Below are 51,357 nucleotides of genomic sequence, written 5' to 3' on the forward strand. Positions count from 1 at the left end.
ATCAGTTTCATCATTCAGCTTTCTCAGCTGGCACAAAAACAGCTGCCCGGAATCTTCTGGAATGGGCAGCCATCCTACATTTAATTTATTTATTATTAAGTTTGCTTAGCTATCTGAGTGGCTGAAATTTATTGAAGTTACCAAATATTGCAAGGCTTCGGCAGTTTGACCCTATGATAGCTCATAAGGGCTTGCATGAAACTCAGTTTGAAGGTGCTATATACGAAAGCGATCAATAATAAATACGTGGGAAGCGATGCTATCATTTTAATTGTTTTTAAACAATTATTTATACGTGAGGGTCCGTAGATACCATTTAGAGGCAATATATTTCTGATCATTGGACTAGTAGATCTGGGTGTAAGAATGGAGTGGTAACTTAAGGAGATGTGTGTGTGTGTGTGTGTGTGTGTGTTTAGAGAGAGAGAGAGACTATTTGCTTTTTTTTTTCAAAGAACATCAAATATTTCACACATAAAGTATTGGCAATTTCATTTAAGTACTGCTTCCCCAGACATATGTTTTAAGTGGTAGCCTTGAGGTATAATCCAGTGCATATAAATTTGAAAGTAATTCCATTGCAGCTTCAGTTGGCAAAGGACAGTTAATTGATTATAGGTGGTCATTATATTTTCTGCAGATTCATTTTGCATCATCTTCCATCAGCAAATTCTAGGAATTGCAGTTTAATGGGACATTAGCTACATACCGTGAAACAGGCCATGCTTTGGTTCACAATCTAATCTAGAAAAAGACAGACTATGCCTCTTAATAAATAACTGTAGAGTATTTTTTTTTCACTAGATGGTAGCGGTTTTTCTGTATGGTATCCATTCCACATGGGAACAAAAGTGTTTAGTGTTCTTTTTTTTAAAAAAAATATCGAATAGGTTTTTTTCGACAGAATTAAAAACAGGACAAATTTTAAATGAAAGAAAAATAAAAAAAATAAAAAAAAGTTAAAAAGATACATAGAAAAAGAAATCTAGAAAGAATGGAATGGAACGGTTTTCAATCTTGACAGCAGTTATAGTTACACTTATATTTTGCCTCCTCTCTCTAAGATTATATCTCAATGTCTTTCTTTCTTCCCATAAGCTACGCTCTCCAATCCTCAAATGTGTTCATCACAAATTCCTGTTTATCTTCTTTTCTTTTCAGCCAAAAGTTCATAAAGGTCCAGCCAGTAACAAATGTAGTCATTGATCTTTCTCCAATTAAATAAGTTAATTTTGGCATTTGTTAGCGTCACCAACCACTCCTCTAGTTGTGGGCATTTCTGAGTCTTTCCATTTTTGCACATATACTAATACTTTTGCCCCAGTAACCATAGATAAAAATAATCTCCCAGCACTCTGGGAGTTTCTAATGAACTGTCGATTAAAAAGTGTGTAGGTGTGTGTAGGTATTTTCTAAGTACCTGAGAACGTCTCTCGATAATTTTGAAACTTTGCGTATGCTAAAAACTGTACAAGTGAGTGATACTATTTTGCTCCCCCTGCATTTCAATGACTGGATAGAGGGGTTTTTTTTTATACTCAGCTCCAAAAGGAAAATAAAGTGTATGTAAGAAGTAGTTTCTGAGACCATAGGGATGGTGATCAGAAACTTAATTAGTTGGAAACAATCGTCCCTTCTCAGTTGAAAGAACTTTTGTTCTCCAAAATAAAAAAAACCGTTCTGGATGAATATATAAGGACACCATTAGCATCTTCTCACATATCCCAAGTCTCAAACTTTGGGTGAATTCCTAATTTGTAACTTGTTATAAGTCAGAGACTGCAAATTCAGTCTTTGTTAGAATGAGGATCCTAAGCTATAATGTGATAATATTTCACATACTTCTTTAAACATCTTGTTTCTTTTTTTCCCCCTGTTCTTTATTCCTTTTCTTAGTCTGTCTCCACAATCTTTCACCTTTTAGAAACAATAGTTTTAAAAGGATGCAACTAGAGAACTATTTTTCAAATAGGCAAGACCATTCATTACTTGAAAACTATCATTGGTTTTTGGTAATCCGGAATGTGTTGCAACTGATTTGGGGAGATACTTCCAACATTAATGGAAGGTTTGTGGTTGAGGACAGATGGTGTCGGGTGCCAGAACTTGGGAACCAGGGTTGTTCAAATGAGTGCAAGTTTATTTCATGTCATCTCTGGACAAGAAACTGAACTACTGACAGTCAAGGGAAATTGGTGGTGGATAAGAGTCAATGGAATTCAAGGGGGCTGGATTTATAACTCTTGTGGGCGCAAAAGGATTCCAAACTAATGACCTACTTGACCCCTCCCTCTGGGCTCAGCCTGATCATGTTCTATTTCTGGGCAGGGCAAATATTTGTAAGGTTTTTCTTGGTCTTCTCAAAATCATGTTTACTGCTGGTTTATAGCTATTAATTTTTGCATTGTCATTACCTTCCCCCATTATTGTTGCTTTTTTTTTAATCAAGACAAAGTTACGAATAGGAACACCACATGGATCAATAAGTTCCTTGTTAGATTAACTCAAGGTCAGCCATCTTCATTTAAAAGGATTAGGAATTAGCCATAAGGAAACCTCTAGCAGATGGAGTAGATTAGTTTTCTAGTACTCTACCTATCTTAATTTTTTTTAAAGAAAAACTTGTTAATTTTTTGTTTTAACAAATGGAAACACAGCACCACTCTGGTGCATAATTTATGGGGTTTATGGTTTTTATGCTATAGTTTTTAATGTTGTAAGTTGCCCAGGATCATCTGGGTGGGAGTTGGACAGCCATATATTTGATAAAGAAATAAATAATTTCTATTGGTGAGAATTCCTCTGGTCTCCACCAATCCCCTCTAAGCATTCTTAGAACACAGAAATGATGGAATTAGTAGACCAATAGCTATATCCATGTGTGCCAATCTACCAGAAATGTAATTGGGATTGTAGAGAGTATCTGGAGTGGTCCAGAAAACATAGAAGGAGCTGTTATAAAGCGATTCATTGTGATTTTATTCTATTGTGGTTGCTATTTGGGGAAAGTGCCTGTGACATGACCTCAACATTCCAAATACACCTGGTTACCCAGAAAGGGTTCTATCCTGGCTTACATAGATATCCAGTCAAACCTGGTCTTCTGTAGCCTTGAAGTTGATCATAGTTCAAGTCAAGCAACAAATGGACAGCCATTTGTCTGAAATGGTATAGGGTTTCCTGCTTGAGCAGGAGGGTGGACTAGAAGATCTCCAAGATCCCTTCCACCTCTGCTATTTTATTCCATTCCATTCCATTCTATCCTATCCCATCTTCTATCCTAGCCTATCCTACTCTATCCTGTAATTCTATTCTATTCTATTCTATTCTATTCCCATTCCATATTCTATTCCCATTCCATATTCCATTCCCATTCCATATTCTATTCTATTCCATATTCTATTCTATTCCATATTCTATTCCATATTATTCTATTCTATTCTATTCCCATTCCATATTCTATTCTATTCCATATTCTGTTCTATTCCATATTCTATTCCATATTATTCTATTCTATTCTTACTCTATTCTATTCTATTCTATTCTATTCTATTCTATTCCCATTCCATATTCTATTCCCATTCCATATTCTATTCTATTCCATATTCTATTCTATTCTATTCTATTCTATTCTATTCTATTCTATTCTATTCTATTCTATTATTCTATTCCATATTCTATTCCCATTCCATATTCTAGTCCATATTCTAGTCCATATTCTATTCTATTCTATTCTATTTGATTCTATCCCATTTCAATATGTAACCCTAAACAGAGGGTTCCATAGTGAAATTCAGGAACTGTCATTTCAATAAAGGAGAATATTGGTAGCTCAGGATTGAAATGAAGGGTCCTTGGTGCTCTTTGAGTTTGGTGGTTTTCTTGCAGACATCGCATTACCCAACTAGGGAACATCATCAGTGCTACTGTTGACTAGCACTGATGATGTTACTAGTTTGGGTATAGAAATGTCTGCAAGAAAACCAATTTCAGAGAGCACCAAGGGCTGTCATTTCAGTTTAGGTGTTCTGCTTTCCTGAGCTTAGTCTAGTAGTTAGAGCTTTGGGACATAAATATATCTTAACAAAACACAGTTCCTCAGTTTGCCAAAGGCAGCAGCCACCAAGGTTTAAAACATAAAAGATTGGCTTAAAGATGATGTGGATTTCAGGTGCCCTGCCCTTCATGAAGGCGCTCTCGTTAATTTGCAGGCAAAGGCCTTGCGTCAATTAGCTGGGGTAAAAAAAAGCAAAGAGAGTGCACTTTAATTAATATTTTAATCCCAACCTTAGCAGCCTTCCTGCCAACTCAGCAAGGCTGCGTGTTCTGTTTGCCGTCCTTGCGATTCAGCCAGGCTGACAGTTGTCACCTACTTCCAGGGGAAAGAAAGGGGAAAAAAAAAATCCCACTTGTAAAACGAGCACAGAAAAAAAATAAAAAATTAGCAACTGTCACCGTGTCACTGAAAAGTTTTAATCAGGGCTGTCATGTAGCAGTTTTTCTGCCGGCAAATACAAAAGGACCTTTCAGGCCATATCATTTGCTCAGACTTTGCCAGCATGGAGAATGTAAATTGAGGAGTCAGCTTGCTAGCCGAAGAGTCTGGGAGATGGAGAATCAACCTGGTTCCATGCTGGTTTCCTCTCTCTCTCTTGCAGGTAAATCGCTTGGCGAGTTGTGGCCTGTCCCCCGCCCATCCCACGCGGCAGCCATGAAGCTTCGCCTCCTCACAGCTTACGCACTGCTGCTGGCCATCTGCCAATGCTGGGCTGTCAGCTTTCCAGAAGATGACGACCCTATTAACGTGGTTGACTACCATTGTAAGTGAGCAGCAAAGCCAAACGCGTTGTGAGATTGCCGATTTGTTTTCTTCCACCTTGCCCCGGATGACAGCAATTCTTCCTTCTGTTAGCTGCCAAGTTTCAGGTGGACTTTAATGGACTCTATCTATCTACTGCCAGCCAAAAAGGCAGGGGGAAGTGCAAGTTTTATTTATATTTTTGAGTTCATTGGCTCTCGCTGACCATCTTTTATTCATTGATATTCAAGACATTCCACAAAGAATTTAGTTTAAGCCCTTGTGCTCCCGGTATATACAGCTAATCAATGCTGCTTATTGATTCTTCAGTTCCATCATCCTGAGTGATGGCATAACTTATTTTTACTTGCAGATTCCAAGCAATATCCAGTGTTTAGAGGACGCCCTTCAGGCAACGAATCCCAACACAAGCTGGACTTTCAACTGATGTTGAAAATTCGAGACACACTTTATATAGCTGGCAGGTAATTTTCCTGCAGTCCACTGATTAAATTAAAATTCCCCACTCCTCCTCCCACCCCCTCCATCTGCTGCCTGGTTTTGCATTTCATCTATACACTTTGTCTTAAAATAATCCACTAGATAATTTCAGGAAAGGAAGGAGGGAATCAGCCCATGGAGACAAGACAAGGGAGGGTGATTTATGGTATGGAAGAAAAGCTGTGATAGTGATCCATGCAATTCCAGATTTTGTTTTCCACCAAGAACTTAATTTGGACAGACAGTTGTGCGTACCAATCAATACAAGAGCTTGGGCAGCCTGAATCTCACAAAAAGTTTGGCACCTAAAGACTAGGTCATACATGTGCTAAACCATGGGTTACTTGTATGTTTTACGACACAAGCCATCATTAATTCAGTTTCTATAATATGCTAAGCCACAAAACAGGGCTTCTCCAACTCTCTCAACCACTGCGGTTTTTGCTTACTTCTGAGTTTGTGGCTCAAGCCCCAACAGGCTGAGAGTTGTATTTCTAGTGAGCGGAGTTGGTATAAAGATAGCTTACAAAGATAGAGGGAAGCAAATGCAGATTAAAGTAATCTATCAGAAGGAAACTAGATCCTGTGTTCTGAGGGACAATGACCTCAAAGGCCAATAAGAGGCATCAACAGCCTAGGATGACTTTTGCCACCAGAGGCAGGAACAATCTTTGTTGTCTCCCATGTGTCCTTCCTCAAAGTAAGACATAGATATGGTTGCTCCCATCATAACATCGATTGAACAGGCCAATTCCTCTTTACCCCTTCTTTATTTCTTCTGACCCTGCATATGATTGTTGATGGTTCTGCAACAGCAATAGCATTTAGACTTATATTCCACTTCACAATGCTTTATAGCCGTCTCTAAGCAGTTTAGAGTCAGTATATTGCCCCCAACAATCTGGGTCTTTACCGACCTCGGAAGGATGGAAGGCTGAGTCAAACTTGAGCCAGTGAGAATCGAACTGCTGGCAGCCGGCAGTCAGCAGAAGTAGCCTGCAGTACTGCATTCTAACCACTGCGCCACCGTGGCTCTTAACCACCATATCAGCTCAACCAAAGTCTCCCTAATTTGGCTTGTTTCAAACTTTGATCTGGGGAAAATGAACAGTCCTAATTAAGAACAGATGTCTGCTTCTTTTAGTAATGGTATGGAGGGACTGTGTGAGGCCAAAAGGATCTTGATATTTAAAGTCAAAGCATGGTTTCTAAAGCGGGCTGGGGAATGGGATGTTCTACTTTTATTCTTTTAAATGTATTTATTTGTTAGGTTTTTAATGCCAGAAGCCACCCAGAGTCATTTGCTATGACATGGGCAGATAATAAATAAAAATCAGTTAATCAATCAATAGGATTTCTGATATGTTTCTTTTTTTTTTTTTTCTTCCAGGGACCAAGTTTATACGGTAAATTTGAATGACATTCCAAAAGGGGAAGTTGTTCCAAGCAAGGTTAGAAAATGCTGTAAATTCCTTTTTGTGTTTCTTTCTTTCTTTCTTTTTTTTTTTTTGAAAAAAAACCAAACATTCTTGGTTAAAGATGAAATAGTCTTATTCTTTCTTTTATCTCAACAGAAGTTAACATGGCGGTCAAAGCAACAGGACCGAGAGAATTGTGCTATGAAAGGAAAACACAAAGTAGGTTTGTCTTTTAAGCAAAATACTTTAAACCACCCAAAAAGTTTAGGAGGTCATGATGGATGCTGTTTTAGAACTGCTAATTAGCTAATTAATCTCTTCGTTGCAGCAAAAAATCTGAATTTGGGGGTAAACAGAATAGAGGGGCAAGTGGAACGCTGCACGGTCCTTTTCAGACTGATTTTTGATCTGACGCGCCGCAGCAAAATCGAAAAGTGCAAATTAATATTCTTAAGAAATGAGTTGCACTTGATCAGATTCATAGAAAGAGAGATTTCATTTGCACTGAAATTGTAAGTGCTTTGTTAGGCCCCCCCCCATTGTTTTTCCCCTCCTTATTTCCAGCTCACTGAGCACATGTTTCAAAAGTAATATTTGCTAGTGAATAGCGATGTGAGCCATTCTCTCTTCTTCTTTATTTTCTTCTTCTTCTTTTAATTTAATTTTCTTTTTAGGATGAATGCCATAATTTTATTAAAGTCTTCGTCCCCAGGAACGATGAGATGGTGTTTGTCTGTGGAACGAATGCTTTTAATCCTATGTGCCGTTACTATCGGGTAAGGACCAACGCCCAGACCAGTCAGATTGTTCTCTGCCAAAATTCAAAGGGCATCTTGGTGAACTTCAAAGAACCTTTATCAATGTTACCATTGTCCTTCTCATCCTGGTTTGTCTCTGGAGAGATCAGACTGTAAGTGTCCCGTCATTTTTTCCATGGCCAACTCCTTTATTCTCACAACAATCCTGCTGGTTAGATTACAGCAAAAGAAATGTGAACCAACTCACAACTCAACCATCTACTGAGCTCCGTAGCTGACAACTAGTTGGAGATGAGAAATTAAATCTCCCTAGTCCTTGTCCAGTTTTCTAACCACACTATAGTATAAAATCTTGATTTAACAGAGCATTCAGGAGAAGCAGTTCTGCTAAATCCAAAACTTACCCATCGCCAGACATGACAGTTATATATTGGATCTCTGATGATTTAAAGGACCTGATCTCTCAGTTCCCATCTTGTCCCAAAGTCCATCCATAAGTTGTCATCACAGCTTGCGGATTCTTTCAAATGAACATAAGAGCCAGCAGCCAATGTAGTCCAAAGGTTTTCATTCTTAAGATGATTGAAAAGGTGATCACAATAAGACACGCGTTTTAATACAGTCAGCCTTTCCCAGTACAGCTAATTTATTAATTTTGAACCTCAAGGAAGCATCTATCGATCACGGATGCTAACCTTGTGGATGCAAAAACTGTTCCCCACGTAGTTCCTTCAGCAATACGTTGTCAGCGCTATAGGAAGAGAGGCGATCAGATTTAGAACAACGGTTCTCAACCTATGGGTCGCGACCCCATTTGGGGTCGATCGACCATTTCACGGGGGTCGCCAAGCAAGGCTGTCTGCCATTTTTCCCCCCTTTTCCAGTGGGTGCCTTACCTCCCTTGAGCTGGGCCAGCTGGTGGTCAGCCTGCTCCGTCTCTGCCGCTTGCCAGCTACGCCTCGGCCGGCGCAGGGGGCGGAACCATGCATGCGCGGCGCTCCCGGGCAGGGAAAGTCCTCGACTTATGACCAGTTGGGTAATCCTCGACCTACGACCAGTTTAGTCCTCGACTTAAGTCCGGTTTAGTCCTCGACTTACGACCGGTTGGGGTCGTGGCATTAAAAAGGTTGAGAACCACTGATTTAGAAAGATCAATGAAGCTGCAGGCTAGCCTTTTCAGTTTGGTTCCCTTCAGATGTGCTGGATTTTGACCATGCTGGTTAGAAGCTATGGAAGATGAAGTCTCACATATCTAGAAGGTACCACTCTGAAGAAGGCTGGTGTGGGAATACCTGGTTTTGTTGACCAGTTGCACGGACCTGGGGAAGCTGAGATAGCCTAACCCCCAAAATGTATATTTTGTCTTCAGCTGAATACCTTGGAGTATGATGGTGAAGAAATTAGTGGCTTGGCCAGGTGCCCATTTGATGCCAAGCAAACCAATGTTGCCCTCTTTGCTGGTGAGAACTTTTTGCTTATAATGGACCATATTGATAGATAATACAGAAAGGGGAAATGAAAAGGCCTAGGGCATCACTGCGTCTCGGCAGAGGTGGTTTTTTTTTAAAATGCTAATATACCTTTTGTGGAATGAGACACTTCTTTTGTAAGCCAGCTCTTGATTCGTTCATCTGTTTTGCTTGATACTCAGATTCTAAGAGCTGTCAACCAGAGTGAAATCCAAAAGACCTATAGTTCAGATTTTAAAAAAGACCGACTAGTCTTTCTTAATTAACTTCAGACATCTGAATGAAGGGGTGGTGGGGGGGAGAGACACATTTTCCTACTTCTGTTGTGAAACCCTTGGAAGTCAGAGCTTTATGTGAGAAGTGGCCACGGGGTAATAATAATAAAGCTTCCGCATTTCCAAAAACCTTTGCTCTGTTCTACCAGGCGTTTTCTTCCCAGCGCTCTGATGAGCCTTCCGACTCTAAATTAAAAAGTATGAATAAATATATAACGTGATTGAGATAATGGCAGCGTGGGAGGGGGAAAGCGAAAGGTAGAAATATATAAATAGCTGTTGACGGAGAAGACGACAAGAACGCTGCAGTATTGGAAGGAGGCGACATCCTATGGCAACCCGAACGGTCTTTGTGCGTTTCTTTTCTAGATGGCAAACTCTATTCTGCCACCGTGGCGGATTTCTTGGCAAGCGACGCCGTTATTTACCGGAGCATGGGGGACGGTTCGGCCTTGCGAACAATAAAATATGATTCCAAGTGGATAAAAGGTACTTCTGCTGAAAGTTGAACCGCTACCTGCAATTTTCCTCTCTCCCCTATAGCCTTTCTCCCCAAATTTATAGAGTTGAAGTACACGTATCCGGATCATAATGATTTTCCCGACAAGTCACTTTTCTTTTGAGTATTGAAATTTTAGTCCATTGTTCACAGACGTCCTAAACTGGAAGCTTGCTTTTTGGATTAATAAAATGGGGAGGTATGTTTGCTCCTTTCTCCCTCCCCGAAAAATCTGGGTTCTCCTTACCCCTTGTGGGCCACTTAGCAATCAACAGCTCTCCGACAACCTGCCAAGAACAACTATTCTAATTTCCTACCCTCCAACCAGCAGGCAGAGATGGTTTGATTCAGAAAAACTGTTGGCGTTTTAGCCTGTTTCTTTGCAGAAACCTAGGTTTTTAACCGCTAGGGTTTGAAATGAATTTCTTTATTTTCGTGTCTGAATTGTGCTCCAAATGGATATATTAGGTTTTAATTTGTATTCCATGACTTTAAAAAAAACAAAACCTGTGCTTTGGAGTTTTGCTTCTAGAGTCTAGAGAATTGTAAATCTCTAATACTGTCACAGCCTTTATATTTTTTTTATAGGGAGATATATGTTAATGTTACCTCTTTCTACTGCTCCCATCTTTTTTACAAGATTTTTTGAAGAAGAGGGCTGAAAAAAATACAGTAAGCTGTGGAGACCCATATTGTTTCACTGTTAGCCAACTTGGAAAACGTATTTGGCAAAAAAAAAAAAATAGGATGTGGATTAAGTAAATAAGACAATTGTTTTATGGGTCAGCTCTAAGTGCTTATGCCTTTCCAGTTTTGGAGGTTTTCAAATTCAGAAACTCCCAAAGAATCACTGTTTAAAGCAATGTTTTTCAATCCTGGCAACTTTACGAAGTGTGGACTTCAACTCCCAGAATTCCCCAGCCAGTATGCTGGGAAACAATTACTGGCATGCTGGCTGGGGAATTCTGGGAATTGAAGTCCACACATATCTTGAAGTTGCCATGGTTGAAAAAACACCGGTTTGACCACCCTACCATGGAATTGACCTCAAACACTTCTGGAGGGTGCCAAGTTGAGGAAAGTTGCTCCAAATTATGGTCAGTCTTAGTGGAAACTAAGCTATGCTTAGTGGAAACAAGCCAGGTTTATAATGATCCGAGTTGACTGGCTTTGGGCAACTGCCTGGGTTCAGATGTAATTAGCATTTTGGCAATTAGCAATCGTTGCATTATCCAGCCCTCGCTGTGGCAGTATAACACAAACAGCTTTTTATTCCCAGAGCTGTGGCTGGGTGATGCTATAAACCAGTAGTGCAGAAATGCTCAATGCTCAGCTGTAGTTTTCCAAACACTCACAACTTCCAAACTTCTCTCAGGAGAGGAGAAGAGTTGCACAGTTCAGTGAAACTTGGTCCCACAGTGATCAACTGTTTTTATTTACTCAGTCAAAATGGAGCCGGTGAGTAGGAATAAGAATTTTAGACTCCGTAGAGCTGTCTTCCCTTGCTAAATCTGGGAGAGTTCCTACTCGGAGCAGTTAGTCACAGAAACATTTATAAGGCACCCTGATCTGTGGTTGCGTACTTTAGAAAGTCTTACCTACAGGTAATCCTTAACTTAGCACCATTTGTTTAGTGACCATTCAAAGTTACGACAGCACTGGGGGAAAAAGTGTCTTGTAACTGTTTTTCACACTTAAGCCTGTTGCAGCATCTCCACGGTCATGTGATCAAAATTCAGATGCTTGGCAACTGACTTGGACTTAAGACGGTTGCAATGTCCCTGGGTCACGTGATCCCCTTTTGTGACCTTCTGACAAGCAATGTCAATAGGGGGAAGCCAGATTCACTTAACAACTGTGTCACTAACTTAACGACTGCAGCAATTCGTTTAAAAACGGTGGCAGGAAAATGGGGCAAAACTAACTTAACAGCTGTCTTGCATAACAACAGAAATTTGGGGCTCAGTTGTGGTCGTAAGTTGAGGACTCCCTGCAATTAATCCATTATGGTACATTAGCAAATGTACCCGGGAATAATTTCTTTTATTTCCCCACCCATCCTTTTTTTAAAAAAATGTTAATTGTAGATTTAAATGTCTCCAAATTGTACATTGCATTGTAACCCGTGAGAACTAGAAGCAAAAAAAATAATAATAATTTATTTTAAAATGACAACAGCCAGAATTCCTATACACAGTTATCTGGAAGCTCCTGTATATTCAGTGAGGATAAATCTCCTGATCGAATCTGCACAGGATCATTCTATTAGTCTTGTATAATGCGGAAAACATAGTAAATCAAATGAATGCACATTTTTCTCCACGAGAGCAATATTTTATTTTTATTTTTTTTAGCAGGCCTGATGCTAACCATTTTTCTTGCCAGTCCCAATGTCTTGGTGCACTGACATGAAAGATCCACCAGCTGCAATATTTATGCCCAGGCTTTTCTGCTCCAAACTTCCAACATAGTAAATCCAAAGTAGGAAACCTACTTTTTTTTTTTTTTTTAATTTGGCCCAAGAATAAAGCCATTCTCCTCTTCCAACCAATCGGCTCAGCAAATGAATGGAGCAGTAGTAACAAAGACCGTGGAGCTGTAGTGCAGTTCCATGGGGGCCTTTTTACAGTCCATTAGCTGGCATTAAGAGTCTTACAGTTTCACTGGAGCTTGACTTCATCCATAGTCGGATGCCCTAAAGTGCCTTGAATAACCACAGCAAAGTTCTTGGCATCCACATCTTTTGAAGCATCAACACAACTGTGTTTGTGCTATCAGAAAGGCGCTAACAAATAGAAAGAGTCCTACCGAAACTAATTGAAGGCTTAGTTGGTCTCTTCACACACGAGTTGATGGCCTCTGGGAAGCCACCAGACAAATAAGATACTGAAAGCCACCAGACAAATAAGATACTCATTTCCAGCAACTGGTACAGAAAGATGTTCTACCTCTGGTTCTGAAGGACAGCCATAACCACCATTATCTAGCAGATGCGAATAATCTTCTCCTCCAGAAGTTATTTTCAATTCACTTTTGAGACCTTCTAAATGGGGCGTTTATCATTGTAAGTTCCCTACTTCTAATGGAGAAATGTCTCTTAGCTAACTGAACATTTCCATGCCTTGCCCAAGGAGATGTGAAGGATCGCAAATCCTACTCCTTGAGTTTTCTGTGTGCCAATTAGGCAAGGGCAGACACTTAATCCCCAAATATATGAATGGCATCCTCCAAATTCCTGGTTCAGTCCCTTTCATTTCCCATAAAAAATGGTTTGGGGTACCAAATACTGAACCAAGCAAAACAGCAGCAGTAAACTAGATAAACCAATAATTGGATTCTCGGTTCCTGATTCCATTAGTCTGATGAGCTAAATATAGGCTATTCATCAACTGGTAGCAGATGACCAAGGATCACCTAAGGACTTTTTTCAACTGTATCCAAAAATGATGGAGACTGAATCTAAGCATGTAACTTTCTCCATCCACTCTGTCATTTCAGGCCTACAAGGTACCCCAGATCAAGAATTAACTCCACAGGAAAACTATACCTATACTTTATTGAGGCTGTAGTAACAAGTATCTTGCAAGTCTGTGTGCGCTTTACCTTCTGCTTTAGCTATATTTTCCTGGGTTTAGAGAGGGGGTTTCATTGAAGGAAGGAGACTGTATGAAGTTAGCCTCTTTTAAGGCTTATAAGGCAGTTTTGTCTCTTTCCCATCTCTTAAAAATAATGAATAATTTAAAGTAGCAAAAAAGAAGAAGCAAAAAAGATGAAAATCACAAGTAAACAAAATGAACAGGCACCATAATATTAAGTAAATTAAGTAAAATTCTCATTGTAAAGCTGGTGACAGCCGAGCCAATTATCTTTAGAGTTTTCCCAGAATAAGTAAGAAGGGAGGGAGGGAGGAGGGAAGGAAGGAAGGAAGGAAGGAAGGAAGGAAAGAAGGAAGGAAGGAAGGAAGGAAGGAAGGAAGGAAGGAAGGAAGGAAGGAAGGAAGGAAGGAAGGAAGGAACCCAGCAGAGAGGACACAGAAGAAACATCGCCATCCCTTCCTAAGACCAGTAGTAAATTTAATCAGAATAATTCAACGTATGTTTTTTTTTTAACTGTCCATGAGCAAAAATTTTTGACTGCTCTCCTTTTCCTTGCGTCTTTCAGAGCCCCATTTCCTTCATGCCATCGAGTACGGGAACTTTGTTTATTTCTTCTTTCGAGAGATTGCTGTGGAACATAACAATTTAGGCAAGGTAAGAGTAAACGCAGCTGCTTGTTACGATAAGTGGCACAGAGTCTCCGAGTGGTTTCTTGAGGGCGAAAACAAGAGGCTTACAAAGGCGTGGCCCGTTCTTCATTTGTTTCTACAAGTGTGGTATTTTCATACTTTGGCTTGCTGAAGGAGGCTGTGGAATGTCCCTCTTTCTTCTTGCTTTTTCTCTTTCGGTTGTGCTGCCTTGCTGTCAAACCAAGGCCACACATTCAGTTATGTTTTATTGTGGCTGAAAAACTAAGTAGGACCCCCACAGTCATGGGTGGTAGCCTTTCTCCTCTTCGCTTTGTCTCCCTCAAAAGTCACATGTGTTGTTTGTTTTGTCTTCTCTGTTGTTTTTCTTTAACACACACGCACAATATAATACAACAATAGCATGATTCATATTCAAATTAAAACAGAAACCCTCTTTTTTTTGTAAAACAAATAGTTTTGATGCCATTTGCAGTTAATTGTTAAGTTTAAGAGTCAGTCTGATCTACTGCAGGGGTGAAGGCACCAAGCTAAAAAGCAGGAGAATGTGAGTTCTAGTCCCATCTTAGATACCAAGCCAGCTGAGTGAGCTTGGGCCAGTCACTCTCTCAGCCCCAGGAAGGAGGCAATGGCAAACCACTTCCAAAATCTTGCCAAGAAAACTGCAGGGACGTGTCCAGGCAGTTGCCAGGAATCAACAATAACTCAAAAGGGGCCAATCAAACCAACCAGCCAACAAACAAATAACTTTGGATGTAAAATTTAAACAAACTTGTTCGTAGCAGCATTGACATTTCAATCATAAGTAACACTGATATAAGCCTCTTATTTTTATGCTTAAGGGTCTAAGTTATCTGTCGACTAGTATCTAGTCAAAAATAAGAAGAAAAAAATGCATCAGAAAAGGCTAAAATGGGGCTTTGCTACTCATCTTCTTTGTGAACTACACATTTAGTTCATCCCCATCCAGCATTGGCATGTGGAATTTATTATGTTATATTACCTAAACAGCATAAATAAGTAGCATAAGTACCTAAGTAGCATAAATGAACAGTATAAATGCTACTGTGTTGAAATCATATAATGTACTACCGTACTTATATCTTATAATAATACTATTAAAAGTTTTGTTTTGTTTTTTAAAAAGTCACATTCTCCAAGAGACATCTTCTAAATTCCACATGCCGATGCTAGATGGGGATGAGCTAAATGTTCAGAAGGGAAGATGAGGAGCAAAGCCCGTTTTAGCATTTTCTGATCCGTTTTTTTCTTCTTATTATTTTTCACCTTCTTGTCCTTTTACTCTTTTCTCCCAAGAAGCAGGCCGTAAGGAAGAGAGCATAAATAGGTTTTACACTGGTTTGACCCTTTACAACAAAGGCTGTGAAATTAAGCCGAGAGAGAAAACTGGAGGTTACTCTAAACAAAAAGACAGATGTACATGATTGTAGCATTCAACTTTTGGCAATTTTTTTCTCTTTAAAATAATAATAATAATAATAATAATAATAATAATAATAATAATAATAATAATAATAATAATAATAATAATAATAATAATAATAATAATAATAATATAGTAAAGTTGGAAGGGACCTTGAAGGTCATCTAGTCCAACCCCCTGCTGAGGCAGGAAACCCTATACCATTTCAGACAAATAGCTGTCCAGTTTCTTCTTAAAAACTTCCAGTGTTGGAGCATTCACCGCTTCTGGAGGCAGGTTGTTCCACTGGTTAATTGTTCTCACTGTCAGGAAGTTTCTCCTTAGTTCCAGGTTGCTTCTCTCCTTGATCAGTTTCCACCCGTTGCTTCTTGTCCTGCCTTCAGGCGCTTTGGAAAATAGCTTGGCTCCCTCTTCTTTGGGGCAGCCCCTGAGATATTGGAACACTGCTATCGTGTCCCCCCTCGTCCTTCTCTTCGTTAAACTAGACATACCCAATTCCAGCAACCGTTCCTTATATGTTTTAGCCTCCAGTCCCCTAATCATCCTTGAACTTGTAGTATGGACCACATACTTTCATGCCGACACTGCTTTGTTTCATAGTTTGGGGAAGTTAGATCTCCTCCAGAGGAATAATTTGGCCTAGGACATCCTTGTTGCTGACTAAATTTAATCCTGGGTTGGGAGACTTCAACAAAGTACGTGACACTTGCCTTTCTGTTCTCTTGAATGTTGTCCATTTTTATGGCGGCCCTGGTCTTCAGGGCTCAGGGAAGCGTGAACAAGCCCTCCTCCTAAGTCTCAGAACAGCCCTATCTATTTATTTTTATATTGTTATAATCTCATCAGAGCAGACTCTGGGCGGTTAACTTCGTAAGGCATAAAAACCATCATAAAATGTGGCAATCAAGACTAAGTACGAAACCTCATAAAATAACCATAACAATCTTAGCAGACCAAAATCAAAACAGATCCTGTCCATTATTCCCCTAAATCCCTCCCAAATACTTCCATCTTAACTAAGTTTTTCAATTACCAGCAGAATATAATGTGGATAACAATCAAGGTAAGATGCATGGCTGAGCGGAGCTAGAGATGTAAATCTCGTTGCTTTGAGGCCATTATTCTTGCTACTTTGCTAAATGGCCTGTTCCTTTATTGCCTCTTCCCTCCCTCTTCCTTCTCTGCATGTTGCTCTGGGGGGGTCTCACCAGGCTTGTATGTATGCGTGGACACGTCAGAACTTTAAAAGCCCAAAACTTTGTTCAACTAAGGAGGATCACAAGTTGTGGTGGTGCAGTGGTTAGAATGCAGCACTGCAGGCTACTTCTGCTGACTGCCGGCTGCCTGCAGTTTGGCAGTTTGATTCTCACCGGCTCAAGGTTGACTTAGCCTTCCATCCTTCCTAGGTCAGTAAAATGAGGACCCAGATTGTTAGGGGCAATAAGTTGACTCTGTAAACCGCTTAGAGAGGGCTGTTAAGCACTGTGAAGCGGTATATAAGTCTAAGTGCCATTGTTATTAAGAGCTGTGGTGGCCCAGTGGTTAGAATGCAGCATTGCAGGCTGACTCCACCCACAGCCAGGAGTTCAATTCTGACCGGTTCAAGGTTGATTCAGCCCTTCTTCCTTCCGAGGTGGGTAAAATGAGGACCCAGATTGTTGGGGGCAAAATGCTGACTCTGTAAACCACTTGGAGAGGGCTGTAAAGCATTGTGAAGTGGTATATAAGTCTAAATGCTATTGCTATTGCTATCATTCTGAGTCCAACCTAACATTGAGGACAGGAAGACCTAGATCAAACTAACATTATTTTCTTTTTTAAAAAAGATGCATTACTACAACATTGGTTCCCAATGTATTAATAAGTATTCAATTAAGGGGATAATTTGTGTATATCTGTTATTGTTGTGAGGGGAGTTGATGCACCTTTTTCTTTTTTTATGTTTTGATTATTTTGTGTTTTTTGTCTTTTAGGGGAGTTTTGTATTTTGTATTTTAACTTTGTCTTGAATTAAAAATAAAGAAACAAAAGTTATAACCATTAGTATACTTCTTTAACCACTTCTTTTCTTCTCTGTTCAAAAACTGGAGAAGTGCAAAGATACTTTGTCTAGGTGCTACCTGGTTGCTAATCTATGATCAAGCCTTGCTTCCTTTATTTTTATTTATTTAGTTGTGTGTTGATTTATCCATCTCAACCATTGATTCTGGACTTTATTTCTGTGGACTTGGAATAGGACAGAGTTGCATCAATGAAGCTTGAAAACATATGTTTCTTGAGGGCATATGTGTCTCTCTCTCTCACACACAAACAAAAAAAACTTAGTTGTGGCCCTCAGAGCCTCTCCAAAAATTGTTGGCAATTTGTAATCTTGAATATGTCAGAAGAGGTAAACACAATGAATTAGAATTAAAACAAATATAATGTTTATCTCAGCCACATTAACCTGTCGGAATGTAGCTGGAATTCCACTCAAAGCCAAGGACATTGTGGTACCCTCCAGCATAAACACTCCAAAATCAGTTTCATCAACAAAGTGATAGATAGATAGATAGATAGATAGATAGATAGATAGATAGATAGATAGATAGATAGATAGATAGATAGATAGATAGATAGATAGATAGATAGATAGAGAAAGAAAGAAAGAAAGAAAGAAAGAAAGAAAGAAAGAAAGAAAGAAAGAAAGAAAGAAAGAAAGAAAGAAAGAAAGAAAGAAAGAAAGAACAGATCAGTGAAATACTCCTGATCCAATCCAAATCAAATCCCAAAGTTGCTTTTTCCAAAAAGCAACTGGACTTTTCTTGGGGTTTTTTTTTTCCTTTGAAAACGTTTTGCTTCTCACCCAAGAAGCTTCTTCAGTTCTCCGTAGACAAATTCAAATCAAGCCATTTCAGATCTGATTTGGTTCAAATATCCAAACAGGATTTTTGTGGGATGAGGTGGATTTAGTGTGGTTTTCCAAACCCGTCTCAAATTAACACATGTTTCTTTTCAGGAGTAGAAGCCTTCAAGTCATCTGATTTGACAATCCAATTTGACTTTTTTGATTTGAGTTGGAGAATCAGTTCAATTGAGAGATTCACTCAATCAGTGGTGGGATTCAAATATGTGAACAACCGGTTCTCTGCGTGGATGCCGCTTCCGGAAGTCCGTTCTGAGCCTGGGCCACAAAAAATTAGCTACCGGTTCTGCCAAACTGGTGCGAACCGGCTGAATCCCACCACTGCACTCAATTCTCTTTGAACCAACTCTGCAAATCAAAGCTTTGCCTAGCTCTTATCTCTTTGTCCATCGACTTGTCTCTCTTAATGAAGGCTTTTGTGGTTGTTTGTGCTCTTCTCCTTCAGGCTGTGTATTCCCGTGTGGCTCGCATCTGCAAAAATGACATGGGGGGCTCTCAGAGAGTGCTGGAAAAACACTGGACGTCGTTCCTCAAAGCACGTCTCAACTGCTCGGTGCCTGGGGATTCATTTTTCTACTTTGATGTGCTTCAGTCTATCACAGACATCATTGAAATCAGTGGCGTCCCTACCGTGGTCGGTGTTTTCACCACACAGCTGAACAGGTGAGAGAGGAACAACCCTACATCAAAAAGGAAATCCCGCCATTCACTCTTGGCACTAACCACACAGCCCAGCTTTTCTGACCGTCTCTTTTGTGCCTCTTTGGCAGCATCCCTGGCTCAGCAGTTTGTGCTTTCAACATGGAAGACATTGAGAAAGTCTTCAAAGGGAGATTTAAAGAGCAGAAAACCCCAGACTCTGTTTGGACAGCTGTACCCGAAGACAAAGTGCCAAGGCCAAGGTAAAATATTTGTATACGTGGGCTGCGCAAAGCTTCACGGGAGTGATTTGATTCAAAGGAGTTCTGATTACACAGAATTGCACCCTTGGATAGAAGACAGTGATCTCAAAGCAGCTTATCAAGGCATCAGCCCCACTTTTAGAGACTGTGAAGTATGGTGCCTCCAGGGTTTTGCATTAAGCAGATAACTTTGTTCTGCAGCTTGAAGTTCACCCGGAATCCTATAATGTCACAACTACCGAAAACTGGAAAAGTTCTGTTCAGCAGTAGGAATTCACCACATCTTGGATAGGCAGAACAATTTGACTAGAGTGTAGACAGAGAACCAGACACCCAGAATAACAGAGTTGGAAGGGACCTTGGAGGTCTTCTAGTCCAGTTCCCTGCTCAAGCAGGAGACCCTATATTATTCCAGACAGGTAGCTGTCCAGTCTCTTCTCAAAATAAGATAAGATAATCTTTATTGTCATTCGTTACTGTGGGCACACTGGCACACATTAAAAATGAAATTCTGTTGCCAGCTCTCAAAAGTGTACATATATATAACACACATAGAAACGTGTTGTATATACATATGTATATATTTACACCCTTACATATAAATATGTTGTTGTTCTTAATTGTTAATTAAGTGTCCGACCCATTGCAACCCCATGGACAATGTTCCTCCAGGTCTTCCTGTCCTCTACCATCTTCTGGAGTCCATTGAAGCTCACGCCTACTGCTTCAGTGACTCCATCCAGCCACCTCATTCTCTGTCGTCCCCTTCTTCTCTTGCCCTCCATCTTTCCCAGCATCAGGCTCTTCTCCAGTGAGTCCTTCCTTCATTAGGTGGCCAAAGTACTTGAGTTTCAACTTCAAGATCTGGCCTTCTAAAGAGCAGTCGGGGTTGATCTCTTCTAGGAGTGACCGGTTTGATTGCCTTGCAGTCCAGGGGACTCGCAGGAGTCTTCTCCAGCACCATCGTTCGAAGGCCTCAATTCTTTGGCGCTCAGCCTTTCTTATGGTCCAACTTTCACAGCCATACATTGCAACTGGGAAAACCCCGGGAAAACCCAATTCCCAATTGCAATGGAAAACCCATATAAATATATACAAATATTAATCACTGTCCATCTTTAAGACATAGCAGAAAGAGGAAGCTTGCGAGCTCACAAGGTTGATACTGTATGGAATGAAAATGGTGACTGAATCTGGATATTCTGCTTTGGATAGTAGGGGAACATCCAGATTCAGTCACAGTTTTGTTCCATACAGTGTCAATTTTGTGGGGGAAAAAAGCCTCCAGTGATGGAGCTTTTGCCACCTGCAACTTCTGGAGGCAAGCCGTTTCACCGGTTAATTGTTCTAACTGTTAGGAAATTTCTCCCTCTAAAGAAGTGTGTTTTTTCGGTTGCCGGAAATATAAAAACAGAAGAGAGAGGGAATGCAAAAATCAGGCAAGGGTCTTGAGAGTCTTATTTTGTTCTTCTCCTTCTGGTCAATGAAGCCGTGCAAACCTTGGGATAAGATCTCAGAGGTCTTTCCACAAGATGAACATCAAAGGTGAGACCTCTGTTGTAGGATCGATATTGGGGATTTGACCTGCTCTACCTCTTAAGAAATTTTCCAGGAATTTGTACCCAACCAGGTACTATTCCGAAGGCTACCTTAGTGAGAGTGTGCAAAACCACTCGTTCTAAAGTTGAAAAAAGGCAAGCAACACTTTAGATCACTCTGGTTTCATACAGCAGGTTTTGCCCTAAATCCTAACAAATCACTGTTCCAACAAATTAACTGTATTATGATTTAACATGATGGTCTCATTCGCACAACTGGCTGAGGCAAGGGCTGACTTCCCAAAATACTAGCAATTAAAAAATTACTAACTACTCAGCCATCTTTATGCTTAAGTGTGTTGTGCAAATACAGCAGCGATGGATTGAAAGAATTTGAGTCCCGACAAAGAATTTGTCTGACGACTTGCTTCAAACCCTTTCTAAAAATGATTCTAGAGTAGCCGTTTTCCTTCGCACCCTGATTTTTTTTGTGTGTGTGTTCCCCTTCAGTCTTTTTTGCTATTTTTACTTTTATTTAAAAATTGTTGCTTTCCTTTCAGACCTGGTTGCTGTGCAAAGCATGGCCCAGCAGAGGCTTACAAAACCTCCATTGATTTCCCAGATGAAACGCTTTCTTTCATCAAGTCCCATCCTTTGATGGATTCCGCTGTTCCATCTGTCATTGAGGAGCCGTGGTTCACAAAGACACGAGTCAGGTAAGAGGCCTGGCGGAGACACCAGGCCAAGGAGCAACAGTTCTAAAATAGAATCCGACTCTAACCACAGGGACAGAACCACCTCTGTGCAGACTTGAAAGGAGGCATAAAGTTGAATTTTGCAGATTATCTTGCTAAAGATAGGATTGTGATCACCCGCTGTGGAAGAAAAAGGGAGCTGGGTATACCCGAAGAATTTTCAGAAATCTTGTTAAGAAGTCTGGATCTTGTGCCGTCCATCTATAGCAGGGGTGTCAAACTGCCGGCCCACGGGCTGGACGCATCACACAGAAGCCACGCCCACCCCATTGCCAGCAATGGCAAAACTGTCCCGATATGTTGCGCGATGTCACGTGACGTCGCAAGTTTGCCATGTCTGATCTATAGTCACAGATATTTGCAACTTGTTCCCTGGCCTGCCATCTTAGTAAGACCTTGAGAAGAAGCCCACGTTAGCTCCCCACCACAGTGGGATTGGTTCTCTCTATGCTTGGTTGCTTTCTCGCAGATGTTTCATTACCCAACTACGTAATATCATCAGTGCTAGGTGATGATGCTAGGTAATTGGGTCATGAAACATCTGCAAGAAAAATATGTCAATGAAGGTTCTCAATCATCCAGATAGAGTTGTTTGAAGGTTGAGTCATTGCAATTGGACTAATTTCTGTTGTTAGCTTGAGATGTTTCACTGGCCATTCAGGCACTTCATCAGTCAGAGCATGTCAGTTAAGTAGAGAGACATTGGAATGTACCAACTCTTGCTACACCAACCGAGGGGGTTTCCTCCCCAAAGTGTGTTGCAATATATTGATGAATAATAATCCAGGTAGAGTTGTTTGAAGGTTGAGTCATTCATTGCAACTGGACTAATTTTTCTTCAAACATCTGCAAGAAAACAACCAAGCTCAGAGAGCACCAAAGACTCCACTGTTCAACCCTGAGCTACAAATATTCTCTTCGATGGATACAATGAGATTTTCTTCTCAAATATGGAGGGATTGAAGTGGCACACACGTTGTCATTAAAAGGAGCTGATATAACATCAGCACGTGTTGAAAATTAAGGCATGGTCCTCAGCAAGCAAAAGGAACTTGTTAGTTCTGGTAGCTATCTTAAAAGACGTTAGCTCTGCTGTTCTAGGTTTTATTTCCTGGGTGGTTTTGAAGTTCATGTGTTACTATTTTAAAGTTTTGCTTTTTAAAGTTAATGTATTGTTGTGTGCACTAGTTTGGTATAGTGCAGGGGTAGGCAACCTTGGCTCTTTTATGACTCGTGGACTTCAATACCCAGAATTACTGAGCCACCTGGCTCAGGAATTCTGGGAATTGAAGTCCACGAGTCATAAAAGAGCCAAGGTTGCCTACCCCTGGTATAGTGGTTAAGGGACTGGCCTGGAAACCAGGTAACTGTAAGTTCTAGTTCTGGCTGGGTGATTTTGGGCCAATTGGTCTCACTTAACCCAACTCGCCTCACAGGATTGTTGTTATGAGGAGAATATTAGGAAGAAGAACTAATAGTTATGTTCTTGGATTTCTTATGAAGCAATAAAGCAGGATAAAAATCAAATAAATAAAGATCATGTGTACACTTTCAACTGTATCATAAGTTGGTGTAAAATCTTCTAAGCCAATTTGCAGCTTGGATTTAGTATATCTTAATTATATGTTCCACGTGACCTACCTGAGCTTTAAAATTGGCACTGACAGCTTTCCAGCCCCTCATTAAACAGGGATTGTTGGGCATTAATCAGATTGCTGGATTCTAGGTTGTGTAATTTTCTCCAGGGAACAGAAGGATCAACAACTTCCCCCCTTTCCAATTTAGTATCTCCTGATCTCCAGTTCTAGTTGGTTTCAGGGCTACCATCATGATCTTTTTTATTGTTAGCTGTTATTGTTCTTGTTGCTATAATGTGTCTTTATTGTTCATTGGAAAATGAATAAAAATTATAAATAAGTTTAAAAGCACGTACACTCAAACACAATTGCTCACCTTCCTGTTTCTCACCAGGATTGTACAAGAGGGGAAGGCTGATTAATGCAGGTGACATGAAGAATGGAATTTTATAGTTTATTGAGCATGTTGTTTTTTGCTTTCTTTCCCGCATACAAAATATGCTGTACTCGTGATGAGCAACCTTTATTTGATTAATGATGTGGCTGCTGCTATCAAAACACAGCCTATTCACACCCCATTGGCAAAGGGGGTGATACTTCTCTTTTAAAGCTGTAGAAAGCAAGCTTTTGGAAGGTGACCTTCCTTAAAGAAAATTGCATCTGCCCCAGATAGAATCTGCTCCCCATCATCCTTACAGAGATCTCCCTGAAAATCTCATCACCCCTGCCAAGTGACACTGGACGTGAAGGTGGAGAGAACATACATGGAGCAATTGTGATGATGAGAGATGTCTTGATCTCGACAGGTATCGGTTGACTGCAATTGCCGTGGATCGTTCAGCTGGCCCATATCAAAACTATACAGTCATTTTTGTGGGCTCTGAAGCCGGAATGGTGCTGAAGATCTTGGCGAAGACCAAAGCTTTTTCCCTGAATGACAGTATCTTACTGGAGGAGATTGATGCTTACAATCATGCAAAGTAGGTCTTATTTTATCTATGGAGATGCTCAGTCATCCAGCTCATGGTTGTCCCAAATATGCATTTTCAGGAGACAAGACGTTCTTGTTTTTCCTTTGAAGACATGTTGCTTCTCATCCAAGTGGCTGCTTTTTCAAAGACAGCAAAGTCCACATTTTGGACAGAGAGGATCGCTGGTTTGAAAGAGGGGTCAAAGAGGCCATCTATGTCCAAACTGAACAGCTCTCTCTCAACACAGGGGGAGGACTATGACATCATCTCTCTCCAGTCTACAACACAGTCCTTTCATCAGTTCCAAGAAAGCTCCACACCCATTTGCACCACTCAGGTGACCCTGAAGACACAGATAAACCTCCAAGTGGCCTCAATGACTCTCTAAAAGAATGCAGATGACCAGCAGTCTGCAAGGAGTATATAAATCTTTCCATTCCCCACCATCCAGTCAGAGCTGAAGGAGCTTCTTGGATGAGAAGCAAAATGTCTTCAAAGAAGAACAAGGAAGTCCAGTGGCCTCCTGAAAAAGCATCTTGAGGTCTTATTTTATGAGAACGGCGGCAAAATATTTGATAATGTCCATCTTCTCCGAGTCCCTTTTGCCGTTAACCACTTGATTGAAAAGTGCTTCTCCTTCCTTCCTCCCCACTTCAGTGACATTTCACTCCATCTGTCCTCTCATCCTGTCTAGTGAAGCCCAGTCTTTAAAGAAATGTGTGTTTGCATAATTTAAAAACATAGTTTGTGTTGAGGTGAGCACGTTTCGTTTTCATGTACATATGCAGGGACATGCCCCAGTATATTGCCGATACTCCAGAACCGTGCAGGTATTATCAACATCCTCTTCCTGTCCTCTGATTAAAAATAATCAGAGAAAAAGCTAATGAAGAAAAGCCGATGAAGTCGTTAATAATGATCAAGATGATAATTGCTAATGAAATTCTGAACATTTCACCAGGTCTTCTCTTTTCATCACTTAACAGTTGGCCTTACCTAGAAGTCTAGCTGAGGAAAATTGCTTTCTTGAAGAACATGTTTTGGTGGTTGAAGTCTGGTCGGGGGTGGGTGGGAGGAGCTCCTGGTTTGTCTTAGTTTGGTTTTTGCTTGTTTGTCCCTTCAGTATAAAAATCTCCTCTTCTACCACCCAGGCAACTTGAAGGGAAGAGTTGTAGGAATTGCTCCATCACTTGAATTCTGGAACTCTGCTTGGTTTCTCTGACTATATCAGACTTCCTCAACAGATCATTGTCTTTTGGGCTGGAGGGTACAGCATTGGAGAGGGCTTCCATATGTCTTCTTTCAACTAACTGTGGTCCTCAAAATCCATGTGGGAGAAGTGCTAAAATTTTAACAAGTTGAAAGACAAAGTAAACAATGTCTATGTAGGCTTGAGAGGATAAGCATCGACAACCGGATATCCAAACAGTAAAGATCTCAAAATTCCTGTGTCCCACAGATGTAATGGGGATGGTGAAGAAGACAAAAAAGTCATCTCTCTGCAACTGGACAAAGAGCACCACGTGTTGTTCATTGCGTTCTCCAGCTGCATCATTAGAATTCCTCTCAGCCGTTGTGAGCGTCATGGATCATGTAAAAAGTAAGCCCTCTCTACAACCTCATACTATTGGTTGTGTCAGTGTTCCAAGACAATGGATAACTAATATCTTAACTTGGTGTTGCTTTAGGACTTGCATTGCTTCTCGGGACCCTTACTGTGGCTGGTTGGCCCACGGATCCTGTGGGAGAGTGAGAGCAAGCATGTTGTAAGTAGAGTAATTTTATTTTTGAGTTTTGCATCGCCACACAAAATATTATTAGAATGACTTTTACAATCCTGTAATCCTTTAATTTGGGGTAGAGTCAGAGCAGTTGGATGGAGCTGAGAGTTTACTGGCCGGATGTCCTTCCTGATGCCATGCGGAGTTCACAGCAGATATTTTTTCTTCGTGTCCTAGGAGAGAAACATTTGCCGCTACCTAGGGTTGAACTCTTAACCTTCTGAGTGGGAGGCAGGTGTCTTCACCACTAGGCCACCTTGCTGCTCCCCATTATCAGAACAACATTCTGCCCCATAAAATATTTTAAACGTTAATGTTCTACAACAGGGGTCTTCAAACTTGGCCCTTTTATGACTTGTAGACTTCAACTCCCAGAATTCCTCAGCCAGCATGCCTGGCTGAGGAATTCTGGGAGTTAAAGTCCATAAGTCATAAAAGGGCCAAGTTTGAAGACCCCTGTTCTACAATAAGCTTTTAAGCCCTAAAAAAGCTTCTAGTGAGACTTTTTAAAGACCTATCATTAATTACATTGGATCATCTTTAATTAAGACCCAAACGGTGGGACAGAAACCATCCTTGGAACAGATTTCTCTCCATGGGAACTGTGGCAGGCTCCATTCATGCCTGATTATATTCCTTTCTTTCCTAATTTAAGGCTATTCTTGTTGCTTTTGTACTTTTTTAAGACTCCAGGACACTGTTCATTTTTATGTAATGTTTATGTTTTATTTTGTTGTTCGTGTTTTCATGAAAACAAAGATGACAACACTGGACTAAGTTAGCTCAAGCTTGTATGTGAGCTGAAGACCCGTTTTGGGGGGACAGTTCCAAAGTTTAGGTGGTCCAACATCCAGTTACACACAGTCAGGAGGGAGCTTTGTACATTTAAATCTAGGACATGTGAATAACAATCTTAATTCACATTTGCTTCAGAACAGCCTGTCGTTTAAGACTGTCATTGCCCCAAAACAGTGCCCCCATTCCTGCTCTTTCCCTGACCTTATCTCCATAATTTTCTATCCCATAATTGTGGCCCAGTAAATGATGATGGATGGGGACAGGGCTTCTTTTCTCCAGACTAGAAGTTCTCCATGTCTTCTGTAGTAGACAGAAAGATGTTTTTGTGATGCTGCTTTGTCAAGAAATAATCCAGAAGTCAGAGACTTTGTTCAATAGTTTAACTGTTGGTCATTTGGGTCATGGTTTAATGAGAAAACCCTTAGGGCAAGGGCGAAAAAATAGGAAGAGCAACTGTGAGCTAACACAAAAGGCTTGCTAGAGTTGGCCTGCATTCATTAGCTGTGAACTGTGTGTCAGTGTGCATATTAGGAAGCATAGGAAGCAACCACTCATCTTTGCATGGGTCATGGTCAAGAAGATCACTCAACACAGTATGGATCGTGATCAAGAAGGCCAGCTACGAAACAATTAAATCAATGATCTGCTATTAGAAATGAGGCCTCCCCTTCATTTGATGTCTAACACAGGGGTAGGCAACCTTGGCTCTTTTATGACTCGTGGACTTCAACTCCCAGAATTCCTGAGCCAACCATGCTGAGGGGAAAGGGAGAGGTTTCCAAGCTGAGCCATGCTGGCTCAAGAATTCTGGGAGTTGAAGTCCACGAGTCATAAAAGAGCCAAGGTTGCCTACCCCCTGGGCTAACACATCCCTTTTTGAGTCCAGTGTCCACCTTCTTTCATAAACAGAAAATAAATAAATACAGATACATACATACAGATAGTCCTCGACGTACGACCACAATTGAGCCCAAAATTTCTGTTGCTAAGTGAGACAGTTCTTAATTGAATTTTGCACCATTTTACGGTCTTTCTCGCCACCATTTTTAAGTGAATCACTGCAGTAGTAACACGATTGTTCAGTAAATTTGGCTTCTCCATTGACTTTGCTCAGCAGAAGGTCCATTAAGGAAATCACATGACCCCCAGGACACGGCAACCATCCTACATATGAGTGATTTGCCATGGGGATGGTCTGAATTTTGATCATATGACCATGGGGATGCTGCCAACGGTCATAAGTGTGAAAAACGATCATAAGTCCCTTTTTTTTTGGTGCCGTTGCAAACTTTGAACAGTCCACTTTGTAAGTTGAGGATTATCTATGTGCATACGTACATACAATATTGCAGTTCTTGCATTTCTTTCAGTAATAATGTTGATGATGTCACGGTTATCCTCGGTTTTCCCAACTAATGCTGTTAATTGCAGGTTATCTTTGTTTGTTTCATACAACCACAGCCTTGGAGGGTATGAGCAAGACGTGGAGTACGGCAACACTGCCCACCTGGGGGATTGCCATGGTAAGCTCACCCATCCTGGATGTCCACTGGAGAATGCAGCATGGTTTGGTTTGTGAACCACACAGTGGTGTGGAAGATCATATTAATGGCACTGACCACTTGCCCTCCTTTTTAAAGTGAAAGCTGTTTGATCTTGGGTGGTGGATTTCTTTGACCATATTTTTCCCCCCAACCATCACGCTGGTTCGTGAAGGTCCACAGCCACTTTATGATTATATTGAACCTTTTAAATTTTTTTTTCCTCCTGTTTTTCCCTCCCTTTTGGGTAAGCCAATTGTGTTTTATTTTCTGATTTTCCGTTGCTCAGGCTTTGAAAATCTTTTGCTTTTCCTTTTGGTTACTTTTCACTGATTACGTGTTCCTTTAATTCTTTTAGAAATTTTGCCTACTACAACTACACCAGATTACAAAATATTTGGCGATCCAACATCTGGTTAGTTTTTTCCAATCATTTTTTTCCTTCCCCCCAATTAACGAAGCTTTTCTTTCCTTCAGTTTGAATATTTTCAGCTTTTCTTTCTTTCTTTCTTTCTTTCTTTTCTCTCTCTTTCTCTGACTCTCTCGTTTTTCATTATCTACCGTCCTTTTGGGTGCAGTTGGCAATCTTTCACTTTTTTAATTTATATTTTTGCTCTTCTGCTTTTACTCATATTCTTACTGATGGACAAGATAAAACCAAGTCAGTTTTGGCTCACTCCGTACTTTTCACCTCATATAGCTGCATGTTTAACAGCTCATTATTAATTGAGGTCCTTCTTTTATTCACCCACAAATCTGATCGACATGGATGAGATTTTTCTCGCCTACTCTTTTCACCCTCCACCCAGTCATACATTTTTGAATGCTAACCACCTCCTTGTCATAATTCAATTTATGGATGCCTGCCTGATTCTCCCTTTCTTTATTTTTCCTACGTCTCCCAGTTCCTTTATCGCAAATACGCATTTTCCAAAATGTGTATTTCTGTATTTGAAATGTGTTGATTTCTCCAGTAATAGGAATGTGTTTGTGCTGATAATTATACTTAGCATTATAACTTCAGAAGTTGTACGTTTTTTTTCCCCTTCAGAACAAAAATTGCAGAGAAAATAGGGAAGAGAGTGGGTAAATTGTGAACTTTTGAGCCACTGGGAATGCATTCACACCAGCTCAGATATCAATGATTCTTTTTTTCTGGATTAGTCCTGAATTGCTATTGGGATGATTGACAAGCTGAGCTAATTTATTTAATCAACCATATACAAAGCATCCACTCTAAACATCCCATTTTAAGCATATCTTTGAACTTTTAACACTTATTAAGATGAGAAGCTATGCAGGTTTTAACAAAACGTGTTTCGTTTCGACACTGTAATATCTGATTTGTGTTCAGTGACCAAAATAATCCCATGGCTTGTTAGCCCTACAAGGTAAAGCAAACTCAGGCACAAAATCATGAATATTAAAACTACTTTTATGATAATGGTCTTGCAACATGCTTCCCTCTGGCCTGCCTTTATCCTAAAGAAAACTGTGGGATGGTCAGCCTATTTGCTTCTCAAACTCCATTTCTGCTCTGGGCTCAGATGTCTCTTATCTGTTGCCTCAGCTGCAGCTTTTCCTCCAAGTTATTCTCACTTCCCACTACATGATCATAGATTAGAGGATTATCCCTGGTATGTTGAGATTCTGTTCTAACATGTCTAAATTAATTAAATTCGTGAATATCCCTGCGACCCATCCTCTACCCATATAAAGTCCCCTCAGCTGTTGCAGAAGAGTGTTGGATCAACAATCCGCAGAACACAGAAGCATCACTGCCCAGCTTGCATTTTGATGAGCATCCAAATCCAGCTTTTATCCTGGATGTTTCATATGGAAACACAACAAATGAATGCCCTAAGGAAATGGAATTTATTGCCTCCCTTGGACATGATGCCATCAATTTCAGGGGTCACCGTTTTTTTAGACTGCAAGCCTTGGACTATTTTGAGGCAACTCCCACACAAGCTTACACTAAGCCTGGATAAATTCAGACTCTGACATCTGCTTGGACAACAGTCATGATAGGAAAAGGCTTACCTAGAGGTGCCAGCCGAAGTTGACAGGAGTGAGCCAAAGGGATAGATAAATTAGATTTTGCCTCTTGACGTGATCTGTCCATCTCATTTCAAGCAGTCTAATAAGGCCAATCGGTTATATTGCACTGAACTTTAATTTTAATCTGATTTGGACATTAATTCACAAGAGCAGCATCGTGCTTTATTGTCTGTCCTTTTTCTCATACAGATTCCCAATAAACATCTCCCTCTAAACATTACTTAGCAGCCATTGAGTAAAGCCAGCAGTGGATGAGGGTGTTAAAAAGGAAAGAACAAGAAAAAAAAAGACTGTAATGCACATTAATAAAAAAATCTGTTTGCCACCACAGACATGGCGTTATCCTCAGCTTCCATTACCACAGTGGGAAGTATCCCTGTTATCTCGCCCAAAGTGATTGGTTCCTGGAAACCTAAAGTGACTGGCTCTCGGGAATTTGTAGCTCAAGATGACCCAAACACTTCTGATTACTCTGAACCTTTATCAGGGGTTCCAAAGGGTAAGGCCGAATCAGGGAATCTGTTGCAGTTGAAAGAAAACCTGATACCTTCCAGCCATTTTCAAAGATTCAATCCATAAGCTTGGACCTTGCTCAATGGATATGCAGAGTGTGTGTAGATCAAAGGCAGAGCAACACAGCAGCTAAAAACAGAACCGAAAAGGTGAAATGTGGATCTGAGCGAACAAACGAAGAGATGAGTTTCATAACTCATGTCAACCAACCCCTGTTCTTTCTTCTCTCCATCAGTCAATATTCCAAGGTTTATTGTTGTTTAGTAGCGCCATGCGTGTTTCTATAACAGATCAGTAGAAGCATTACAGATTTTTATGTTAGCATAACATATCTAAAAACAACTGCAGCCTTTTCAGATTTCTGCATGATCTTGAAGTTGTTTGAAGGAGCAGAGGGGTGTTATACATCTTCTAAATCAGGGGGTCTCGCAAACTTGGCAACTTTAAGACTTGTGGACTTCAACGCCCAGAATTCCCCACGGCTGGCTGAGGAATTCTGGGAGTTAAAAGTCCACAAGTCTTAAACTTGTCAAGCTTGGAGATCCCTGTTCTAAATAAGCTGAGGAAGAGAGAAAGACCTACAATTCACCCAACAATGTTGGATGAAATACCTTACATTCTGATCTAAACCCAACCAGAGAATAGAGAGTAGCTATTTTGGAATCACAGTTAAGCAGTACAAGTCAGATAGAATAAGCTTTGCCACAAATGTCCTTTCGGTCACTAGCTTCCCGGGATTACTTTTGACCTCTCTGTCTTGGTCTCAGAACAATCACATTCTGAGATTTGAGGATACGCAACTGGGTTGCTATGAAAGCAAAAGAGGACCAGGGTCTCAATCTGTTCAGTTCCTCTCAGATTTCAACAGAGGTCCAAAGTCACTAAGTCAGTTTCTTCTGTAGGCACATATCTCAATCCAGGCCTCAGTTATCCACTCACCTGAACTGCCTTATGTTTGCACACCTCTCGGTAGATACTGCATATCTGTGCACACTTGTCTCTATTTTCTCCTTGTTGAAATTATCAGAACCTTGTTCGCATTTTAATAGCCCCTGGAACGTATCAGGTTTCTTTTCAAGCCTTCTGACATTCCTTTGCTTCAGGTGTTTTATAGCTTGAGTGTCCTTTGAAATCTTTATCCGGATTTACTCACAGGCTCTCTATCATATATGGTGGCACTCTTTTTTTGCCTGGCCTCTCTGTCCTTATTTCACCCCTTCTTCTGCACAAAGCCATTAAAATCAATAACCCTGAACACATTTAACTCTGGTCAAAAGCCTTGCCTCTAACAAATAATAACAACACTACTACTACTAATGTTCCTCTTCATTTTAAGTTTTCCGCCTGGCGTAGAATAACCGAAGTAGATGCAATTCTTCCCAACTAACATTTTCTTGGCAGGGTGATGTCTGTGGCTCCCTTAAAATAAACAAATAATAAAACTGCTCTCAGAAGAAAAAAAACGTGTAAGTTCCAATAATTGTGTGTTAATTGCAATTATAATTATTCTTCGAGACTAAATGAGATGCATTCTATATTTTAGGAAAAAAACTAATCTAACTATTAATCATCTCTAAAACAGCATGAGATTCCAAACGTGCATTCCTTATTCAAGCAAAAACCATAAAAATATAAAACCTTTCTTTCTTTTTTCTTTTTTTTTTTAATCTGCAGACAACCTAAGAAAAAGTTACAAAACATTGAGTTGGAAGAGAACCATAGCTCTATTGATGCAATGAACAAATTATGCAGTTTTATATATATATATATTTATATATATATATTTGCATAATCCTATCTCATATTTGATTTCTGATTTATGAGTCAGACAGGGAACTGAGAGAGAAAGCTTTCCATGAGTTATTAATTGCAGTCTGGCAGAGTAACACCTTCTAACCTCAATTTCCAGCAGAAATTGTTAAAGTTAATAACATACAAGCTACTATTTGTGAGTCTTAAAAGGAGACTTGGGGACAGAAGGAGAATAGATTGGCAGAATATCGTATTTGGAAAGTTCTCCGAGCTGATTGAACCAGAGTTAGAAGCCACATCTTGTATTCAAAAACAGTGAAGTCTCTAAATGGTTGCCCAAGTCTCTACTTTTGAGAAGTCCTATAGGTAGTTGTGGAAGGAGACCTTCACATCAGCCTTCAATTTTGCTCTGTGCTCCTGCCAGCTAAGAACTGGAGCCATCAGTCATACACCTTCACTACAGTGCTTTGATTCTCTACTTTGGCAGAAGTTCTCCCCAGTGAAGTTAGAGGACTTTGTTGCACTTGTGTCAGAAGCACCAAGGCGCTTATGGGTGGAAAGGATTAGCCAGTGACATCCCCATTGCTCTGGGGACGTCCAGTTGGAGGCTTCCTGGAAGGAGCTGGAGTGAAGGACGAGAGCTCAACTCTGCCCCATGACAGCTCAGACATGGGCTTGCTAACCTCCTGCCCAGGGTTCAAACCACGCAAGCCATTGTGCTCCTTTAGTTAGAGTAGGAGTCCCCAACCCCTGGTCTGTGGATCGGTACCGGGCTGCAGCATGCCAGCAACTGGGCCACACAAACAAGCAAAGCCCCATCTGCAGGATGCAGGCAGCACACAAAACCCTCTGGTCCGCAGAAAACCTTCTCATCATGTAACCGGTCCCTGGTGCCCAAAAGGTTGGGGACCTCTGAGTTAGAGGACTAAGAGCAGAGAAAAGCAGCCACCAGGATGGAAAACAGCTGCTGATGTTTGGATGCCCCTCTGGCACTGTTGTAAGGATAGTAGGTGGTATTAGCACACTCCTGTTGGGTGTTTATAACTAGGTAAGAGTTAGTTCGCATCCCATTAGCTTCAGATAAGTGTCTATAATGAATATGAAATCTGGACTGTGAAGCAGTCATAGAGCAGGAATACTTCTTAGTACAAATATTCTTAGTGAAGAGTAACTCAGAGTATTGGTTTTCCTACTTTGGACATGTATTGTGTCATGTCCACAGTCAGTTTCTGCATACTGGCTAAGAAGAAGAAGCTCAGAAAGAACGTTGCATGGCCACATTGCAGCTTGGAACAAGATGTTAATCTGTGCTATCACTATATAGCATGCCTTTTTGCTGATCTCACAGCCAACTTATGGTTAGTGCAGGACTCCTGAAGAAGTGGAGGCACCAAACTTGGCCAAATGTGCAAAAGTCATGACCTCATTGAAAGATCAGGCACATCATCCCCAAAATTTAGAAGGTTGACCAAGAAGAGGTAGGAATAATAGGGCTGTTCTTCTAAACCATAAGTGCAATTGCACTTTGCTATTCATTTGTTATTGTTGTTAGTTGCGAAGTCGTGTCCGACCCATCGCGACCCCATGGACGTACAGTATTACATTGCAATGTGTATGTGCAACTTCAGCCCAAGAAATATCCACCACACACAAGAATAATAAATCTAGGAATAGCAATGATACTTCTAAAGAATTAGCCTTAGATATGTTCACTTGGCACTTACAAGGGCTGCTTCATATCTCGGACACATTCAGGAATATCAAGTCCCCTCAAAATCCATTCATTTCAGATCATTCCACCATAAACCTGAAGACATGGAAGCTGTGCTAGATCCTGTCCACTTTATGTTTAATCTGGACCGGGGAGGGCTGGACTGAGAAAGAGAAGAGAGATTTTAAGTAGTAAGGATTCACATAGGTGTTTCATAATGCATATAGACCATTAGAATTCAATTAGGGTGCTCCTTGTGGATCACCTCGTCAAGAGTGATGTCATTTCTTGATGCTTCTCAAAAGGGTGTACGTTCAAGACACCAAGTTTTGGTTAGGTGCGCTTAGGATGCAGCCTGAAATAGCAAGCTTTTGTCTCATGATTTTATCATCCAAAGTACCCTCTAACCTGCCCATCATGTGTGTGCTTGTCATAGGTGTGAGATGGGAAGTCCAGTCGGGTGATTCCAACCAAATGGTGCACATGAATGTCCTGATTACCTGTGTCTTTGCGGCTTTCCTTCTGGGAGCATTTATTGCCGGCGTGGCTGTTTACTGTTACCGAGACGTTTTTGTGAGAAAATCCAGGAAGATTCACAAAGATGCTGAGTCAGCTCAGTCCTGCACGGATTCCAGCGGGAGTTTTGCCAAACTGAATGGCCTCTTTGACAGCCCTGTGAAGGAGTATCAGCAGAACATTGATTCGCCCAAACTTTATTCCAACTTGCTGACGAGTCGCAAAGAGCTGCCCCAGACGGCTGATACAAAGTCCATGTTGATGGTGGACCACAGAGCCCAACCACCAGAACTCGCAGCTCTTCCAACCCCGGAATCGACTCCTGTGCTTCAGCAGAAGACCTTACAAGGGATGAAGAGCCAGATGGAGAAGGCCCAGAACAACCTCAGCTCTTCAAGAAAAGAAGGTCCCTTGAAGAGTCCTCAGTTTTTCCCCTCCAGTCCTCCACCCCATTCTCCTTTAAGTCACGGACACATCCCCAGCGCCATTGTCCTTCCCAATGCCACCCACGATTATAACATGTCCTTCTCCAATTCTAACGCGCACAAAGCCGACAAAAAGATGGCGAATGTGGACCACCCGCTCACCAAGTCCTCAGGCAAAAGAGACCCTAGGCGGTCTGTGGATTCCAGAAACACCTTGAATGACTTCCTGAAACATTTAAATGAAACCCCCAGCAACTCCAAAGCCATTATGGCTGACCTTCAGGTGGCTCACCAGACTTTAATGTTGGATTCCATGGGCAACGTGACAGAGGTCCCCCCCAAAGTCCCTAACCGGGAAGCATCTTTGTACTCTCCTCCTTCCACCCTGCCACGAAATAGCCCGACAAAACGGGTGGATGTCCCCAATGCACCTGGAGCACCAATGACCTCTTTAGAAAGACAAAGGGGCTACCACAAGAATTCTTCCCAGAGGCATTCTATATCAGCTCTTCCTAAAAACTTAAACTCCCCGAACGGGATGCTGTTGTCTAGGCAGCCTAGCGTTAACCGGGGAGGATATATGACTCCGACTGGAGGCACAAAGATGGACTACATCCAAGGGACTCCGGTCAGCGTCCATCTACAGCCTTCCTTGTCTAGGCAAAGCAGTTACACAAGCAACGGAACGCTTCCTCGGACAGGGATAAAGAGGATGCCCTCTCTTAAGCCAGATGTGCCACCCAAACCTTCGTTTGCCCCACAGACGCCTTCAGTCAGACCACTGAACAAATACAGTTACTAAAACTTGCCTAATCAATCCATCCAGACCTTGGGGCGATGGTGCAGGACAGATGGAAAGACTCCGACTCGCTTGTCATGGAGGGCATGGGGGGAGGGAACCGAATTTGGGGGCAAACAGGCTCTTTTTGCTCCATCTGCTGGTTTTGTCTGGCCCAAAGCAAGACTCCACTTGCCCAATGCGTTAAAAGAGAGAGGAAGGGCTGGCCACTGCATCTCTTGTGTTGGGAGAGGAGGAGAGACGTAGCACAAAAGGACGGGACTCCGTGGCCACTTCAAAAGAGCTGTTTAGAGTACTTAGGGAGGAAGCAGATCCGCAAACAAACAAACAAACAAAAAATACTTGAAATTAATAATAATTAAAGTGAGAATAAAAAAAAGGGGGGGTTGTTTTTAGGCTGCCATACTGTGTAGTCTTCCCACAAAATGTGAACGTTTTAACTATGTATGCATTTGCCTTGCCTCTTGCACAAATATCCGAAAAAGGAAAAAACGTCTCGATACGTCTGTTGGTTAAGAAGCAGCGGGCTGAACCTCAGCCTCTAGTCCAACTGTAGCATTTTTATTTTTGCCTCCAAAGGATGAACCGTTTGTTTGACGGCACAGGTAAAAGGGGAGGGGTGAGAGAGCGAGGGGGTGGTGCATGCAAGTGTGTGAGGAAGCCTGGAATCCTAGGAGGTGCTCAATTCCATTGTGTTGTCTGGATAGAAATGTTTACATTTGTGAAAGAACAAGAGACCTACCAGCCGCTTCGACTCTGGTACTCTCGCCTTGCAACGATACACTGCAGGTCTCATGCAGCAGGCTTTGCGATACAGGTAGTCCTCGACTTAACGACCACAATTGAGACCCAACATTTCTGTTGCTAAGCGAGACACTTGTTAAATGAGTGTTGCCCCCATTTTACCACCTTTCTTGCCACGGCTGTTAACGTGAATCACTGCCGTTGTGAAGTTAGTAACACAGTTGTCAAGTGAATCTGGCTTCCTCATTGACTTTACTTGCCAGAAGGTCACAAAAGGGGATCACGTGACCCCGGGGCACTGCAACCGTCATAAATACATACCAGTTGCCAAGTGTCCAAATTTTGATCAGATGACCATGGGGATGCTGCAACGGTCATACGTGTGGGAAACGGTGATAAGTCACCTTTTTTTCCAGTGCCATTGTAACTTGAAACGGTCACCAAACGAACTATTGTAAGTTGAGGACTACCTGTATTGATTGTGGCATATGACACAATTAGGTACAATGTGAAACAAGCCAAATCTAGGTACCCAAAGCCAGGCTGCTATAAAGCTAGATATCTAATTTCCAAATGTTGTTTTAATGGGTTTCCGTTGACCCAACCACTGTTTAATTTACTGTCCTTCAAAACATCAAGGGCTGAAGCCATCCCGTATAGGGGTTCTTAATTTCCCCAAATTTCAAACCCATCTTCACAAAGGAAAAAAAAGAGGACATTTGCATGCAGATGTCCAGATTTCTGTTTTGCGAACGCAAAGAGTTGCTTCCTGCAGTGTCCTTCCACCATCTGTCTTAAGCTCATGGGAAGTAAAGGAGAAACACGACTGTTGTCTTTTATGTGTCCAACAACATGTCCTGGGAAAGCCTAACATGAGATACGAAGGTGTGTATGCCATTGGGCTTCTCTGACAATTGCTTACGTCATTGTAAGGAGATTCTTCTCACTTTTAAAGAGCTCTGTTGAACGTATTGAGTATGTTCCTTTCAACACTAAGCCGACATTCCCTAATCTGGTCCTCCAGATGAGCTGGGACTGCAAGTCCCAATAGTCCGACTTGGATTGACTTAGAATTCTGGGAGTTGAGTACAACACATCTAGAGGACACTAGGTTGAGGAAGAGTCACTTGAAGCTGCAAAAAGCAATTGGTAGCTCTCCAGATATTACCAAACTACAAGTCTCAACATCTGTAGGAAGCATGGCCAGATATTCAGTGGTGGGATTCAAATTAGGTGAACAACTGGTTCTCTGTGTGGATGCCGCTTCCGGAAGTCCATTCTGGGCCTGGGCAACAAAAAACTACCGGTTCTGCCAAACTGGTGCGAACTGGCTAAATCCCACCACTGCAAATAGTGAATGGTGAGGGATACTAGAAGTTGTACTTAGTAACATCTAGTTGTCTACTTCTGTATGAAGCTTTGTGGTTTCTTCCCAAGTTTTGAAACTCTACCCTTCCAAGACTTGTGGTAGGAACCAGATGGTTCAAGCAATGCTCTCACTGTTGTAACAGATGTTGGCTTTGGATGTTATGTGAACACACCCAATGTACACTAGGTTCCCAAGTGAGGAAGAATAAATGTGACATTATCCCCATAACACAGCCATCCCCCAATGTCTTAGCAAGATCCATCCATCAAAATTCAACAGAAGCACAGCCCATCTTTTTAGCTTGTGGTTTCTTTGAAGCCATGCCAACAACAACACTATTGTAAATATTCTGTGTGTGACTTTACTCAGATCTGTGCATTTTGTGCCTTATTCACAAGAATGGTTTTTTTTTCCTAAATTGCTCACTACTAAAATCCTGTCAAGTGTTCTCTGTAATAGTACATTGTAAACCCGAGTGCTTTTAAGTTCTCTCTGCAGTGTCCAAAAACATGAAAGGAAAAAGCAGAGGAAAAGGGGATTAATATTTTCTGTGGAACCGTTCATTATCCATGAAAAAGTAATCTACAAGCCAAGGAAATATCAACCTTGCTGTGCTAAACATTCAGTCCTGATTTGCTTAAGAATCAAATTGCAACAATGGGAAATCATAACGAGATTTTTACAACCCACCCAAAGTTGCACATGCTACAGTGTGTGCTTACAGCTGATTGTCATCTCAGATAAGGGTCTTGGTTTGTGTAGGACAGGGGTGTCAAACTGCCAGACCACAGGCAGGACACGTCACGTGGAAGCCGCAGCCACCCCATTGCCGGCAATGGCAAAACCGGCCCGATACGTTGCGCGACGTCATGTGACGTCGCAAGTTTGACATGCCTGGTGTAGGATGTTCCACCATTTGGTTGCTGAAGTCTGTAACCAACCCTTAGTTTACAGGTCAAATACAAAACACCTGTTTGTGTTATAAGTAAAGAAAGTTTTAAAAGGGACCATTCTTTCATATAGACAATTAAACTCGTTTTCCAATCTGTACGTCAAACATTACGTCTCTCCCAAAATACCACAAGTAATTTTTCTAAAAATATCTTCAGTCTCGCAACTAATACCTTTTAATTTTTTTTATAAAAAAAAGGAAATCAAGCAGCAAAAATGTAATTGACGTCACTTTACAATGATTAATGAGTAATACATACTTGTGTAAAACTGAAACATAAATGTTATGTGAACCCAAATAACTTTTCTGTAACATTGTGCTGCCTCGTTAGTGGGTAACGTGAGTCATCTTAGTATTTCTGTTGAAAACCTCTAACATTCGACATAGTCTTTATTCTGTTAATTTATAATTTGTGTTGGGTTTTTTTTTCTTAAAAAATAAACACATGCTTTATCCATTTGTGCAAAGGTAAATGCAGATTGTATCTTTTTTAAATGGTACAGCTTAAAAAAAAAAAGTAACCCGGAAAAAAAAAGGAAAGAAAAACTGCTCTATACAAGCTATAGAGTACGTTAACATGTATAGATATCTTGTAAACTTGTACTGTGGATGTGTAAATAAGACGTCCTTTGGGTTTTTAACACCGCATGTAAAGATAAAATAAACTCTTCAAAAGGAGCAAGCATCTCACATCTCACTTGATTGACAGATGGAAATAGTGGACACCGCCCATCAAGAGCCCCTCTTGGTGGAACACGGGCAGCAATGGAATCTGGACATCCATATGCCATCATTCCCACAAACCTGCAGTGGAAGTGCTCTCCAGGGGCTAACCCATCTGCTGCTGTGAGTAGTCATGGGGAGTGGAGAACTTCAGGCTTAGAAAATCCATCCTACGGGGACCTTGGTGCTCTTTGGGCTTGGTGGTTGTCTTGCAGATGTTTCTGTACCAATCTAGGTAACATCATCAGTGCTAGTTGAACCCTAACCCTAGCACTAATGATGTTACCTAGATCAGGGGTCCCCAATCCAGTTCTGGGCCACAGTGTCATGGTTCCGATAGATGAGACCAGTTAAAAGAACTTCAAAGCAAGGAATTCTTCCTCAGATAACATTTTTATTTGGCTACAAAATATCGGCACGTGCAAAAGTGAACCTAAGACTAAATTCCTCTCCCAGGTTGCAAAGTTGCAATTCCCACCCCAATTAGATGTCATCAATCACATTTACCAATTGTTACTAAACGCGGGCATTCCTCCCAGATCTCCAGTCCACCAAAATGTAATTAGCAATGACCTTGGTTCCCATACCTAAGGATTGTTATGGCTAACTTAAAAACTACGCTTCCCCCTTCCTCCCCTTCTAAATATGTGGCAACCAAAAACGAAGTGAAAATGGCTTCAGTTCACTTTGTTGCAGTGTTGACACACAGCTTGTTTGGAACCAGGCCCCGAAGTAGCAGGCGAGCACGCAGCTCCATTTGAATGAGTGGTGGACACATGTCGATGCTCGCCATTTGTGCAAATGGAGCTGCGCATGCAAGCACCGGGGCCTGCCACTCACTTGGAACCATTTCCTCTCTGCCCCCTGCTGGTCCACAAAGACAGAAAGGGTGGGGATCACTGGCATAGATTAGTAGTGAAATATCTGCAAGAAAACCACCAAGCTCAGAGAGCATCAAGGATTCTACAGTTCAACCCTGGGCCACAAATATTGTCTTCTGTCGGTAAACCCATCCTAGCCAACATGTCATACAATACTACTGTATGACCAATAATGACACAATGCTAGTGTGTTGATCTTTGTAGACTTCCTATTTCTAGAGCATCAGCATGGGCAACTGCATTTACCTCTGTGTCTTTTCACTGTTCATACCTGATGCATAAATAGCACCAAATCAGGGCCCCACGTTTTTCAGGCTATTCACTGTTCTAACGCCTGACAGCCCCATCTCCACAGGAGAACTGAGCCACATGCACCTTACACCTAACCACTGTTTATAGTTGTTAAACAGGGCCCACTTACAAATCTAAGGAGCTGCTAAAATTTAGGCTTTATCTGGATTCATGCAGGATTTAATTGCAACCATTCAGAAGCAAGCCTTCATCTGGTAGCTAGATCCAGTTCTTCTGAACAACCAATACCCCCTTCAGATTGCAAGGATACCATTTTTCCATCACTCCCCCCTCATCCCGAAAGGTAAAAATGCAGGTAGGCAATCAAAACCAAATATGAACAAGCAACATCCCAGTTCTTTTTTTTTTTTTTTTTTATGGATGTAAAAAATTTTGTACACCCTTAAGCAAAACGCATTATTATGGACGTGCCGGGGTCCTAGCCTGTACAAGTCCATGGAATAAATGCCTTAAGGCTTTCTCTTGTGTTCAGATAATTATAAAAAAAAGTTTTTGAAGCTTAAGGTCAGGAGGCTAATGTGGTTCTACTGAGATGCCTTGTCAGAAGCTGACCTTACCCAAGTGCCAAAGACGGCAACCAAAACTTTTTCCTTTGTTTGCTTTCCCATCCCTGGAGCATACAGACTTCAGAGTGCAAGACACTTCATTATCTTTTCTGCTAACCACACATCCTTCCTCAAAGAGCAAGAACTGCAGTAAACGTTTCACAAATGATGTACTGAAGACCTTTATACACTATTCTTTCTCCAAAGGAGTCCCCAGCTAGCCCATCCCTCATCTAGGGAAGTTAATGGGGGTCTGACCTACTTAGCCTGAAGAGAAGAGATATTTCTGGGTCACTCTCCCAGCTTTTCTGGAGAACAGAGGCTCCCGTGGCTATAGATCACTTCTCAAGGCCTTGGATCTGACCTCCCTCCAAAGTTTGGTAAGCATATTGAACATGTTAATAATACAATAGAAGAGACCAAGTACCAAATGCCTAAAGAGTCGTCTCATGGACAGACTTGAACACTGGGCGCTATCTAACAAAATGAAATTCAGTGGTGAAAAAAGTAAGGTTCTACATTTAGGTAAGAAAAACCAAACGTACAGGTATAGTATAGGGGGTACCTTGCTCAATAGTAGTAACTGTGAGAGGGATCTCAGAGTCCTAGTGGACAATCACTTAAATATGAGCCAGCAGTGTGCTGCAGCTGCCAAAAAGGCCAACACAGTGCTGGACTGCATTAACAGAGGGATAGAATCAAGATCACGGGAAGTATTAATATCTTGGTAAGGCCACACTTGGAATACTGCATCCAGTTTTGGTCACTACGATGTAAAAAAGATGTTGAGACTCTAGAAAGAGTGCAGAGAAGAGCAACAAAGATGATTAGGGGACTGGAGGCTAAAACATATAAGGAATGGTTGCTGGAATTGGGTATGTCTAGTTTAATGAAGAGAAGGACGAGGGGGGACATGATAGCAGTGTTCCAATATCTCAGGGGCTACCCCAAAGAAGAGGGAGTCAAGCTATTCTCCAAAGCACCTGAAGGCAGGACAAGAAGCAACGGGTGGAAACTAACCAAGGAGAGAAGCAACCTAGAACTAAGGAGAAACTTCCTGATAGTTAGAACAATTAACCAGTGGAACAACCTACCTCCAGAAGCGGTGAATGTGTCAACACTGGAAGTTTTTAAGAAGAAACTGGACAGCCATTTGTCCGAAATGGTATAGGGTTACCTGTCTGAGCAGGGTGTTGGACTAGATGACCTCCAAGGTCCCTTCCAACTTTACTATATTATTATTATTATTATTATTATTATTATTATTATTATTATTATTATTATTATTATTATTATTATTATTATTATTATTATTATTATTATTATTATTAGTTAACTGTGGTATTTGCTCATTTCAAATTTCAATTACATTTCATTTTTTTCCACGTACTATCTTCAAATGTGCCCTTTCATAGCTAGGACTAGTAGACGGGGATCTGCAAAAAAAAAAGTGGACAACTAGATGGCAGCAAAGTATAAAAAAGATTTACTCGTTGTTGCCCTCTAGTGTTAACCTGAAGTTTTGCGTGCCACTATTCTTGAAAGAGAACCAAATCGATGAACTTAGCTGGCATTTTAGATGCCAAAGGATCAAGCCCTAGTACCAGCATTGAAAAACCAGATACAGATCTTATATTTCCTGATTAAAATACAGAGTTTTCCAGCCCAGAACTGATGGTAAGGTTACCTGGAAATACAGCTAATTATGGGTGGAAAGCTACAAGTTTTTCAGGTAAAGTAGTTAGTAGAAGAGGGGAAATCCTTGATGAGAACCAAAGCTTTACAGAGCTAGCAAACTCAAATCTGCTTAATTGTATTGCACTTGGGCAGGGAATACATAAGACTTGCATAGTTAAGGCTTCCTTAGTAGATAGATCTTGTGCTGGAAGGACTTTGGTAAACAGTAATAAACTTATAAAATGTGTTTGCTGTTGACTCTGTTACCTTCATGAAAACCTTCATGAAAACCTACAACAACATGAGCACCAAACAGTAGAATCTGTTTAATAATGGTAAGTGAAGTAACACTATCCTATATAATACCAATATGTAGCAATGATTAATAGAATTCAGTTCCAGGTGGATTCAAGTAAAGCTGTCTCTCTTTTGATTGCCTATGTGAATTCTTTGACCTGTGGTTCTGCAGAATTCTCTCTCTGGACCCTTGAATCTTGATGCTGGTTCTGGAAAGCATATTTTAAATTTGACTGTTGCTACTGCTGGACCCCTTACAGCTCAGCTGAGAACTCATTTGCACTTTGATGGCTAAGCAAGATAGTAAGTAGATTGCTTATGATTATTCTATAATCTGCTGGAGCCTTATGAGACAGAAACAATTAAGGCAGGGGTATCAAACTCGCAATGTCACGTGACGTGTCACGACGTATCGTAACTTTTTTTTCCATTGCAAGCAATGGGATGGGCGCGGTTTCGCCATGACACATCCGGCCTGCAGGCCAGCAGTTTGACACCCCTGAATTAAGGCTTTAAGCCTATGGCTATTGGGCTCAACTTTGTGAATGTTTATATCTTGGCAGACATGGGTAAGGATTTACAGCAAGGCTGGAGACGTGAGCCCATTATCTCAATGAAATTTAGTTCTAGATAATGATTGGTTGTTTGATGTTTTTGCTTTATTTATTGAAAATGGGTATGGCCAATCTGTATGGTTGGCCTACATGGGAGATGGGGATCAAGAGCCTTAAGAAACATGACAGGGAAGCCAAATTTGAGAGGATTGTGATGTCAATGAGTAGAATGGGGAATTTAGGGAGAAGAAAACCTTGTGAGGTTTTTTTTTACATCAGGCTTATGTGAAAGTTCTAGCTCAGTGGTGGCGAACCTATGGCACGGGTGCCAGAGGCGGCACTCAGAGCCCTCTCTGTGGGCACGCATGCCGTCGCCCCAGTCCTAGGCCTTCAGCTGGGTTTTATAAAACCTTTTCGCTTTAGGCCTCCACCTCCATGTGCAAAAAAAAAAAAAAGGTTCAATCAGTTAATTTCAACTTCCAACAGGAAGAAAAAGATCTTGCAAAGTTGGAATTGATTGATTGAACTTTTTAGTCCCACCCAGTCTTCCGTTTCCACCGCAGCCACGCCCACCCAATTGGCCACACCCACCCAGCACTCGACGATGCATAAGTGGGTTTTGGGTTGCAGTTTGGGCACTTAGTCTCTAAAAGGTTTGCCATCACTGTTCTAGCTATATTTCACTTGGTTGAGTTGGGTGGCTGTAGAAATTAAATAAATATTTTATTGGTCAGGTTTCTGCCTCCATGTTACCGTGACCCTTACATTCAAGTAACTGAAAAGTTTAAGAAAAGATTGCAGTCCAGGAGGCAACTGGAATAAATTAGTCATTTCACTTAAATTAACAGCAGGCATCTTGGCCACCGTGACCAACTGCCTGTTTAATTCCGGTTTAACAAGAAAGCTATTCTTCAAATAAGAAATCTTTAATCATCACTGTTCCCTCTCCTCTCCTGAGATGCACACTAAATTTAGTTTTATTTCACACAAGGTAACAGTTTCAGATGACTGATTTGCACACAGCCAGTGGCCCTAAGTACATGGTGACTCAGCTGAGCAGGTGGATTGCCAATTGCCTCCACCCAAAACAGGACCAAATAATAGGAATACAATGGATTGATTCCTGCTTGTAACCATAAAACTAAGGCCGGTGCACATGTAGTAAGAGGAAAATGGGTGGTAGAATCCTGAAGTGAGAAAATAAGACTATCCTATAGAAGTCACCCGATGGAGGGACTTCTGTCAGACTTTTCAGATAAACCAGACAGATGAGCTAGCTCTACTTTATTGTAAGGCTACATTAACAGAATCTTCCAAGGAGCACGGGGACTCGTGTGGTTAGGACACTGGATTGACAAGCAGCAAGCTCACGTTCGAGACTTGAGTCCTACTGTGGGGCAGGGTGAGCTTCTGTCCTTTGCTCCAGCTCCTGCCAGGGACATGAAAGTAGCCCCCAACTGGGCATCCCCTGGGCAACGGTGATATCACTGGCTAATCCTTTCAACCCGGAAGTGCCTCTGTGCTTCTGACACGAATGTGACGTGAACAGAATATTGCAACTCTGAAAGTACACATTTCCCACCATCGACTTTACAGCCTGAAAAGCTAAGGAGTGTCCCTTCTGAGCTTTTTTTTTTTCCTCTGTCCATTATGCAGCTGCAGGCTTGGCCCTCTCTTATCTAATTGTTCCCAGGGCAGCATTTCTTCACCCTTCATCTCTCAAGGTCTTTCTCAAATACCACTACAATTCCATATGTTGTTGTGATTGTTGCCACTTCAGTTTACGCACTTAAACTTCCTAACTCTGAATGTGTGGGACAATTCTCTATAACGAAATAACCTATTGATTACAGGTGGTCCTCGCCTTGCGACCACAACTGAGCCCAAAATTTCTGTGGCTGAGCAAGACAGTTGTTAAGTGAGTTTTGCCCCATGTTACGGCCTTTCTGGCCACAGTTGTTAAGTGAATCACTGCAGTTGTTAGTTAGTTAGTTAGTTAGTTAGTTAGTTAGTTAGTTAGTTAGTTAGTTAGTTAGTTAGTTAGTTAGTTAGTAGCCCGGTTGTTAAAGGAATCTGGCTTCCCACATTGACTTTGCCTGTTGGAAGGTCGCAAAAGGTGATCACACGATCCCGGATTCTGCAACCATCATAAATATGAGTTGCTTGCCCAGCATCTGAATTTTGATCACGTGACCCTGGGGATGCTGCAATGGTCGTAAGTGTGAAAAAAATGTCATAAGTCGCTTTTTTCAGTGCTGCTGTAACTTCGAACGGTCACAAAACAAATCGTTTTAAGTTGAGGACTAGCTGTAGCATGTTTTATTTAGAACCTTTCTGCCTATGAGGGGGTTTTATTGTTTGTTTATTTTTTGGTTTCTACAGTCACCTGAACAAGTATTCATGTCTGATCGAAATAACGCCCTAATCAATCTTTGTAGTTTAGTATCCTTGCGCATTCAATCTCTCATAATTGGAATTAAGTATTTCAACTGGAATTTCCATAACTAGTCAAAACGCCCTGATTCAGCTAAACACTGCACCTTGCCTATTTGGGGGGGTCTGATCCTAGAAATGCATCTATCCACACAAGGGGCAACTGAAAAAGTCCCTTTAAAAAACCCTAAATTTCTGGGTCCACCCTTTGACACTTTGCTTCAGACAGGAAGGCGGTGCAGAGAGTGGTGAGGATGGCCGAAAAGATCATTGGCAGTTCCCTCCCTCCCATCCAGGACATGGCACAGAAGCGTTGCTTGAGCAGGGTCCCCAAGATTATCTGGGACACTACACATCCTCTCCTCGACCTGTTTTCCTTGTTACCTTCTGGGAGGAGGGGGCTTTGTGATATCCGAAGCAGAACATCCAGATTCAGCCACAGTTTCATTCCATACAGCATTAACCTTGTGAACTCTCAAGCTTCCTCCTTCCGTTATATATTCAAGATGGACAGTATTTAATATTTATCTGTTATGTATATGTAGGGGTGTGGGTCTATACTTATGTTGTATATAGTATGTTTAGGTTTGTGTCGTGTATGTGTTTCACTTTGAGAGCGGGCAACTAAATTTCATTTTTGATGTGTGTCGTTGTGCCCACAGTAAAAAAATGACAATAAAGGTTATCTTCTCTTCTCTTCTCTTCTCTTCTCATCATCTCATCTCATCTCATCTCATCTCATCTCATCTTATCTTATCTTATCTTATCTTATCTTACCTTATCTTATCTTTAAGGCACATTTATTTCCAATAGAGATATTGCTTATTTGTTAGGTTGCTTATCCTGCAGCACTAACTCTCTGTGTGTGTGTGTGTGTGTGCTTGTGCAGCCTATTGCAGGGATTTAACAGTTTTATTAATTGCCTACCACAGGGTTTCTTCCTAGAACAAGGAGAGAAAAACAAATTATAAACATGCATGGGCAAGAAAGGGAAACCATGTGTTTATAATTAAAGCTATCTTATAGATGCATTAGAAGTGTCTGTGATGCTTCCATCTTTGCCTCTAATTATGATTACAGTTTTTAGATTGTGAAAAATCTCCAAGGGCTATACTTTCATTCATTCATTCATTCATATCCAATGTTTGGAAAGGAGAAGTAGGGAAGGTGAGGGAGGCAGCGGGGGTTATATTCATGATACCAACTAGTTCGTTAGATAAAAAGAACACAGTAGCAGGCTACAGTTCTATCTTCCAACATCCAAACAGGACTTCCATGCCGAAGGATGTTTTCAAATGGAATTAATTCTTATGAAAGTACTTTAAAATGTCTAAGGGATGATCAGCAGTTTCCTGTCATCTTACTTAATATAGATAGGAATAGACCTCACCCAAGCAAACAGAAGAATGCATGTCCTTCCCATAAACAGTCAAGCAAGAAAAATTTCATGCACATAATTATAATGAGATTTGTCAAAATTTAGCTTGCTTTGCTTCTAATAGATTCACGAGGTGGAAGACAACTCAGTGAGGTTCCTTTTTTAACGTAACACAAATACATTAGGAAGTAAAAGTTGAAAGAACTGTGGGGTCCTTGGTGCTCTCTGAACTTGGTGGTTTTCTTGCAGACATTTCATTACCAAACTAAGTAACATCATCAGTGTTAGAAGGGAGTGGGGATTTGCTCTTATTTTTATAGTAGCTTTTCCTGTCAATGTTGGTGGGAGTGTTCTCGATGGTTCCTTGATTAGGTTGTTTACTGTTATCTTATTTGTCTGCATTGATTGGGGTATTGTTTACTTCTTGGCTGTTGGTTTAGCATTAATCTTGGTGTTAATCATATGGGTATTGCTTGCTGATGGGTAGCTGTTTGGGTTTTTTTGTTTCGTTTGGGATTTTGTGATCGTCTCTTTTGAGTGGTATGTAAATGCTGTTTATCTCTATGTGCCTGTTGATGGTTGATGGTTGATTTGTCTGAGTGCCAGGCTTCCAGGAATTCTCTAGCATTTTTTAACTTGGCTTGGTCTAGGATGCTCACAGTTTCTCAGTTCAAACTATGGTTGAGTCTCTTCCATATGTTGTGAAATTAAGTTGGAATAATTCAGGGTCAGTCACTTTCCATTTTGAAACTGGCAGACAGGAGATTGTCAACTCATGAAACAGCTCAACATTTTGATTGATAACTCTTCCACTGATTAATTTTCTTACTGTCAGGAAATTTCTCCTTAGTTCTAGGTTAGTTCTCTCCTTGGTAAGTTTCCATTCATTGCTTCTTGTCCTGCACTCATGTGTTTTGGAGACTAGGTAGACCCTCTCTTCTTTGTGACAGCCCCTCAAATATTGGAAGCCTACTCGTGTGATTCCTGATCCTTCTCTTCATTAGACTAGATACACCCAGTTTCTGCAACCATTCATCATATTTTGTAGCCTCCAGCCCACTAATCATCTCTGTTGCTCTTCCTTGCACTCTTTCTAGAGACTCTTTCTAGAGACTCAACATCAAATGCAGAATCAAAGCACAGCAACAGTGACATATATATATATATATTGGGTGGTATCACTTTTAGCAAGCATCACCTGTTTAAAATCTAATCTTATTTCTATCGCTCTTTACCCTTTTATTTTAGTCAAGTCAACAAAACTGGTGCTTTTGAAAAGTACTTCTAACAATTTCCCCCCACCACCACCACTTTGGGTGAAGTGCCTGATTCATATAAGCATTCCAATTACTTTCATTAAGGAAGTTATTACTTGTTAATTGAATAGCAACAGACTGCTAAGGATCACTTATTGAGATCTAACACCGATGTAAGAGAAAAATCTACTCCTTCTATAATTCTATCAACAGTAAACTAGTATAATTAGATTCTTACTAACAAACCCAAATTGCCAAGAATGTTGAGCCAGATAATTGGTATTTAGGTAGATACCTGGAGATATTCCTTGCAATATCAATTAACATATTAAATGACGGCTTAAAGTCTTAACAAATGGCTTACACCCATGGGCTCTTAGTAATCTGGGTGGCAGATAATTAAATGCTTAAACACTGTTTTGGATGGAGAAAGAGATTGGGTTGCACAATAGGAGAGTTGTTTAGCAATTCATATCAAAAGTGGTCCTGTATGGTCTCAATTGCTGGTTCTGAATTAGAATATGACACGTCTGATCTTCCACAAGCAGTATGTTTATTCAAGTCCAGAAGACCAATTTGTAACTGATTTGTTATGCAGAGCACTAATGATACTTTACAGGAATTTTCAGAGGTCATTCCACAATTTTAAAAACTTACTGAAGTATAACAAGAGAGAGTACATCGGACATTGTGCCATTTAAAAAGAAAACCTTCAAAGATTGATGGTAATTAATCTGAACATAAGGAAGAGAAAATAATAAAGAAAAAAAATCTATATACAAGATTAATTCAAGCCGTAAACTTATCCAATCTATATCCTATGGAAACATGCCGCTGCAATTTCTCACTTTTAATCTCAAAAGACATTTCAAGAATGGCCACAAAAGACGTATTTTGAACTCATATTATCAGAATATATTTCTTTGCAGTTTTCTCTTTTTTCAAGCCCCAGGCAAAGAAACAAACAACCCCAAATTCTCTGCAAAAAAGGAAATTCTATATTACATTATTTTTTTTTTCAGAACTGTTTTAATATATGCTGTCACTGAGAATCAAAAGGGAACTGTGTCCGGAGAAGACCAAATCATGTGAGTTAAAGAGCCCTCAAATTTCTTACACCAGCAACATTCAAAATCTGATACCCAATTTAATGGCCTACAATCTTCATTAACAACAGAGATATCTCTGCTCTCTGTTGTAACTTAATGAAATCCAGACTACTCAGAAGTTACTAGAGGCAGCAGAATGAGGAATGAACTAGGTGGAAAAGTTCTGAGGAAGCCAAAAAAATAAAAAAATCGCTGTAAACAGAATGTCATTTTTTTAATGTTCTCATATGTAAACATTTGTATCCTTGATGATTTAATTGGCTTGATAATTTTTTACTTGGGAGGGATTTTATTTTATAAAAGAGATAATTAAAACTAATATCCTTTCTCTTAATCATCCGTCTCAGCTACCCATTCAAGATTTTACCTCTTCACTCGATGAGGTGTGCCTTGTCTGTCTTTGCTTGGCTGACAAAGCAAAACACCCACAGAAGATATTTCCCAGGACACAGATACTTAGATAACTATTATTTATTGTAGCAAAACTACAAAGCCATTGTGAAGGAATTCTACTGACTGCTGAGTACCTTTATTTAGAACAATAATGCCCATAATTTCTTGTACTTCTTTTTCCCCATCTGTTTTACATGAAGATAAAAGAGCTAGAAGCTCCTCTCTTTGGGGGAGATAATAGATTCCATCTGTTCTCTGTTTTGCTAATAGCCTGATCTAGTATCTGTGGACAATCTCATCTATTTTGTTAATATGATTATGTGGAAGACTGCAACAGCAGCCTCCAGATGTAGTTAATGGACAGCTTCCACAACAGCACAGGTTTTCTGTTATTAAAAACCGGCCATGGACAGACCTTAGTTTTGTCCTTCTTCCAATTTCCCAAAGTGGAGAGATTGGAAGTGACTTTTGGTTTTCATCCTGTTTCTTTAGGCTGATTTAAAAGCTTCAGAGGAATTGCATTTGCAATAGTGGCTTTCTCTTCCTTTTCTAAAATTATCCCGCTTTAAGACGTTCGCCCCTAATCTCTTCTCGCTGGGATTTAATTGAAGCATCAGCACCGTACAAACTCAGTCAGAGCCAGAACATCATCGTACGTCCCTCATCCATTTAATAAACGTAGGGTAAAACTTGTACATCTGCCTTTGTGATTGTTTTTCCACAACTCTTCCTTTAAAAAAAAGAGGAGGAGGAGGAGGAGGAGGAGGAGGAGGAGGAGGAGGAG

The 51,357-nt window shown here is 40.8% G+C and overlaps 1 protein-coding gene across 1 annotated transcript; it reads left to right on the forward strand.

The window, feature by feature from the left end:
- Positions 1-4,711: 4,711 nt before the first annotated feature.
- On the forward strand, positions 4,712-36,077 carry SEMA6D (semaphorin 6D). The gene is made up of 18 exons (XM_015816208.1): positions 4,712-4,820; positions 5,172-5,283; positions 6,690-6,750; positions 6,874-6,936; positions 7,392-7,493; positions 8,845-8,935; positions 9,589-9,708; positions 13,880-13,968; positions 18,756-18,973; positions 19,081-19,212; positions 21,311-21,466; positions 23,889-24,062; positions 25,513-25,653; positions 25,742-25,819; positions 28,094-28,155; positions 28,532-28,588; positions 30,566-30,733; positions 34,647-36,077. The coding sequence occupies exons 1-18, from the start codon at positions 4,712-4,714 to the stop codon at positions 35,951-35,953; spliced, it is 3,240 nt and encodes a 1,079-aa protein (XP_015671694.1). The 3' UTR covers positions 35,954-36,077.
- Positions 36,078-51,357: the final 15,280 nt, after the last annotated feature.

The sequence above is a fragment of the Protobothrops mucrosquamatus genome, unplaced genomic scaffold (assembly GCF_001527695.2).
Source record: "Protobothrops mucrosquamatus isolate PMUCROS unplaced genomic scaffold, P.Mucros_1.0 scaffold415, whole genome shotgun sequence".
Taxonomy (NCBI): domain Eukaryota; kingdom Metazoa; phylum Chordata; class Lepidosauria; order Squamata; family Viperidae; genus Protobothrops; species Protobothrops mucrosquamatus.

Coding starts and splice junctions, on each gene's coding strand:
- SEMA6D (XM_015816208.1), top strand. CDS start 4,712: ATGAAGCTTCGCCTCCTCACAGCTTACGCACTGCTGCTGGCCATCTGC. Junction 13,969..18,755: donor AACATAACAATTTAGGCAAG/GTAAGAGTAAAC, acceptor CTTCTCCTTCAG/GCTGTGTATTCCCGTGTGGC. Junction 25,654..25,741: donor CGTCATGGATCATGTAAAAA/GTAAGCCCTCTC, acceptor GTGTTGCTTTAG/GACTTGCATTGCTTCTCGGG.